This window comes from Euprymna scolopes, chromosome 8, assembly GCF_053919585.1.
Source record: "Euprymna scolopes isolate OS-2025 chromosome 8, ASM5391958v1, whole genome shotgun sequence".
Lineage (NCBI taxonomy): Eukaryota > Metazoa > Mollusca > Cephalopoda > Sepiida > Sepiolidae > Euprymna > Euprymna scolopes.
Window position 1 is genome coordinate 126900973 of NC_136489.1, and position 72089 is coordinate 126973061.

A 72089-nucleotide genomic window follows, 5' to 3' on the forward strand; every position below is an offset into this window, starting at 1 on the left:
TTTAACCTAAAAAAACTTTATACAAAAATATCTGAAGAGAGCTGAACAAGGCTTGAAACGCATTATAAATATATTTTAAAATATTAAAAAATGATAAAAGTTTGAAAAACCTATACTTGTTGATGGCTACACTCTTTTAAATATATTTTTTTCTTTCGTTGGAACTGCACAATCATCACTTTATATATATACTAGCGGTGAGTGCCCGGCGTTGCCCGGGTTTTTAGATGCGTGTGTGGTTGGAGGGGGGGGGGTAAAATGAAAACAAATGAAGTAATAACCCTGCTTAAATATTATAAAAACAAACACTGTTAAAACTACCAAGAAAAAATCCTGAAAAAAGAAAAACAATTAAAAAAAATGAACATGATGCAATACGAACCGTCTGGCGGTGCCCGGGTGTTTGAAAAATCCCAAAACTGTTTGATGGGGGGGGGGCTCGAACTCGAATCATTGAGGCGAAAGTGCCAAAGAAAAAAAAAAGCGAAAAAAACGGGAGGAATTGACTAAAAAGTGACTTAGGTCAAATATCAATTCCGCAGTGAACGAATTCTAAATGAATTGCTTGTTTTCTCGAATTCTAAATGAATTTATTTGTTTTAATTTTAATTTAAATGTAATGCAAGTGAATTCACGATATCGTTGCGTTGTAAGAATAAACAGTAAAATATTAGTTCTTTGTGTAAAAATTAATGTTTACTTGCAAGCAATAATAAATAAAGGTATAGTTATATTTCAATGTTAGAGTCATTAAAACCGGAAGTAAAAACTGGTTAGTCCCGCAGGTTGCGTCTTACACTAACTAAAAAAAAAGCAAAAAGGAAACAATAATAATAATAATCGCGTTTTCTTTTTATATTTTTTTATTTTTATTTAGGATAAAAACAGAAAGCATAAATCAGGGAAAGAAGATAAAAAACGGTATAAATAACCTTGTACGATTTCAAACCGGCGTTTCCTTGTGAACGCATCCGATGTGGTGCAAATGGGGAGCGGGAAAATAGAGAGAAAAAATGTTGCAACTTCCATTGAATCTAACCGATTTTGGCAGCGAACTCTCACCGGGAAAAATATAGGAATGTACGGTTATCGAGGAAGTGTAAGGTGAATAGGCCTATAGCACACCTCAGATCATGTGCTGCAGTTTGTGCACATTACATTTGCATGTAATGTCTTGATTTTTAATCCTATTAAAGTCAAACTCACACGGGGAAAACTGGGTTCGTTATATATATATATATATATATATATATATATATATATATATACAGAGAGAGAGAGAGAGGGAGACAGAGACAGAGAGAGAAAGAGACAGAGAGAAAGACAGAGAGAGACAGAGACATAGAAACAGAGAAAGAATCGATTACAGCTGTCATTGTATATAGTACTTTTGATCAAGGGAACTATTTATGAACACCCAAGATAATAGTTTTTTTTTCTATAGACAAGTTTGTATCGTTTTTCTTTGTTTTTGTTTTTAATGCTGATCAGTATAAATAAAAAAATAAATTGTCTACCTACCAAGAAGTTCGAATCTACAACCCCGGATTTGTAATGATAGGTTTTTAACTCTTTGGCTAAAAGATCAGCTGCGAGATTGAGATTAGTTAAATACAAACAGGTACCAGCAATCTGTCTATATAATTATAAAACTCTGTGGACCTTGCTTGCTTTCTTGCTTGCTTGCATCTTATCTTCGACGATCTAGCGATTCCGTCTTTTAAAAATCAGGATGACAGGTGAATTTATATACATACATATGTGTGTGTATGTGTGTGTGTGTGTCTGCGTACCTAAAATAAAACATTCTTCATCAGTGATACTCTTAGTCCTCATTTCTGGAACCTCCTTCACTCGTTCCAATGCACTGAGTAACCGTCAGCTTTAACGTCACCTGTTTACTGTCTGTAGAACTGGAACCTCCTTCACTCGTTCCAATGCACTGAATAACTGTCTGTACGGCGAAAAACTTCCCCACTCCTCCAAGCGACCTGCTTTATATTACATTCGCCCATGTGAATCTCGCGAGATCAGATGAGACGGTTTCTGTTAAATATCGCAGACGCCATTTTGGTTTCTCTTTTTTCTGTCCAACGCGCATGACAGGCAGATACGTGAGCACTTTGCAGGTAGGCCGTTTGTATGCCCGTTTCTATTTTCTTCACACCGCTTCCATTACATATATTTTTTTTTATTTCTATTCATATAATGCATATCATATTGAGATAAATTACTAATTATATATTATATATAAGTAATGTAAATATGTAAACAATGAATAATGTACAAAAACATATATGAATATTATTATTTCTGATGGAACTATTTAGCCGATAATCTCACGAATAAGGATACATCTGTCTTCAAGTTATTTCAAACCATCATATGAAGAGGTGGCAAATCAGCAAAACGTTTTGCAACGACTAATATGTTAAACTATCTTAGAAAAGTTCATCCAGAAGAAGCAAGAGATGCAGATAAAGGTAACACAATGGATACACAGGAACATTCCAGAAACAAGTAGCAGCAATTACGAGCCCCTAGCGAAACTCTTACAGAACCAATATTGGCAAAGAAGAAAGTTAGGGATATTAATATAACCATAAGTCACAAAAGATCCATTATCTGATAGGAGATATGATTGCTGTTGATATCCAACCATATTTTTTAACATCCAGCAATAAATTTAATAGGCTTATTGAAAAGCGTTGTACAAATTAAGATATTTTATTAAAAAAGTATTTCACTAAAAAAATAATTTCAGGTATACTTATAAAAGTAAAAATAAAAAGTTAAATCGTCTCCTGATGAAATTAGTATTTCTTTGACAACAAATTTTTGGTCAGCCACAATAAATAACGCTCCCTTTCGGGGTTTTACAAGTCATTGGCTTCCAAATGATTTAATCTCAGTGTAAAGTTGTACTTAAATTTATTCCATTCCAAGGCACAGGAATATGTGAAGAATTGCATAATGTTCTAGATAGGTATAAAATCTCCAATAAGTTTTTCTGGCGTAATTCAGGGGCAAACATCGTTGCTAGTGCCAGGGAATATCGTTTAGAATCACCATTAGGACTCATATACATTGCAACTTTCAATTAATGACTTAATATTTTTCCAGCAAGCTGCGAAGAGAATCATTAAAATTGACAGAATTAATCTCTCACTTTAATCGCTCTCCGTTAGCAACTAGCAAATTAACTTAAATACAGGAATAGTTTAATTGGAAAACACACAAAATCGTTCAAGATGTGACGATACGGTGCAATTGAACACATTATATGCTGAAAAGGAATTTAGAAAAGCGGAAAGATTTTGTAATGTATGCTGTTGATAATAAGATAACAACTTACCAATGGAGACATGTTCAAAAATTGTCCAGTTACTGAGTCCATTTGAAAAAAAAAATCACCAAAGAAGCAACCAACAGAACCTCAACCATATCAATGATAATACCTACAAATTTAGCTCAGAAGTTATTTCTGTCAAAAGCTGTCCAATCTAATTCTGATATTTTTTAACTTTAGTTGAATTATTCCCGCCACTGTTAAGCAATTAGTGAATCAATGGTAACAAGATTTTCATTTTATCTCAATGATAAAAAAAACACTTGTGCGTGTCTACTTTTTCTAGATCAAATATTTAAATTTAAAATTAAAATATGACATAGGAAACAGTATTAAGAATCGAATTTTAGACCTGCTTTCCAACTGACTACAATCTGATTATCTTCAAGTCCAACGGAAACAAGTTCCTCATGAAGTGTCCCCCTAAGTAATCCAACTTATAAAAATTCCACTACCTATGTTTACTACGCTATAATCATATTAACTTATGTATACCCATTAACCCTTATTCTCGAGTGGCCTCCAGGCCTTGATTGTTGATCTCTGTGTGAAAATAAAAGAAACAGAATTAGGATAAACTGCTTCAACGGGACAAGATCAAAGTGTAGCATCTGTTCTTCAGTGCTTACTGCGGTCTGCCTTTTGTCCGAGTTGGTGAGCTCTTTAACCGTTGGTTAAGAGTTTTTCTTGCTTGTCTTTTTCAAGGACCAGCCCCTTCTTTGGGGATTTGGGCCCGCAAAGACCTTTTTTGTTTCTTGTTGTTTTTTGTTATTGCCCATCCTGGGCAACTACTAATTGTTGCTTTTTCCTTCTTTTTTGCAGATAGTTCGGGGTCCAGCTAGCACTTAAGCAGCCGGCAGGGCCAAGGGAAACCGACGTGCCTTTTTAGGCGAAGGTCCCCTTGGTTTCCGAATCGGCGGGTGCCTAGCCGGGCCTTGGGCCATCAAAGTAGATGGAGCAGGCCTCTGCTCCTGCCACCTTGGGGGACGCCCCAGGTGTAGTGATCGAGAAGGGTCCAGGGGGTGCCATCCTGCAAGGCACCCCCAGTTCGAGAAGGGTTTCCGGGGTCGCCACCCCAGAGTTGTCCGGATCGCGAGCGGGGGTCGCCACCCCCAGTAGGGTCGAGTCGGGTGTTGCCACCCCGAAAGGCAGCACCAGTGGGGTCGTTTTCGCAGCGGTCGGTGCCCCAGCAGTTGGAGAGAGAATAGCTAAGAAGAAGAGGCCAGTTAAAAAGTGGTGGGTACTAGAAGAGGAACCTAGAGTCCCTCTGACTAGATCGCAGTCCGCGAGGGGAAGTCCCACTAAGGAGGCAGAGGAGGGTATGCGGAGGTGTAAATCAGAAGAGGTGATTGTAGTGGATGGGTGCTCCCCGAGGGTGGGAGGGGTCGGAGATTCGATGCCAACCAGCCTGTTCGAGTGGCCATCCCTTACGCAAAGCGACTGCTCCCCAATTCCACCGGAACAGGGAAAAGAAGCAGTGCCAGAAGTAGCAGCAGTGACCAGCACATCCACAGCAGCAGTGAACGAGAGCGGTGTATGGGGTCAAAAGAAGGTGCCAAAAAAAACCCCTGAATACTACCAAAAACTGCTGGACGGGAAGTTCAAGGAATACGTCGCGGGAAATAAGCTTGAAATTGTCCCAGGAACTCTGGAAGATATAAAATTAAGAACGGTCTCTCTTGTAACACTGGACGCTAATGGTTAAGGACTAACTGGCGTACCCCTAGAGAGGATGTGCGACGTATTAGGGGATTTAAAGATTCCTGTGCAGTACTTGGTCAGGAAGTACCACGCCACGTGGGATCTCCTCCTGCCAACGAAGGAGGAAGCAGAAAAGCTGGCAGGAGGGGACCTCACATGGAAGAATTTGAGGCTCCGCCCCGAGTACTTGTCGAAGAGGAGAGCCGGTGTAACAGTGCTCGGGGTTCCAAGCTTTATTACAGGAGATCAGCTGGGTGCCACCTTGGCCCAGTTTGGAGAAGTCGAGGAAGTCAACCCTACGAACGGGCCTAGAAACATCCAAACTGGGTCATATAAGATTTATATGAAGGTGGACCGGCAGAACTTTCAGAAGATCCCAGCACAGTTGACCTGCGAGAGCTGGCAGATGGCGGTAATTGTTGAAGGGAGGAGGCCATACTGCTGGCAATGTGCAAAACCCGGCCATGTAGCCCGATTCTGCCCCCAAAGAAAGGGACCAGACCTACCAAAAGCCGGAGTGAAGACGGGTGCAAAGGAGACTCCAGCGGCAGAGGGCAGAAAGGAAGATGACGAGGAAGGAGGAGCATGGAGCAAGGTCGTCGCCAAGAGGGGCAAGAAGAAGGAAGGAGATTCCCCTCCAGCACCAACAAGAACATCGGCGGCGACCGTAAAGAGGAAGCTGAGGGTGAGCTCCTCGGAGTCCGAGGGGGAGGAAGGCGAGCCTACAGGCAAGCATGTCGAGAAAAAGGAGAGAAAAGACACCCCAAAAGCATCTCCGAAGAAGTCCCCCCCTCGAAAATCCATGGAAAAAGAGGAAGAAGAAATGGAAGAAAACGAAGACATGAACACTGGGCCTCCAACACAACCATCCCCAGAGGACGCTCAGCCCACCCCTCCCCTATTCAACACCCCGGAGCAGGACGTGATGGCTCCAGTCACAAAAGATGTCACGGTAGAAGGTCAAGACGTGGAGAAGACGGCCCCCAGGAAGGAAAAGACCAGAAAGTGTCCATTCTGGCCGGGGGTCCGTTTGTGTGAAGTAGATGAAGCGGTTGGGGACTTGAGCGGGATGCAGAAAAAATACCTGCGCGTCCTGGAGAGCCTCAAGACAGTGGAGGGGAAAGATGTTACAGACCCCAGGAACTTTGCCGACGCTCCGCAGATCATTACGTTTGTCAGACCGAACAGGGGTGGGCGAGCGAAGGCCCTCTGGAGAATGTTGGAGGAGGGGAAAACTGCGTTCCCAGGATTGAAGCTGGTAGACGGGGAGCACCCATCCTTAGAGCAGGTCGCGAAGGGATGTGAAGGGAGGGTCCCTATTTATGTTCACCCCTCCTTTTATAGGGCGCTTAAGTTGACGTTCCCTCTGGACGTGGGAGGTCTGGCCAAAGACGGGCGGCTTACGCCTGTCCTGCTCACGGGCAGTCTTGGGAAGACCTTCGACGTCCTTTCCCCCGAGGATTTCAGACCCTTGATAGAGGAATATTACTAGTTAGGGAAACATGGCAACAAGCTTAAACCTAGCTAGTTTGAATGCGAGGGGCATGAGGTCTCGAAGCAAGGCTTCTCGCGTGCTGAGGGACCTCGTGGCCCTTGAGGTAGACATAGCTGCAATACAGGAGACCCACTTTGTTGGGGCTGGGGACTGCGATGTGCTGGTGAACGATTTTGATGTTTACTCAGCATATGGCAGTATCCAGAGCCGGGGGGGTTCTGTGCTAGTAAGTCGCACCCTATCTGCGACGGTTACACTTGTTCATGCGGACGCTCATGGGAGGCTGGTCGTGGTCGATGTTGCCGTTAGCAGCGGCGCGTTCCGGATCATGGCAGTTTATGCGCCCAACATCCAAACCGAGAGGGTTTCCTTTTTTCGGCGGGTGGAGGGGTTTCTCTCTTCAGGTCCGGAGCGGGTAGTATTAATGGGGGACTGGAATGCCATCCTGGACCCCAAGTTAGATAAGGTCGGGGGGACTAGCGGGTCGGGTAGGTGTGATAGCAGCCTGTCTGACCTGATGGCCTCGTGCGATCTGGTCGACAGGTTCCGTCTGGATCACCCCGGGAGGGAGATGTGGACGTGGCATACTAGTGCGGCCGCCTGTCCAAGTACATACTTGGACAGAATGTTAATTAGAAGGGGCGACGTAGATTTTCTATCTTGTCCCACGTTCCACTGGTTAGGTCATTCGGACCACAAACTCGTGTTGGCCCATTTGAAGTTAGGTAATAGGCCTAGGTTGGCTGGCTACTGGAAGATGAACGCCTCCTTATTGGAGTCGGTCGACTTCCGGGAGCAGCTGACGACACTAATTCAGAGGAAGTTAGTGGGGGCGGTTACCGGGAGTAGATGGTGGGTTAATCTTAAGGTCACCATTAGGCATTTTTGTGTCCAATATAGCCAACGCCTCGCGTTAACTAGGGCTCGGACCAAAAAGCACCTAGAGGATAGATTGACCCGGGCGGTGGCAGGGGGGGATTCCCTAGATCTAGCACTAGTTAAGGGGGACCTCAGTCGCTTGGCTAGCGAGCGATATGAAGGTCAAGTAATTAGGGCTAGGTTAAATAGAGTCTCCAACGAAGCCGTGAACATTGACGCTGTTGAGTGTGGGGCCGCTTTAAAACGCGGCTCGGATGGGTACATTCGGGAGGTGAAAAACCTGGAAGGACGTTCTCTCGTGTCGACGTGGGAGATCTGCAATGGGTTTCGGCAACATTTGGAGGAGCGCTTCACCAAACTACCCAGACTCCGCGGCTAGGAGTTTGGCAGCTATTTAGCTGGCTCGCCCCGCCTTACTGCGGCCCGAGCGGCTAGTTGCGAGGGGGTGGTTACGGAGCGTGAGGTCATTACTGCGTTGAAGCAGGTTGGCCACAACAAATATCCGGGGCTCGATGGTTTGCCCTACGAACTGTACTTGAGGCTGTCGCCCATGTTTGTGCCCCTTTTGACGGGCGTGTTTAACCACTGGTTTGCCCAGGACTCGATCCCGAGGAAGGTAACCAAAGGAGTGGTCACGCTTCTGAAGAAGGGAAACCAACATGGAGGAGGAAACTTAGACGATTATAGGCCCATAACTCTGCTTAACGCAGACTTTAAGATTTTGGCCCGTATTCTTGCGAACCGACTGCAGGTCGTTATCGACGAGTTGGTCGAACCGGATCAGAACTACGCTGTGAAGGGTCGAACAATTCAAAACAATCTGCACTTGGTTCGCACGATAATAGAGGGGTTAGAAGACGACACAGAAGCCGCGCTGATCAATTTAGATCAGTCCAAGGCGTTCGATAGGGTGGACCATGGGTTCCTGAGGGCTGTTGTGGAAGCCGCCGGCTTTGGTCCGGACTTCCGCAAGTGGATCTCCGCCCTGTATCGTGACCCCGCGGTGGTGGTGCAAGTCAATGGTAGGTTTTCGGAGTCCTTTGGGGTCTCCCGGTCGGTGCGGCAGAGCTGTCCGCTGTCGCCTCTGCTCTATGTTCTGGCGTTGGAGCCCTTCCTTCGCAAATTAAGGGACGAGGCGGCGAGACCAGTCCTACGCGGCATTGCTCTACCTGACGGCCGAGTTGCCAGGGTGTCCGCGTACGCTGATGACGTCACCGTTTTTGCAGCCAGTCGTAACGACATCGAAGCGGTGATAGAGGCGATCGCTGAGTACGAAGTTGTCACAGGGGCCGTGATCAATCGCAGCAAGTCCGTCGGCCTGCGGTTGAGCGCCTGGACCGGGGTAAACTCGCTTCCAGGTGTGTTCGGCTTGACTGATGGCCCGGTTAAAATCCTCGGTGTGTGGTTCGGGCCGGATCTCCAGTTGGACAAGAATTGGTCGGAGGTACAGACTAAGGTCGAATCGTCTGTCGGGACTTGGATTCGGAGGAGATTGTCCTTGAAGGGCCGTGCGGAGGCATGCGCCACTTACGTGTTTCCGTTGATCTTTACCGTTTATCTGTTCTTCCCCTGCCTGCGGACCGCTGTAAGGCTTTAGAGCGTCTCCTTTTCAAACTGCTTTGGAAGGGAGGAAAGCCGTATGTCCATAGACAGGTCTGTACGCAGAAGCTTAGCGAGGGAGGCTTGGGGATGCCTGATCTGCGCAGCCACCAACACGCAGAAAGATTGGCGTTCCTGAGTCGGACACTGATAGAAGAGGCACCCTGGGTACCAGCCGTGGAGCACGCTTTCCCACGGCTGTTAACCGACCCTGCCGCCGAAGGTCGTCGAAGACCAGTGGGGGAAAGGCGCTTCCTGACCGAATGCCGAGCCGCCCTTAGGGCATTGCCGGGGTCCAGTGAACTTGCACGGCCTAGGTGGAGGCTATATGAGGAGCTAGTGGAGAGTACCGTGAACGATCCACTGGTGGAGCGGCTACATCTGTCGAGGGGGGAAGTTCTCTCGCTTTGGAGTTGGGCGCCTGCCAGTAGCTACATTAATAATGCAGAATTTTCGATAACGTGGAGGCTAGTCCGGGATGCGTTGCCTCTCTTCGACCGACTTGCCAGGGATTTTAGGGATGCTGATTATTATTACCCCCCGTGCCCACGCTGCAACGATGAGGACAAAGATGAAACGTGTGAACACGCGTTCTTTCTTTGCAGCGGGGTGCGGAGTCTCTGGAGGTAGTTCGAAGGGGTAACGGCTCGCATCGACCCCGAGCGGTCGGTGCCACTTGATTTGGCGTACGTGGTTGACAATGTGGACCCGCCGTTTATCAGGGAGAAACGGGCGGTGTTCTGGCAATACTGGCTGTAGCTAGGTTAGTGACGTGGGTTTCACGTCTGGGCATTGTCTATGAGGGACGATCTGTTTCCGATCAGGATCTGGTTGTTTATTTTAAGCATCAACTTAAAATAAAAATCAGATGTGATTGGAAAAGATTGCCCCGCATCGACTTTGATAGGTGATGGGTGCACAACACTAGTTTGTGCATCCGACGAGGAGCTAGGTATGAGCTTGTGTTTCCACCCTAGTAGTATTCGTCTGGAGGTGCTGAAGTTTCGATTGCTGTGCACTCGGAACCCAGCCCCTCATATGTTAATACGGGGTTTACCCCGTAATCATGGGTAGGAGTAGGTTTGCTAGTTAGGCGGAGTAACCACCTAGAGTGGAAAGCTTATACTTTATTTAGGGCCTAGACTAGGGTGTATGTAAGTTTGATCCTGTCCCCTATAGATCTTTGTTTTTTGATAAGATTGGCACTAGGAGAGCTTCCAACATGCCCAAAAGTCCACCAGTTTTATTTTGTCCTCGGCCTGTTTTTACCCCTTACGTACATTATCTTGGAAGACGGCATCCATCCCTGTTATTCCCGACCCTAATTTATTTTTTCTTACAAGTCCCTAGTTCCTCCACTCCCCCCTAGGGAACGATCTGCTTGCTTTCACCCTTTCCCCCCGGGGGAAGTGGACCGGAAGACAGTAGGCGTTTCATACGACAGACCAGCAGTTAGGTAGGGAGGGTCCCCTTACTAACCCGCCCCCATAGGCATTTTATTAAGTTGTTTTCTTTTTCTTTTCTTTTGGGTGTATTCTAGTTTGCCCCCCTCCCCATCATCTCACCCCCATTTATATATAAATAAAAAAAATTAAAAAAATATATACTCTCTTAAGTTTGTACATATAATTTTTGTTTTGTTTTTGTATATATTCTTCTTTTACAGTACGAGTGTCGCCCGCCATCCCGATACGCTGGGGAGCTGTCTTTTTAAGTAGGTCCTGGTAAGCATGTAGGCGGATGTGTTATGATAGGAACTAGTATAGGTTTTTCTAAATAAAATACTTGCTTTCATACGCAAGTCTAGTTAGCAAATTTAGCAAAGTCCCGTTTTCTTCCCCACTTCCCCCTTACTGGCCTTGGTGCCTAAGTTGTATCGGACCCCAAATGAGGGCCTGGCAGTAGATAATGCCAGGTCCGGGGCCGGTACAACTAAATATCATCTGTTCTTCAGATGCTGCACTTCTATTTCTTGTTCTCTTTCGGTGGAGGAGAAATCCTTCACGACTGAGACAATTTTTATTTTTGTACCTTTTCTCCACGTTAAAAAACGACCCTGGTGTCTAACTCTGTCCCGTGGGGAGGCATAGTAAATAGGCACTGCTTCAAGCTCTTCTTAAGATGAAGAAGATTAAAGTGAAAGTAAAACTGTATATCTTCCAAGCCTGTTTGATGAATTAGCTTCAAATAAGCCTACTGTTACGAATCCAAATTTAAAGCAGGTGGAGTCTGGATCAAACTTAGAAACTGCAGCTGCAAGTACAATAGAAATACAAGGCACACAATCCAAACTCAAACAGAATAAATCCTTTATTTATAAATGCACAAAATAACTTCCTCATCATTTTTAAGCGCACCAGCTTCATCCACGGAGAGCGAGAGATTCTTTGATACAGCTGGTAATGTCTATGAATCTACGAGGAATGTAGAAACTCTGATAGATCTACATTACAACTTAAGAGTACTCCATTTTAAATACTGATAGGAGATGAGACTATGACAGCAGAGGCGGCAGATAGCAAGACTAGAAAAAGTAGAGCAGCAGCAGGTGCAGAACAGAGGTAACCAGTAATACATGCTTCACTGGAAACAGAACTTCATCTTATTGAATTAAGAATTGTAATTTGAATTTTGTAGTTTGTAATTGCATATTTTCTGATCTAGTTGTTTAATTATATTCATGTAAGAAATAGAAATTATACTTTGTGTTTTGTAATTTCGTTTATAAAGCAAAAAAGACAAAAAGTCATAATAGCAGTCATGTACTTAACAAATGTCAAGTTAAATTGGCAGTAACTGTGTTAATGTACCAAAGCCATCTAATGACTTGACATTAATAAACCGGTTTAAATTTAATAAGGGATAAGAAAAGTAATTAATCGACTGAGTAATCGGTTAATTGACCGATTACCGATTAATCGGTAAAGTGTCCGACAAGGCTGACTACCAATTACTTGCCGATTCATCATTGCGCCCTTCCTGATGAGATATAGTGTTTTAATAATAATAATAATAATAATAATAATAATAATAATAATAATAATAATGATAAACAGAACTGGGACCTTGGGGAGGCTGATTGCCACTCAAATTCCAGTAAAGACCAATGGCCGCTGTCAACGAGAAATCAATGACAAGCAGCTGTTGCGATAATGCAAATTTATTTGCAAATGTTATCAAAAGAGGTGGAGAGTACTGAAACTTTGGGGAGGCTTGTTGTCACTCAGCTTCCAGGGAAAACCAGAGGCTGTTTTCAATAAGATCTTTGATGACCTGTGTGAAAGCTCCTTCTGAGCCAATAATCTATATTTCTATAAAAGTTAAATTGTCTCTCCGTGTGTGTGTGTGTGTGTGTGTGTGTGTGTGTGTGTGTGTACATTTCCCTGCTAAACTACTCCGTCAATTTTCAGTCTAAAGACTCGAGATTTGACATAAGGGGTACTGAGATTTGGTATATCTTTATAATCGGTTTTCGATCAGAAATTTGGCAGTCAATCGGTCAAAGTTCAACGATTTGCCTGTTGAAAACTCTACCAAACTACTCCGCCAATTTTGGATCTAAACACTTGAAACTTTAGATGTGCGTTACTTGGACGTGGATTAAACTTGTTGATTTGATTTGAGCCAAAAACTATAAATGATTAGGCGTCAAAATTGGGGTCAAAGTTTTACAAAATTGACCTCTGTGATCTCTATCAAATTATTCATCCACTTTTTGCCCTAAACGTTTGAAATTTTACATAAAATATATTCAGACATAGGGCAAGCATTTTAATCATTTTTTGCCGAAAATTTGGATACCAAGGGATCAAAGTTAAAAAGATTTTACCTTTGCGGTCTCTAGCAAACTCCTTAGCAAATTTGGGGTCTAAACATTTAGAATTTTACATAAAGGTTATTTAGACATGCAGGAAGCTTTTTAATCAGTTCTTGGGCGAAATATTGTCTGCTAAGAGGCCAAAGAAAAAGGAGTTGACCATTGCGGACTTTACCAAATTTCTCCGCCAATTTTGGGTCCAAACACTTGAAATTTTAGATGTAGGTTACCTGGATATAAGTCAAACCTTTTAATATATATATATATACATATGCACATAAAGTTATGAAAAGTACATAGGACCCGAGCAAAGCCGGGCTGAACTGCTAGTAGTAGTAGTAGTAGTAGTAGTAGTAGTAGTAATAATAATAATAATAATAATAATAATGTTCCAACCCCGACGTAGTCTTTCTAAACAAAAGTAAGAGAACTAGTTTAGAGATTGTCATAGATTGTTTTTTCGATGCAAAAGAGCGGGAGAAATAACAGGAAACATAAATAAGTGTCAAAGCCTAAAATGAAAAAGTGCAAGTTATTCCTGTTATAATTAGAACGCCTTAAACCATAAATAAAAGCAAGCAAATATGACTTAAACAGATTGAGGGGATAATTTCTTCTACAAGTATACAAAAGGTATGCTTGTTAGGCACGGCGAATGTGTTACGGTGCAACTTGGATAGTTAATGTTTACGGAATTAACCTGGTTTAGAAAAAAACAAAATATAAATACAAACACCCGAATGTTGATACTGCTATGAAATACTACTACTACTACTGCTACTACTACTACTACTACTACTAATAATAATAATAATAATAATAATAATAATAACAACAATAATAATAATAATAATAATAACAGCAAAAGTAATAACAATAATAATAGCAACAACAGCAAAAAAAATAACAGCAATACTACTACTACTACTACTACTAATAATAATAATAATGGTAATGTGACACTGTCGCATGAGCAGGACCCTAGTGCTTTATCGGTGTAGCTAGCCCCGAGAGATTCAACCTCTAGGCCAGCCGAGGTGGCTAATTGCTAATAGAAGTGTTACTATAATTTATACGGACCCTAATTACGTTAGCTATACGTCCACTAGTAGCTATAAGAATGGATGAAAATATGTGTTGGTTGAATGAACGCAAGAAAAAATAAACAAACGAAAGGGGAAACAATAACTGTTTTGATTAAAATTCGTTTTTGAGCGATGAGAAAATATCAAATTTGCTATAATCTATAATTCTTGATTGTTGACGAGAAGTATCAAGCCAGAGGTTGACCCTGTCTGACTCCGGCTAAGAACCGGGTCGAGAGAATAGCATTTGTCCTTGGAAGTACGTCTGATGTCTAACCAGTCTGGCATGGACGGTTGACCAATCATCTTCCAGCAAGAGTCGGTGTGGCGAAGGTTTGATTAGTGGACGAAAGGAGATAGCGTCCACTGATCCGACAATCACCCTTCGTATAAAGAGCCATGTGTTTACAGTTGTTGTTTGAGTCGAGTTTGAAGTTGAGAGTTCAGTTAGACCTAAGTTGAATTGCAGAGTAGAGGGCCGGGATGGTTAGGCTCTCTGGAGTAAAGCAGATCCTTTTCCCAAGGTTAGACTGTTAAAATAATATTTTATAAGTTAAAATTCGCACGATTATCTCATTAATAACGCGTGCGAAGCGACCAACACGTTTACTCTCTCTCTCTCTCTCTCTCTCTCTCTTTCTCTCTCTCTCTCTCTCTCTCTCTCTCTCTCTCTCTCTCTCTCAAACACTGGCGATTGCTATAATTCATGGACAGGACAAACAGAAAAAGAGAGAGAGAGAGAGAGATGGGGGGGAGAAATCATAGCTCGCAGGACCTTCTTTGTTGAAGTACAGTACGTTGGTATATTTATCCTGTTTTTGTTTCCTGTTATTTATTTTATTTATTTTTATTCTTTTGTTATTCATTTCTATTCTACCACCGACATGATCTGTGTAGCTTGTTGACATTGTTCTCAAATATATATTTCGGAAAATCCAAAACGAATACTCATGTCATTGACTGCTGTCGTCTCTAAACGCTGTTGTCGGGAGCGAGTGACCACAACTTTCGTTTTGTTTTGTTCTTTCTTTCTCCTGTTAAGAATAACGACACATCAATCTGTTGAACGAAGACTTTCTATTCATGACGATAACGTTGCTCAGGCACAAAGGGATTTTCTAGGTACGTACAACGAGCCTATTGCATTTCACAAACTGAAGTCTCAAGAACCGAACGAGGATAACTTTCCTTTTGATTGCTCGTTGGAGTGGCATACAAGGATTTAAGAATGATCAGAGCCCTAGCTCATGTTTTAATAATAATAATAATAATAATAATAATAATAATAATAATAATAATAATAATAATAATTTCATAGTGAACGTGACACGTGGGTACCGTCTTGTCTCGTCTTTTCTATATCAATAATATATATATATACATATATATATATATATTCTGTCTGTATTAATGCTCTATCTCTATATTAATAAAATGGAAACGAGTATTCCCCTCCAGCTTGTAGCTTTTCAAACGCAGACGTTACATATAAATTCAGTATGGTCAGACTACTAGCCACCACATATTGTCGGTTTTCACATATTATTTCTTTTCATTTTTATCAAGCAATCTTATGTTAATTACTACAGAGTTCTCTTTCGGTGGAGGAGAAATCCTTCACGACTGAGACAATTTTTATTTTTGTACCTTTTCTCCACGTTAAAAAACGACCCTGGTGTCTAACTCTGTCCCGTGGGGAGGCATAGTAAATAGGTACTACAGAGTCACATTTCACATTGTCATATTTAACAGTGATAGCACAATTTTCCCTCGCTAATTGTTTTATTGTTTCCTCTCTTCTATGTTACCAGCAATTTATCTATATTACGCACAGCATTTAACAAGAACACCGTTTTTTTTTTTTAGTTTTTATTCCTATAAATTTCACATTAATTCTTTCGCCAACAAGGCTACAGGAAAGGATTCCTACTTGTAAGAATTTCGGCTAGTTTTCAGGCCAGTTTTACAATTTCTAAGACTCAAGGAATAACAAAATAAGCGATTTCCGAACAGTTAGAAAACGCTTGCACGCAATGTCGTCTTCCACCAACAGATAATTGAGTTAGTGTGAATCTAACAGAACAACATTTTTCCGAAGAATCTAAGTTTTTTTAACGTTTTGTTCATATTTCTTCTCTATATTAATAAAGTGGTACCGTTTTTATTTCCGAACGCGGCATATCCCTATCTCAGTGTCGAATACGTTGCCGACACCAAAACTTACTTTTTCTTACAAATCCGATTGCACCTTTGCCGACTATTCGCTTATTTCTTATGCTAGTTCAAAACAATCCTACACATTTTTAATTCAGGTTACACAATAGAAAGCCAGATTATTCACATAAAATAATGCCGCACTTTCACATTTCGCTTAGCCATTCACAAATTCATACATATGGAAGCAAAAACCCGTAGAATCCTACGGTTTTTCCTTTACAGGTTTTATTCATCGGGCACACCGTTCAAACACGATTTTCACGAATGCTCGACCTTTATACCAACAGAGAGCTTACATATCCAAACTACTATATCATATATTAGTAATCTTATAGTTTGTATTATTACTACTTGTAATATTATTTTCATTTTTACTGCTTTTATTCTTACGAGGAATATTGTAAGAATTGAAATTGATTTGACTTACGGGGGGTGGGTCGGAGGGAAGAAAAGACTCTGGACTGCTGTTTTGCCATTACGGAGAAACTGGGTATCTATTTCCTACTAAGTTAAATAGACATTCTAACCTCATTGGAAATCACGTTGGAATTCTCGCCACTGAGAGTTAGTATGTATAAAAGGAGTTGTCTCACTACGGGTTAGCGATTAGTTAAGAACCTAGTTACCTAGCTTGCTAGTCGGTTGGCGGCTCTTAGACTGATTACCTCGTAACTGTTGTTCGACAAGCGTTACCTGTTAATTGTTACCTTTACAAGGAAAGAAAAGACTGCTTGTAAGCAACGTCACCATTTCGTTGCAAGCCCTTACTGCCTTTTCTTACATCCCCCCTCTTCTTGTTGGTGAAATAATCCCGGCAATATGTCTATTATTTATTACTGTTATCAGCCTTCTTATTCAAGCTGTAACATAATAGGCGGAAAACGAACTTTTTGATTTATTTTATTTTGTACAAACACATAACTTATGCTGTGAAACTACTACTACTAATATTGCTAATACTATTATTGTTATTGTTACATGATAAGTGCTGTCCCCTTTTCATGTAAGTATAAAATAGAGAATTAGTTAAATGTAAAAATGAAATAAAATAGACGAAATTCGAACCTCGTAATTTAGATTTAGAAATAGATTGCGAGAGAGAATTAGAAAATGGAATGTAAAAACAAACCATTGTTTAGCTTAGAGATAAAATATTTTTAAGAAAGGAATGTGCATTTGTCAATTCTGTTATGAAATTGAATTGAGGAATGCAACTATAGGATAATTTAATAAACATGTTTTTAACATATTTGAAATATAGGTTACTGGAAATATAGGTTTAAATTCCTTTTGTAAACAAAGGAAAATGTATTGGACACGCATTTCCAGAACACGTGAAAGAAGACACATGTTTTAACATGTGTATGACGTCATGGAAAATGTGAAGTTCTCGATATAGTTAGAAACTTGAGAGTTAAGCAGAGAGAGTCTGAGGACGACAGACGACAGTCTGGAGTCCAGAGATAGACAGTCGAACGTCTGGAAGCGAAACGGCCACCTTTGAAACATAGAATGTAAAACTTGTAATTACTGACTAAGAAAACCACCGACCGGTCGAAGAAGAAATAAACGTATCATCATGTGTTTAATAAACGTCGTCTTTGTGTTGTAATTCTACCAAAAGGTAAAGTGAAATTGTCATTATATGTCTTATATATCCTGTGTTTTAAAATGTCTTCACATACACAATGTCTCTACATCTCATATCTACAATGTGAACACTAAGACTGTCTCAACACTGTCTCCTCACTCTAAGAGCTTCTACTACACTTCTAAGTTTGAACATTTTATATATATGAATCTATTCATAACACGAAAACAGAACGCAACATCTCTCTTAATAAGACTCTCTAAGACTCACTTTTAATAAGACTTCCTAACAACGAACAATAACAATAATAATAATAATAATAATAATAATAATAATAATAATAATAACAATAACAATAATAATAATAATAATAATAATAATGAAACCCCTATATAACAATTACCCTTTCAGTATTTTCCATTATGTATTTTTCTAGGTCTTTTTGTGTTATTCACACAGTCCTCTATACAAACTAGCCTCCTCCCGCTGTCTTTCCTTTTCACGTAGAGTCGGTCAACATCGTCCTTCAGGTGTAGTTCGTTGTGCATGGCCAGGAGTTTCCTAGTCTTCTGATCGAGCTGTCTCCATTCTTCTTTAGTCCATCCGATGAACGGTCTAGAGTATCTTACTAGTGATACTGGCCATGTATTTATACCTTTTATTATATTTCTGCTATATAATTTAGTTTCCAGAAGTTTTCTTGTTTTCCTGGGGTATTCATTTCCAATTCTCTCTTTTATTTCTGTTGCTTTGACGGTGTCTGCTTCCAGAACTCCCAGGTTTTTATAGGCGTCTTGTTCCCCTAGTGATCTCATCTCCGTTTGCTTGGGTAGTTCCATGCCTCTTGTAATCTCCAGTTTTCCCATTCTTATAACTAGTAGTACGCACTTTTCCATGCCAAACTTCATTTGGATATCCTTGCTGAAGATCTAGTTAATTTTCGGTCCTTGCGAAAAGTTTCAGATCGTCCATATACATCAGGTAGTTCATTTATTCAGTTTGGCACTTTCTCAGTATATTGTTCAGGGCATCATGCCACTTGAAGACAAACGATTTGACTGACAGTGCCCGCCCCTATCAAGAAGTGACAGTACCCACAGTCCATTTCATTTCAATGAAGCCCGCACTAGACATGATTTATAATTGCAGACGAAGATAGTGCCCGCCAGTAAACTCAATTAATGGAGGCCGATATTGCTCATAGCAGCCAGTGATTGACACTGTATGCAGAGAACCGGCAGAGACAGTTGTAAAGACTGCCAAGGTCTACCAGTAAACGCCAGTATATGCCTAATTACCGCACTACCGCAAGTGATCATAACTCCTCGTCAGAGGCATCCAGTGACAGCCAATGGATGGCAGTACCATTTAGTTAAAGACAAACAAATTCAGTTAGGACAGTCCAATGGAAGCGGACGCTGATCATGGCCGCCAGTGAGTTTCAGTTGCAAATGCAGCCAGTGTTTACCAGAAAACGCCAGCAAACACAAGTAATCGCCTCAAATCATCACTATTTGCGAGTAACAAGCAGTGATGACAATAACATGAAGTGGCTTCTGCTAACTGCTGCTGTCAGCCAATGCCCGACAGTGGAAGCCAGATGATTTCATTTGGACAACACTTGTCAGCGTCCTCTTATTTTATTGACCGACAGTGGCCTCTAGTAAGTACCGTAGTTTAATTTTTTCAGCGGGGGATCCTTTACCGATTGTGTTCTGGCTTTCTTCTGGATTTGTGCCATACTTCACTCGGGCAACGCCGGTACACCAGTCCTGTTATTCTTATAATAATAGCGTTATATAATTACATTCCAGCAACAAGACAAAGTAAAACGAAGGATTATACATGATGGGAATAAATACGAAAATAAATAAAAATTGAATAAATATTTATGAAATAGTGTGTGTAGGAAGTAATTCAAAACAATAGGAGTTATAGATAAGTAATTGGAGATGACGCTAATAAGATTAATAGCTCGAGAGACGATATTGAGAAAATGTATGTGAGAGAGAGAGGAGAAAGAAGAAACAAAGCAGAAATTAGGGAAATAAAGAGAAATATAATAGTACGTGTGATAAAGAAAGCAGAGATGTGAACAAATAGTAATAGAATATGAGAATTGGAGAGAATAAAAAAAGGGAAATGGAGAAATGTAATCAAAGAGGGAAATTCAATACTGAAAGGATGAGAAAGTAAATTGTGAAAGAGAATCAAATTGTATTAAATCTGTACAACGTGCACGCAGAACAAGGTTTATCACTGAATTTAATGAAATTTAAACTTTAGTTAAAATCTAAAACATAAGGTTGATTTTTCAGTTCTTTTAAAAAAATTTTTTCGTTTTATTTTCTTTGCAATTTCTTTTGTTCGTTCTGCTGTTCATTATTGTAGTATTATGGTATATGAGATGCGTCTTTTAAAAGAATGTTACATCACCTACAGGAAGTCTCGTCTAAATAAGCGAATCTAGTTTTCTTGAGCATTTTAGTTTAAAACAAACCAAATGTGTTTTTGAAAGAAAAGCCTGATGTAAAATAATCAAGGAGTAACTTACTATGTAATGATAATGGGTACAAGTTCTAATACTATTGTATACATTATGAAAAAAATAAATCTTGGAAAGAATTCCGGAACAAAATAAAGTTTATTTTGATAAGTATAAAGAAAACAATCTATACACATAGCAACTACTATTATAACTGCAATATAAATAAAAATAAAAGAACAACCACCACAGACACGATTACGGTTGTGCAAATAAAAAGAAAAAAGTAGATGAATGCTATACAACGCCACTCTTGTATGATTTTTATTGCAACTATAAGACGTGTCAACTCACTACACTACAACTGCTATTTATTAGGTTGGTGCAAAAATAATGTCGTTTATGTATATATATATATATATATATATATATATATATATATATATAGTGTTCCACATACAGTACTGTTTCGCTGTTTCACAGCTCATCAGTGCGGCTAGACAGGCAACTACCTCAAGCCAGGATTGAAACCCGACCGTCTGTACGACAGTATATATATATATATATATATATATATATATATATATATATATATATATATATATATATATAGTTGAACGTCAAAAAACGACATTATTTTTGCACCAACCTAATTCTAGAATCTTTATGACAAAAGGCCCTTTGGCTAACGAAATTGTTTTTTCACGCTAATAAAATATTCAAATTCAATGTGAAATAATTTTCATTCTTTAATGCAATTTTTTTAAAAATTACTTTGCTTAAAGTTTGGAATGTTTCAAGTCTGTCAATGAAAGTGTCGAAATATCGATTTTATGCTGAATAAAAAAAATGTATTTTATATCTTATTTATTAATTAACTAGCAGGACAAGTGTACAGGCATTGCCCAGACGAAGTATGACACAAAGTCAAAGCAGATACGGTAAAGAGCATCTGCACCGAAAATAAAGCAAACTACAGTTGTTAGTGTGGGCCATTGTTGGACTTAGAAAATAGGAGGCACTGGCGGCCGTGGCCAAAATGAAATAATCTAGCAGTGTCAGTTAGCACAAGCCACTAGCTATGATTGTCAGTACTAGTGGTTACTGGCGAATAGTGCTGGTTTTGGGTAGATTACTTTAAAAAGCGTTGTATTTGTCTGATCCTCGCTTAGTACTGGAGAAATCCTTCTAGACTGCGACAGTTTTGGATTTTCCTCATACTAAAATGAAATTGTGCGTAACCGTGCCCCCGTGGGGACTTTTAAAACTACCCCATCCCGTATTTTGAAGCAGTGTATAATACTTATAACTTGTTATATGGAAAATTGTCAATTGAACGCTGATAAAAAAAGAGACAACGAAAAAAGAAAAAAAATCCTGTAACAGGCGAATGAAATGTAAACAGCGAATATCAAATCGAGGAACATCATCATCAGGATAAGCTCCTTGCCCGGCCTAATGTGACACTTGTTTTCAGAGATTCCTGTCTTTCATCAGCTGCCTCAGATCTTCAAGTTCACAGTTAGCGTCGTGTGCTATTTACTGGATGTACGTGAATCTAGGTCGTCCTTTGCTTGCGCATCCGTGTCGTGGAGTCCATAGCAATACAACACTCACCAATTCATGCTTGCTCCCTAGACAGTGACAGGCAAATCTCTTCGTGATGGTACTAAATATGGCAGGTAGGTTGTCATAAAGTTGCTGCTTCGTGGGATGATTTTGCCAAAATATATTTAATACTGTTATGTGCCGTCTAGTTTTCTTTCCAATCTTTTGGTGAGTGTCCAGGCTATAGCACCGTAAACAAGGACAGACTCCACCACTGCCCTGAAGAACTGCTTTTTCAGTTTGTCAGTTAGCCTTGAAGTCCATACTGAATGCAGCCCATTCAATGCGGTCCATGGTTTTGAGATTCGAATTTCGATATCTCTATATGTAGAAACTATGTTGCTGCCCAGATACGTAAACTCAGCGACTTCTTTCGGTGTTATTCCAACAAGAGCCCTGATGTTTCCTTCCGCATTGAAAGTCATAAACTTTGTCTTATCCGCATTAATGTGGAGACCAATATCATTTGCGTACTTTTCTAGCTTATTTAGCAGTGTTTGCGCATCAGAAGTGTTGTTTGTGAACAAAGCAATATCGTCTGCGTAATCTGCATCAGTTATGTGTGCTGATTGATGACGTCTGTTTCTGGATTCATTTAGGGTGAAGCCTAGCATGGTGTGTATATCAACAGAAGTGCGACGTACAAAGTCAAGGCCGACAATGAAAAGAAAAGGGGTAAAAGTATCTCCTTGTAGAACCCGATGCGGATGTCGAAAAAGTCAGTGTCCCCATCTAGCGACCTGACCATTGCTCGGGTGTCATCATATAGCATCATGATTGCATTAATGACCTCGTTTGGAATTCCATATGCTTTTAATATGCTGGCCATTTTTCCTCTATGTACGGAATCGAATCCTTAGAAGAAATCTACAAAGATCATGACTGCCTCAATGTTTTTGGCTTTAACTCCTTCGATTAGTCTCCTGACAATAAGTATTTTACTAGTAGTGGGGCAATTCTTTTTAAATCCATTCTGGTTCTTCCTGACACTTCTTCGATCTTTGGTTGGATACGGTTGGGAAGCATGGCATTGCAGATTGTTGCTGCAATTGGAGTGAGTGTTATTCCTCTGTAGTTGTTTGACATGCTTATGTCACCCTTCTTGGGGAAGGGAAGTAAGGAGAGAAATTAATAGATACTCTCCATTTCGGTTTGTTCCATCGTGGCAAAATAACTTATGCTTGTTGCCTTCCCATCCTATGTGTTTATTTATGTCACCCCCCCCGGTAACATAAATTATGTTTAGGTATTGAGCGCTCTATTGCTAAGAGTTCATCGTAGAAATTCAGGATCTCTTGCTTGTCACTGACATTGGTAGGGCTGTAGCAACAAATAACAGTAGTAGCAGGATTACCACTGAAGGTAGCAAGAGTTATCCTTTGTGTTACCTTCTCAGCACTGTTCAATGATTTCAATGCTCGAGGGCTAAGCAGAAATCCTACTCCCCCAATGGTACTATTTGTCGAATTTGTCCATGCTGACGCTGACACAAGTGTTCAGCTGTTACCAATTTCATCGTACTTTATGTCCATGTCGTCGTGGAAGAGACGGTGCTCTTGAATACACTCAATATCGATATCGTGTACTTTGGAGAAAGCGACAAGTTCTGATATTAGAGATGTGGTTTGAAGTGTCCGTACATTAAAGGCGGATGTTTGATAGTATGCCTACTTTTTGTTAGCCTAGGTTTTGGTGCTGTAGTAAACTTATCAATAGTTGTGGCCAGTGCCAGAACACCAAATCGCGACCCTTGGTTACCCGTGTAGCGGTCGATGCGGTATGGAATTCTGGTTTGATTTAGAATCATATTGAATCTTTCGATAACTCATATAATATCACCTCTGTGAGCTACGTCTACAAGCGAATCGCATTTGTCTCTCAATTAGACTGGTTGATCTTGACCGTTGATCTCTGAATGATTCTTCCGCTCAGCATCTTTTGTGCCCTGCCGTTGATTGGTTCTTATTTCTTCCGCCAAGGCGCATAACTATCATGCTGCTCCCCATGACGTTACCAGGGCCCATTAGCTAGTTCAGGTTCTACATCAGTCTTTCCGCAATGAGTGATCCTACCTTATAACCGTAGACTATATTCTCGTTCTGCCACGATTTAGGTCTGAAACGAGTGTCTTTTTCCTCCGACGATATAGCTTGTTGAGGCAATCCTATACTGTTGTTACCTCCGCACGAACTATGACGTAAGGTTGGCATTTGCGGAGATTCAAATACTTCTTATCAATTGAATCGATATGCTCTTGGCAGGATTTTTAAATTAATGAAAGAATCCTTTACTCACATAAGATGATTTTGAATTGAGGAACGCAAAGACAAAAAGGTGTTATCGTCGCCTTAAAGGAACGTTTATTCGGAAACCTTTTCATAACACGATGAGAGGAACAGGTGACTATCAAAAAGCATAACTATAAGAGGGGGTTAAGGAAAGCAAACGTTATCACAAGAGGGAAAGTCGTAAGGAAATATGTAGTTAGTACATAACTTGTATACTAAAATGAACAGAGAGCGGTTTAGCTGGTGGATTCGTAATGGGGCTGTTTCGCTGCAGACTAGCTTACACTTGAACAGCGTGCCATGGGTGATAGACGGACGCGCGTATGAAGGATGGACAATTGACCTTAAAAGGTTACTTTTAATCGTAAGGGTTTATGAGCAAGATAAGTGCTGATTCGTCCTGTTGGCTAAAAAGGGTTCTGTGGGTACCTTATTTTGCCGTCAACATAATCTATAATGTTTAAGACAAAATTCCTAGTATTACGAATCGGTTATACAATATTATAGGGGCAACATTTTCATGCGCATTTAACTATGAAATCGTTTAAGCAGTTTTTAAGAGGAATTTAGAATTACACATTTACAAATGACATTTATATTCTTGTATACTAAATATCTGCAATGTTTAAAAACAAATTAGGGATTACTAAAGTTTTAAAATTTTCCCCCCAAATACGCGCCCAATTCTTAGCACCGGCTAAGTGACTTATAAATATATTTTTTTTATTTGTAAGTTTTTAAATCATGTATCTTATTTATCAGTATTTTGTTACCTGGATTCCTGTAAATCAAATACAGAACACAGAAATATTAATCGTTAATTTTATAAATAATAGCAGGCAAAAATGCTTGGCGGTCAAATAAGAAACTTGGCGTTAACAGAACAGTATACTTTCATACTAAAACTGAGAAAACAGAGGAAGCGGTTGCGTCACCGTTGTGGTAGAAATATAAGCGTCCACTATGCATTTAAATTATTTGTAATCCTCAGATACACAAATCAAGGGTGTGAATAACGATTAATTTTTCGTAGACAATGTGAATGTTGCCGAGAGATTTCGAACAACGGAACAGATTTTCCGGGGATGGAACCTCACTTAGCCATTAGAGATGAAGGTGACATGGAAGTTAGTGCTCAAGAAAACTAGAATCGCTTATTTAGAACGTCTTACCCGAAGCTTCCTGTAGGTGACGTAACATTCTTTTAAAATTCGACTTAAATCCTAACCTTAATTTACAGTGTATTTTTTCTTACGTTATTTTACTTTGCGGGGTCATTTCTTTATTTTTTAGTAATCTAACGCATTTCATATACCACAATACTACAATAATCAACAGCAGAACGAACAAAAGAAATTGCAAAGAAAATAAAACGAAAGAGATGGTTGTAAAACGAAAAATTTTTTTTAAAAGAACTGAAAATCAACCTTATGTTTTAGATTTTAACTAAAGTTTAAATTGCATTAAATTCAGTGATAAACCTTGTTCTGCGTGCACGTTGTACAGATTTAATACAATTTGATTCTCTTTCACAATTTACTTTCTCATCCTTTCAGTATTGAATGCCCCTCTTTGATTACATTTCTCCATTTCCCTTTTTTTATTCTCTCCAATTCTCATATTCTATTACTATTTGTTCACATCTCTGCTTTCTTTATCACACGTACTATTATATTTCTCTTTATTTCCCTAATCCATTCTTTGTTTCTTCTTTCTCCTCTCTCACATACATTTTCTCAATATCGTCTCTCGAGCTATTAACCTTATTAGCGTCATCTCCAATTACTTATCTATAACTCCTATTGTTTTGAATTACTTCCTACACACACTATTTCATAAATATTTATTCAATTTTTATTTATTTTCGTATTTATTCCCATCATGTATTACTATGTCTAGTTTCAATTTAATTAGTAGAAAGTATAAATAGTTGGATATGAGGACTTTTATCGTTTTACAACCATCACCCGTCTAGTTGAATCCACTATGAAAATTTTCCCCCACTCTTTATCTGTGCCTAAATCAAAACGTGGATTCCATGAACAAAGCTTCTTTCTTAGAACTGCACGCCTGTGGAACTCTGTTCCATCTGCCTGCTTCCCACCTGACTACAACTTGGATGTCTTCAAGTCCAACGTTAACAAATTCCTAATGAACCGCCCCCTTAAACACTTCATCAAATATCCACACTAACGTACTGTACTTGCAATAACCCTCATCCCTGAGTGGCTTCCGGGCCTTGATAAGTGGTGACCACTGTGTAAACAAAAAAAAAGAAGGTAAATAAGGTAAACCGTATTATAAGAGAAAGGGGGGAAATACAATAATTGTTGCAGAGTATGTTGATATCCGATTATGTCCGGGGCACAGATAATACCTCTAGCTCTTTGGGTCACGTGTCAACCGTAATTATCTCGAATAATCTTGTTAAAAGGGACTGAGCCGTCAAGAAACAAAATGAGACGCAATATTAAACAAAAATTAGATTAACTAGTGCTGTCTCGAATAATCTTGCGATAATGGTCTGAGCGGTATAGAGACAAATAAGCTGTAGGACTAAGCCGGAGATTATGCTACCTAGTATGGTCAAAGAATTTCGGTAAGTTTTAATCAACAGAAACCTAATCGAGCAGTTGGCCTGAATATCGCCTATCAAACCAACACAAGGAACGAAATAGTAATGCGAAGGCTGATAGTATGGATAAGAAAGAATCGAAGATTGTAAAGGAAAAAGAGAAAAGAATGCACGAAAAAAAATTACGTGACCGATTAAACAGTGATAATCGAATCTTGGAATACGATTAACGGTAAAACATATCTGCCATGAAAACTGTCGAGATAAGCAATAAACTAACGTTATTACTAAAAGAAAAAATAAACTAACGTTATTACTAAAAGAAAAAAATAAACTAACGTTATTACTAAAAGAAAAAAATAAACTAACGTTATTACTAAAAGAAAAAATAAACTAACGTTATTACTAAAAGAAAAAAATAAACTAACGTTATTACTAAAAGAAAAAATACCCCATGACCAGCAATCATCAAAGACTGTTCAATTAAACTCGGATTTTATCTTGCTTCGATTTAACTGGCATCGCAACACATCGTTAACATTCTACATTTAACCTGTTAACAGAACAATGTTTTTTCCTTTCGACGTATTAAATCGTTGTCTGTAAATATATTGGAAAATACGGCGGAATTATAAAAGAGCAAAAAGAAAAATAATAAATAAAGTTATTTCTAACTGGGAAAAAACAGAAAAAGGAAAATGAAAAGGTCAAACAAACTATACACTAACTTGAAGTTTTTTTTCTCTTCTTTTCTTACCTAGGCGCAGGTATTAATACATTCTTGTAAATGATGATTTGGCATGATGAGATAATGTAACATAGCGTATAAAGCAACACGTATGCACACGACCGCGCGGCAGTGGAAGAAGAGAAGGAAAAGGCGAGGGAATAGAAGGGAGCACGTGGGCGGTGAGGGCGACTTGGAAGCACATGTGAGTAGAAGAGGGACTTTTAAAACAGGACTTGGAACAAAAAATGGTCAGACCACCGTGTGCCGTGGGGCAACTGCAGACATAACAACGAAAAATAAAAGAAGAGATTTAAAAATAAAAAAAACCTATGTGGTGGCGATTGGATATGAGCAAACATGTCGATGCCGGATGAAAAACAGTACGTATTTGACATGGCAGAGTTTTGTTAGTCACATTCGGAACGAAGAGAATTGTAAAACAAAGATGCAGGAGTGGTATTGAAAGTACCATGAATAAATGCGATTTATTTGAACAAAAATGCTGAATTGAATTTCTTTTTTTTATTTTTACTCATTTGCGAGTGTAACCCCTCCTCGGTGATGAAACTGGTTAGGACACATGTTTATCTGGAATTCTCGGCTCGTTTCGTCTAATCTTCTCTGAGGGTCGTTACATTGAATCCTGTATGCTGAAAGCGAATATTGAAGCCGCAGGCAGGAAGCAAAACAGCTCGTGTATTCTAGTCTACAGATTTAATTTTCGCAAACTTATGTACAAATGTTTTCACAATTATCATTTAGTTCTTAGTAAGTTTTTTAAAGTCTCAAATCTCTTCACAGACAGCGACAGATGGGTGGGGAGGAGGTAAAGGAGTCCCCTCTCCAGGGAACGGCGGTTTCTATACGATCTGTTCTCCCCAAAATCAACAAGCAATCTGCTTAATTTTAGAGCGTATCGACCCGATATGGGTGGAGTGAAAGTCTCCCCAGCCAATCAAATCACGCTAAACCCAACGGTCTGAGACACAATTAAAGATTAAAATCCTATAACTTTGAGGTCATAAGCCATCACTCAGCCAATACAATATGTCCTTCTTACATCCTCACATTCCTTGTTGTTGAGTTTTTCCCAAATAACAAAATATCTTAGGTTTTTCCAACCAAAAAACAAATATATCCAATTTGACAATGAATAAAAATATATCTATATTTATCCACCCTAAATTCCCGAGGCACCTGCCGTTACCCGGGATCAGGCGAAAGCTATCGTAACATAGTTATTCGGCCCTTCACGGGCCTCTAGGGGGATCTAAAGCTCCCCAATGAGGGATTACGTCACACGAGTTTCTCTGCATACAACGTGTTGGGTCCAAGTGAAAATCTGACGACCATGTTACAGTATTGCGGCTGCCTCTTTCCAATTGTCTTAATTTCTCCCTCTTTTCATCGTTTTTATTTGTTCTTCATTTTCTTACTTTGTTTTATTTATTATAGCGATTTTCTTGTTTTTTTTACCATTATATCCAGTTCCCCTTTTTATCTTCTTCCTCTTTTTCTTTTATCTTCTTTCGTTTTTTTCCTCTGATACTTCCTGTCGCTTCATATAATTTTCTTTTATTTATTTAATTCTTTCTTCATTTTTTCCCTTTTTCACGTTTTTTTTTTTTTTTTTTTTTGCTCTTTCCTTTCCCTGGTATGTTCTCTTACTATGTTTTAATTTTTTTAGAAAGCATTTTTAATATTCGATCCTCAATGTACAATTCCATACAAATCGACAGAGCTTGTATTTATTAGTATTTTAATGGTTCCCAGTATCCAATTCTATAAACAAAGGAATTACCAATTGATCGTATTTACTGACTGTAACACAGTGCATTACATATGTTGTATTTATCCTTTTTAATTGCCTCTAAATAATGGCAATGTTTGACACAAGATCAGTTTTAATTAGTGAAATATTTTTTTCATGTGGCTCTGGAGCTCTGGATTGAGGGAAAACAAACAAAAACAAAATGTCTTAGTCTGAAAGGATTCCCACTTCAATGACTAGGGACGGAACAGATTCCAAATTTTGTATCTTAAAGTGTAATCATTTACGAGTTCCCGGTGGATTACTTTTTCAATCCAGTTATATTTATTTTTATATTCCTTTTGAGTTAAATTCCTACATTCATTATGTTTTAGTTTAATCACTAGGGCCATGACAACATTCTGAACATAGGGGGAGAGGGGGTGTAACAATTGCTGTTTATTGTAATAAGGCACGCCCTACCGTTTCCGGTTGTTCCCGTTATCTGCCGGTCACACCCGAGTAACTTCATGGAAATCGCGGGTCGATAAATATAGACGCATATATATATATATATATATATATATATATATATATATATATATATATATATATATATATATATAATCACTAGGGTTATGACAACAAAACATTCTTTTCATCGTTTTGACTCTCGAGTATGTATCCGACGCAGTTAGTCAGAGTTAATCAACCGAGAACCACATCGTTCTATATAAAAACATATAAGATATTAACAGATACACACTCGAGACACAAAACAATGAAAAGACTATGTTGTTGTCCTAGCCCTATTCACCACCCACTGAATATATTGCAATTTTCTTTATTTGTGTTGTATCAGACAATCGGAGAAGAATCGTAAAGAAAAATGTGGAATCAGTTGCTAGCAAAAAGGATCATAACAGTCACTCTATTTGTATCCACACAACACAATGTGTCAATAAAATTTAGGTAAAATGATGCGGCACCTGAAGAAAGATATTCGCTAAGGAGTGGCAACTATAAAGGCAGAACTAACCGAGAATCTTCGCTGCTCTACATACATAATAATCAGGGTTAGCGACCTACTGCCAAGATACATCAACTACCTTCTGAAAGCCAAACATCTCTGTAAAAAGGTCACCCTTATAGTAGAACTGAGGTGCTCTGGTTCTTCTCCGAGGAGTGGAACTTCTACCAGGATTAATTTCACAATGCACAAAACAAGAGGTGGCAGCCTACAGTCATCACAAAATTTGTACATCATGAAAAAACAAGTCCCTTCAAAGTGTCATGATCTTTAGTCGTATTTTCAGTAAAGGCCACACCATGTTACCACACATGTGCTCAAATGAACACAGAATCAATTCAGGTATTGTTGCTGCCTAGCACTATAAGGGTCACACACGTACATACACACGCGCGCGCACACGTACATGCACACACACATATATAAATTAGATACCTTTATATATCTATAGTATGTTTTTAATTACAGGATTAAATTCTAAACTAATTAACCAATATTATATACTTTGTAACACATCTGCTATGCATAAGAATGTAATATAACCGTTTGAGGGACCGATGTTGCTCTCCATTGGGGAGATTTAGATTCCCCTAACCCCTGAGGGAGGCCGGTAAATATGCTGAGATTGTCTGTTGAACGTTAACTGAATCCCGGATAGCGGTGGGTGACATGTAAAAAGGGATGAGCGTTATACTTTAGATAAACAGACATACATTTTATTGTTTGAAAAACCCAATGACAAGAATGTCAGAATAATGTAGAAACGAGATTTGTACTTGCTAGTCTGGAGAACACCTGTTCAGAATATGGTTTTCTGAATGACAGGATTTGACCCCTTGATGTCGTGTGAAAGGATTTCATTTTTTTGGTCTCAGAATTTCAGAACTGCGAACAGTTTTCTGAATTGCACACACGCAAAAAATGGCTGGGAATTCCTCTCTTGACGTATTGAATTTAAGTTGGTTCATCAAATCGCCAGACCCCACCCTGTGAGTTTAGGATAAAGACACATACTCGGATCGGAAGAGACAGATTGAAGCCAATTCTTGAGAAGGAAAACGCCTCAAGAATGGCCGAAAGCCCCCCTCTACCCTGACCGTCATCCAGTGGACGAAGAATCAGATTTTTGTGAGACTTAAAATGTTTTGGTGAACTGACGATGTACATATGTAAAGATCTGTAACTTTTGTGAAATTAACTTTTCGTAGTTAGAAACCCTGAATGTCTCTCTTTTCCTTTCCGGTGCGCATGCAAAGCTTTGCTTTTGCTTTTCAGTAGAAATCAACACAGAGACGCAGAGAATCTTTTCAATCCCTCCCGGAGAAAGACGATCACGAGTCACAGTTTCCGATGAGGTAAGAGGTCAGTTGCTGACCTGAGCACGGTAGACTGGCACAAGATGTCCAAGTATGAACTATATATAATTTAATTTCGTTTCATGCAAATAGGGTAAAAGAGATGGTAATTTTTTTCTCAAAATTCAAGTAACTCCGATTTCTCTCAATTGTAAACAATAGGTATTAGACATTAATTAACAAATGTCCACCAAATTTCAGTTTCTTTTTACAATTTCAAGGAGTTTTATAAGGCCGAACATGGGCTCTAACTCCTGTTTGAAAGTTCAAATGGAGCTGACTTGCATTGGATTTGATGCATAATCATTACACACTAATGAAGCAAGATTCCGCAATTTTCAATTTCTTATGTCATAAGACTGGATCTTTAAAAAAATTTCTCGAATCAAAATTATGTAATGGATTTTGATCATAAAAATAATTAAAATTTTATACATAAGGTTGAGTATCATAATATCTTGATTTTTGTACGAGAACATATATACTTTTTTGTCTCTCTTTATATATATATATATATATAATTATAAGTCTGAGCTCGAATCTGTGGTCCCCCTCGCCAATCTTTCACGAGGAGCACCCGTCTAGCTGAAACTACTATCAAAAATTTCCCCCACTCTTTATCTGTGCCAAAACCAAAACGTAGATTCCATGAACAAAGCTTCTTTCTTAGAAAGGCACGCCTGTGGAACTCTGTTCCGTCTGCCTGTTTCCCACCCGACTACAATTTAGATATCTTCAAGTCCAACATAAACAAATTCCTGATGAACCGCCCCTTAAGTAAGACACTATCAAATCTCAATACTAACGTACTGTACACGCAATAACCCTTATTCCCGAGTGGCTTCCGGGCCTTGATAATTGGTAATCACCTTGTAAAAAAAGTATAATTATTTTTTAATACCTACAGACACTAGTGTTTCATCAGTTTGGGAATCATCAGTGCAGGTACTGACGATTACAACCGGTCAGTGGGCTTCGAATCCACCCACGAAGCCATCACTGACTCCATTAGCAAGGAACACACCCCACGGCCAACGTTAGCAGTGAGAAATATAGTTGAAATTATATAAAGTACAAATGTCTAGACGCCCGGAGTGATCTTATGACTATAACATCATGATCTACACACATGAGATTAAGTAACCGACTTTTCAACTGAGAGTGCTCAACAATGAGAACAGAGTTCCTAAAGGGGCTGGCATTATTATTACTATAATTCTCTTTTTAATGCTCACAGATACTAGTGCTTCATCACAATATATATATATATATATATATATATATATATATATATTAATTGTTAGTTATTATTTCAAAACCTAGAGATGTATTTAATTGACATAATATTTTATTTATATGAAGTGCGTCTTATACGTGTTTAGTAGAGTAGTGGAAGCCTACCAAACCAACCATCATAGACAAATGCATGTTACTAAAAAAAAAAAAAAAACGGTTAGAAATTTGTCTTTTCGTGTGATGAAAAAAAACATTTGGCAAAGAAAAATGTTAAGAAGAGGAAATGGAAATATATATAGTTCACAAAGACATAACAATAAAGAAACACTTTCTTATCGCATTGTTTATAAGCACTAACGTCGAATGAAATAATTGAATTCAATGTACGCGTAGGAAAGCTGTCTTATACCGCCATATTTGATTTTGAAAATGTTATAGCCATATTACGAGGATTTAGAATTAAATTTCAGTTCAAAAACAAAAAGTCAAGCAAAACCATATGTGATATTTTTTGGAAAATAATTATAATAAAAACAGCCTAAACTTTAATAAGATTCATTAAATTGAAAGTCATTAAAACATAATTTACGAAAGTAAAACTACTTATAAAATCAGTTATCTGCCAATAAAACACGTTTTCAACTCATAAATAAACATTCCCGCTTACTATTACAGAGATGCTATCAATAATCTTAATATTATTAATATTTTTAAATATTTATTTTGTTAGTTATTAGCACAAGAAAAAAAGAATTTATAGAATCTAATTTTCAAGATTTATGAACGTTAAATTACGCATCCAATTAGAGCAAGAAATCAAGTTCTATGACGCAGTTTTTCAGAAGACATATGGGAGTTATCCTCCTTGCATTAATTATAATGTTGTTTCTTAACAAATTACTTACGATACACGAATAACTAAGTTTAAAATTACGAAAAAAATATTTCTACACTTCTTTTTCTCTTAACTTTTCGTTCTCTCAGCTATAAACAAGTCCGTCGACCTATTTTACAAATCGACAAACTCCATCATAAAAAGTCTCCAGAAAGAATACACGATTAAACCCAGAACTCATACTTCTAGCGGAGACCTCCCACTACCACGTCTCTAATATCGAGAGTCTATGTTCCAACCTTTGAGAGGTTGAAATCCAATTACAGGAGACTAAACCAGACCTATTTTTTCGAAGTGAAACTGGCATTGAACTTCGTAATTAAAGAATATTTTAATTTAACATCTAAATCTGACCCTCAAGATCGCCAAAGGCATGAAATATGTGCCTGCATTAGTAATGACTTTCCATGTAGTAGGGACATCTCCAGAGATGACCTTAAACTGCCCTGTATGTGTTTCCGGGTTGCTCTTGCTTGCACCACGACATTTATCTTTGCCCTCTATCGTCCCAGTAACAGCAGAGTTACTATCTTTAAGAGCATATTTGAGAAAATTAACCACCTCCCGTCTTCTCATCGTTCAGCTAACATCCACGTCTGTACAGACTTTGATATTCCCAATGTAGAACGGTTGGCTCACTCAAGCAAATGTGATGAGAGGAGGTTCTGTTACGATTTCTCCATTGCTTATGACCTAACTCATATTGTTCACGAACTCACCCGTGTACCCAACACTGATGGTCGGTATGCAAGTCTCCTAGACCTTTTGCTCACAACTTGCCCTGAGCTATGTTCATTTTCCGTTCTGTCTCCACTGGGGTCTTCAGACCACTCGGTTATATCAGTCTACTGACATACCTTTCTATCGTACAATATACCGATACTCTATGGCTGACTGGGATAGGTTTCGTACATTTATATAAGATCTACTTCTGCGTTTCATGTTTAAAAAGAAGGTGTCCTCTATAGTATCAGACTTGACGGAATAGTTAATTGTAGGTGTAGGCCGCTTCATACCCTCCAAAGATTCCAGCAAAAACGTAACAACTAGCCGTGGTTCCTTCCAGAATGTGCTGATGCCATTGCGCACAGAAATCACTATTTCCATTGCTTCCAATATAATAGATGTGCTGAGACTTTAGCCTCCTCCAGGTGTGTCAGCAACCACTGTAAAAGAGTAATAAAAAACACGAGAGAGTTGTATGCTCAATCCGTCAAGTAACTGAGCAGCGGCTTGCTTCATACCAGTTTGGGCAAATAACCAACAGGGTCCTGAATAGAAGTCTATGTTCTATTTCAACAATCATCAATAGACCTGGGGTAATCTCGTCAGTATCGCACAAAGCCAAACTCTTTGTCAAAAACTTTGAAGCTTATGCAATCAGGGCCGCCAATCTCCGGTATTTCCTCCTGTGTCTGAAAACACACTAGGTGACATACAAATAATAGTGCTTGATATTGCCAAGCTAATCCAAAACCTCGATTACAGTAGAACAACTCGCCCTGATAGCATTACATTTATAGTGCTGAAAAAGCTCCAACCAGAACAAACTCCCATACTTACAAAGATGTTTAAACACTGTCTTAAGGGCAATAGCTTTCCTCATCAGTATGTCCCGTATTTAAAAATTCAGGTTATATGTCATCTCCCTCTCAATAGAGACCAATCAGTGCCCTGTGCGTCAAGAGTAAGTTTTTGGAATCTGTGTTAAATAGAGTAGTCGTCAACCACCTTTTTTTTACAAGGGTGTCACCACTTATCAAGGCCTAGAGGCCACTCGAGGATAAGGGTTAATAGGTATACATTAGTCATTGTGATTTTAGCATAGTAAACAGTGGGAATTTTGAAACTTGGATTACTTAGGGGGACGATTCAATTAGAACTTGTTCACATTGGACTTTTTCTTTTTTTTTTCATAGGTATCAACTCATTATCAAGGCCAAGAAGCCACTCAAGGATAAGGGTTAAAGAGTGTACAGTAGAAATTGGACAATATAATAATCATTAGTAATGAAAATTTGGTAAATTTGATAACTTATATGGAACGGCTCATCAAGAACTTATTTACGTTAGACTTGAAGACAACCATATTGTAGTCAGCCGGAAAGCAGGAAAACGGAAGACAATTCCATAGGCGTGCAGTTCTAATAAAAAAGCTTTGTTCATGGAATCTACGTTTAGGTTTAGGCACAGATAAAGAGTGGGGAGGAATTATTGATAATGTTTACAGCTAGACGAGTGTTTCTTGTGAAAGTTTTGAGAGGGGGGACCATAGATTGAAGCTCAGTCGAACACTTTCCATGAAAATAACGATACATCAGAGACAAACTCGCAACATCTCTTCTGTGAGATAGAGGTTGCAAGGAAGAGGAAAGGACATCTCCTACGAGGCTACGAAGTCTATTTTGAACTCTATCAAGGCAGGCCAAGTCCTTTCTAGCAGCTCCTGCCCAGATGTGGCAACAGTATTCCATCCTTGGACGTACCTGGCTCTTATATAGATAGAGAATTGCATCAGCAGTGAGATATCTACTGGATCGATAGAAAGATCCCACCATTTTTCCAGCGGCCTTGGCAACAGATTTGATGTACGTGTTCCATTTAAGATCAGGAGTAATGGTCAAGCCAAGAAGCTTGTCAAAACTTGAGGCCTCCTGAAGACGAGCCATTCATTTCAATTGATGCCAGATGTGGATCAGAATGTTGATGATGTAAAGAGAGAAGCTTGGTTTTAGATGCATTAAAAGTAACCAGCCACTCCTTTCCCCATTGTACTACATGCTCAAGATCAGAGGAGAGAGAATTGGAGAGAACTTGGTCGTTTACTGTCTTAGATGTGCTACCATAAATGGTAGTGTCGTCAGCATAAATGTCTACAAATGATGTAAGGATGTGATTTGGAAGATCATTAATGTAGATCAGGAAAAGAGTTGGGCCCAGGATGGACCTCTGAGGGACACCGGCATTAATACTGTGGGCTTCTGATTTTTGCCCCTCAACTACTACTCTTATGAACCTATCAGAAAGAAATGATTTAATAATTGAGAAGACATTTCCAGCTATACCATAGCTAGAGATCTTATGAAGTAAACCTTTATGCCATACCCTATCAAAGGCCTTAGATATGTCAAGAGCAATTGCCCTAGAAAGGTTGCCTCCGTCGAGAGATTTGCTAATCCTATGAGATATAACTGTAAGCACATCTGCTGTAGATCTAGCAGAACGGAAACCATATTGAGTGTCACTAAGAAGGTTATTTTTGTTGAGATGGTTGATTACTTCTGTATTTAACACAGATTCCAGCAACTTACTCATGACGCACAGGAGACTTATTGGCCTGTACTGAGAGGGGGATGAGCGATCACCTAAATTCTTAAATACAGATGAAACCATAAGATCTTTCTTAAAAGAAAATCGAAGAAAAAAAAGTGAAAAAAAAACGCGTAGGAATATATCTGATATAAAAAGCATTACTTTACCTTGTTTCTTTTTCAAAGTATTATGGAAACGATAATAAAATTCAGACAGTCAAGTGAATAGTTGAAAAATGATTTTAAAATCGTCCGTAGGAAATAAATTTTAACCTTTTGATAAACGTGCAATGAATCGACATTTATAGCCGAGACTTTAATAGAGGGCTAACGATTTAAAATATTTCGTCGAAAAATAAAATCATCCTTAGCCTAATTATTTATTTTTTTTATCAATATTTGTAACTTTTACATTTATAGAAAATAAATAATTAAAACAAATCATTTTATCACCATATCTCTCGATTTGGTTAAAAACTATATCCGTTCATAACCGGAAGTGAAATATCAGTGAAAATTACTTAAAATGTGCCAGTTTAGCAAATAACTTGAATTAAAATAATTTAAATAAATTAACTTTTAATAATACTCTTAAATAGAACAATTACATCAATTACATTACTATAATCAGTAATTTTAATTGAGCGAATTATTTAAAAAGATTTTCTTTAATATAATATGCAAATTAGATTAGTTCTATTATGTACATTGCCTTCAATATAGTGTATATATAGTGATCGTGATGCTATTTATTTATATAGAAAATCATATAGTAAATAAAATTTATATAGATAACCGTTTTCAGCAGGAAGTTTTGTATATATTAATCAAATTGTGAACAAACAGACAGGATTACGGAGTTATATATAATATATATATATATATATATATATATATATATATATATATATATATATATAGGACGCCGTACCTTTCTTCTGCTGGCCACTTCTGAGGTATTCGCCAACCGTCTTGGAGGGAGCCGGAACCTGCTGTAACGAAGATGATGTGTGTTATTTACTCCCAGGCATCCTGTCAGCAAAAATGAAGTGACTAACGATCTTTAGCTTCTAGGTTCTCTATTGGAGGTCGTCATCTCCCTCATGGGGAGAACATCTTAACCCGTCTTTCTTGTTCGGCGTCCAGAATCTAACTCAACTAAGCTTAACTCAGCTTAACTAAGCTTAACTTAATCAAACCGGAGCACCTGACACGTCACGTGTGGTCCCCGTTTCATACTTTCGGTGTAACTGACCGGTTAACAAAATCTGACATCTGTTAAAACATGCCACGATTCAAATTCTCTCTTGTTTATTCCGTTAAAAAAAATTATATATATACATATTCCGTTAAATATATATATATATATAGAGAGAGAGAGAGATAGATAGATAAATAACTGCTTCTATCCAGTTATTATCTCACAGTAGTGGTTGATGGGCAGAAATCAGAAGTTCACTATATTAATGCAGGGGTCGATTCTGGTCCCAACTCTCTTCCTGATTTGCATCAATTATCTCACAAATCACATCCTAAGATCATTCGTAGAAATTTATGCTGACGACACTACCATCTATGGATACACTTTAAACGCTGTAAACGATCAAGTTCTTTCTAATTCTCTCTCCTCTGATCTTAACCACGTGGTACAATAGGGAAAGAGGTGGCTGGTTAATTTTAATGCATCTAAAACCAAGCTTCTATCTTTACATCAGCAACGCTCTGATCCTCGTCTGATATCAATCGAAATAAATGGTTCTTGTCTTGGGGAGTCCTCAAGTTTTGACAAGCTTCTGGGCTTGATCTTTACTCCTGATCGTAAATGGAACACGCTCATCAAATCCATTACCAAGAAATGTTGCGAGCCTGTCTCTGCTTTATCGTTATTCTCATGATAAGTGTTTGCTGAGCTCCAATCTATGGTTCCTCCTGGACTGAATTTCAGGAAAAAATATTCGTCTATCTGAAACCACTATCAATAATTTCCTCCGCTCTTTATCTGTGCGTTAACCTAAACGTAAATTCCATGAAAAAAGTTTCTTTCTTAGAACTTTACGCCTGGGGAATTCTGTTCCGTTTTCCTGTTTTCCAACTAACTACAATATGGTCGTCTTCAAGTCCAAGTTGACTATATTGTAGTTACTAAATTTACACTACAAACAATCACTACGATATTTTCCCATTGACTACTGTATACTCATTAACTATTACCCTCGAGTGGCTTCCTGGCCTTGATAAGTGGTGAATCCTTTGTATAAAAGAAAACATGTCTTTTACTAAACACCTTAAAAACTTTTAAAACCGCAGTGACCAATAATATGTAAATAACTACGTAGGTATGTATATAAAACCAAATTTTTAATTTTGATTTAAATCAATTACTAAAAAGATGGACTAACCATTTAAATCGCTATAACCCATTCAATTTACTAATTTCAATTTGTAAACGAGATTGACAGAAGAGCAGAAGAGTAAGAATGCATATTTAAATGCAGTAAACAACAGTAAAATTAACAGAAATAGAAATTTAAAAAAAAAACATAGAAAATTAACAACACTATAGAAAGTTAATTTTTAATCTACTTATATTTGGAGTAATTTCAGATTCATTTATTTATTTATTGTGGACTATTATCGCAACCTGTCGGGATAGGAACTCCGAATCTCCTGACTGCATCCTTAGCAATTACTGCCTTCCATAGTTGTTGTCGTCTCACTACTATGGAAGGCAGTAATTGCTAAGGATACAGTTATGCGATTAGGAGATTCGGAGTTCCTATTCCGTCGCGGTTACCACCTGACGAAGGCCAAAACGTCGTGAAACAACTACTAAAAGATGAGGATAAGAGTCCTCAATAAATAAATGAATAAATACTATTCATATCAATAAACATTCCAATTAATTAAGTAATTTCAGATTGTTCATAAAATAAGCAGTTTCTGAATCCGAAGCGTTATATAACTTCAGCTTCGGGTTAATTAATGACCATGGTTAAAGAACTGTTGCAAGACATTTGTAGGTCAAATGTATTACGATATAGAAAGGGCATTATGGAGATCGGGCTGGGCTTAGTATTAAATATTATGAATATTTATATATATATATATATATATATATATATATATATATATAATATATATATGTGCGTGTGAGAGTGTGTGTGTGTGTGTGTTTATTTTTGCTTAGATGGTCTGATGAGATCGATAGGATAATTTTATTGTCCTGCCTATTGAAAGAACTTGTAAAAATCTCCGAGGTTGAAATAATAAAAACATATTTAGCTCTACTAACGTATTGAGCATTTGTCTCCTGTTTTTACCAAATATACCCCCATATATATATATATATATATATATATATATATATATATATATATATATATGTATATATATATATATGTGTGTGTGTGTGTGTGTGTATGTGTGTGTGTGTGTGTGTGTGTTTGTGTGTGTGTGTGTGTGCGGGTGTATGTGTAGTAAGTTATAAATATAACTATATGTTCATCTCAGTAGGGATTTATCGAGTTATACAGGTTATACTTTCTGTCTAAGAGTATGAAACACGAAAATATTCTGTGTAGCTTAATTGTGATAACTTACTACACTGTTCAACTCACATATTGACCATTATTTAATAAATACTGAAAATCGATACATAAGGTATTATATATATATATATATATATATATATATATATATATATATATTTATGTGGATACATGAAATAATAATTTTTTATATAGGTACACACGCAAACACATACATATATATATATGAATAATAAGTATACACACATATATATATATATATATATATATATTATTTATCTATATATATATATATATATATATATATACATGAATTGAAATGTGTTTATGATTGAAAGCAACCACAGGGATTGTAAAATGAAAAGGCCAGTTTTACAGGTTTCTGCTTTCATCACCTGATGCTATTGATTGTGGAAAAAACCTTTTTGCATCTGAAAATAAACTTGGGATATGTATTTGTGATCGCGCAATGAAGATGAAAAGAAAAAAAATCAATAAAAGATCAAGAAGAAGAAAAAACTAGGGACACAGCTCATGACTTCTATTTTCATCCTTTTTATTTAGTGTGGTCTGCCTATTTTTGATAGCATCACTTGTTAACGAAAAGTATCGGCTTTATAAACATTTTTTTTTTATTTTGACATGCAAATTGTTTACGTTGGTTTTATTACGTATTACTCAGCAGTTAAACGTTTTTCATCCTAAGCGTAGAAATGATTTGGCAAATTGGTACTTATGCAAAATACGCACCGTGCTGAAATAGTAATTAGTATCTAGAAATACTTTCTTAATAATGGGAAGGTGTCTTTTTGTTTTAGCTAGTTTGTACTTTCACCTAGCAATTTAATAAACAAAAGATGCTGTAAAATTTAAATTAAAAATTCTATGTAAAAAATATCACGGTTCGTATTCTGTATAACTTCCAACAAATGTTTAAGATATTTATTTACGTCATATCAGCAAGATGTTGCATGAAGCTAAAAGGAAGCAGAAAACAAACAAACAAACAAAAAACAGCTACATATAACGGGGCACTATTGCTTGTTAAAATGTATTAGGTTGGTGCAAAAATAATGTCGTTTTATACATATAGTTGAACGTCAAAAACAACATCATTTTTGCATCTCTAGAGTTGGAAGCCATGTTCAGTTTCAAAACAGTTTCCAATGGTTAGTTGCTCTATATAAGTTCTGAAGATGTCTGGTTTTCAGTAGAGAGTTATTTTGTACAGGTACCTGACTTTACTATTTTGTAGCCACAGAGCAAAAGATTCTTCCCGTGTTCACACGAAGAAAACAGATGCAAGATTTCTTAAGAAAAGGTTTAATTTTTATGGAGCAATTTTGGTTTCCGATTGCTTGAACGTGAATTAATTTGATTCGTCTGTTCCTAGCAGCAGCGTTTATAAATAAAATCTCCCAGCTGTGAGAGACCATACCCCCATTATAAACCAAAAATATTGCAACAAACCTAATATTAACTAAGTCGTCAGAATTCTCCGTGACAAGCGCTCCAAGCGATCAACAGTAAATCTCATCCTCTAAAGAGAACGGCAAAAACGGAAAAATAAATTTTCATGAAATAACAATGGTATCTACTTATTTTTATGTCAATTTCAACTAAAAGCAAGTTATCTTTTTAATTCGCATGTTGCAATTAGTTTAGTATTACTACATTATTACAAAAATCAAATTTTCCTGATAGACCAAAGTGAAAACACTAAGGAAAGTAAAAGTTTCGCTAAAGTATAAAAATAATTAAAGCCACCATTTTCAGGACTAAGGGACAAATGGCAAAATATTCCTTATTAATGTAATCTATATAATTATAAAACTCAAATGACCTTGTAACGGGTGTTGTAACCCAACATCCGGTTTACGACTTCTGGTTGCGCATGCGTGCATAAACAAATAATCAACGCGGCAATAAAACGTATTGTTTTACTGTGTACGTCACAAGTGTCACGCTCATACATGAATTCCATAGCTAATATAACATACTGACCCAACGGGTCACGGATGGTCTAGTGTCAAATAAAAATGGCTATGTTAAAGATGTTGACTATTGGGTATATAGATGATGTTTACTCTCAAGCATTTTTATTCGTTTCGCATCGTTTCCCTAACAAAGACCAATTATTTCAAAATTTAGAGAGAAGGGGATAGTTTATTTTATATTAATCTAAATTATTAAAAAAAAAATACGGGCAAATACATTTTCTAAGATCAAACTGCTTCAAAGCAGGCCAAATTCTGAAAAAACTGATTTTAAAAAGGCCAATCTCGTAACTGTGAAGTACATCATTACTTGGAAATGTATTTTCATTAATAATTATTAACTCTACCAATATGCCACATCCGTTTGCTGTGCCAGTGACGTCACAGCCAGAACACACAATCTTCTAATCTTAATTGGGGAAAATTTCACTCCACCTAATTTTTAATTCTATGTGGAAATTTACCAAACTTGGACACTCTCAAAATATTGCCACAACCCAGTGTCGGATTACTTTGGCGCATTTGTTTACAGATGTGCAAAGAATACATATGCGTCTATTATGTGTGTGGAAATGTTACTTAATGTTTAAACAACTGTAAGCACATCTATTTTATAAAGAAATGATGGTTTTATCATTGCTGAAATAGCACCAGGAAATACAAAGTTCCATGAATACATTAATACTGTTAATAAGCGAGACCTGTGAAAATTCCACAGCGGACTCTTTCATATGAAATATATGGATGGTGGCATTCTGTGAATGTTCAGCTTAAATGGAGACGCCCTGATATTATTGCAGCTCTTTTGTTAAAACTGCAAAAGTATTTATCTAAGCTAGCATGAATACCCGGCGTAGCCCGGTCGTAAAATACGTTGAAATATGGCATTTTAATTCTTGCAGATTTCGTATATATTATAGAATCAATTTTCTATCGATTATCATATATTATAAAGTTGTGATTTCATATATATATATATATATATATATATATATATATATATATATATATATATGAAATCACAACTATGTATATATATATATATATATATATATATATATATATATATATATATATATATATATAACTTGAGTTTCTTCAGCTATAATCAAAACCAAAACCAAAATTTATAAAGAATTCTTATTTGTAAAAAAATAGATCACTTGAGGGCCATCAGCTATAATTGAAACCGAAACCAAAATTATGAGGAATTCTTGGTAAAATTATTTTTTACAAGAAGGGAAGGTCATAACAATTAAACGAAAGTCACTCAGAAATAAAAAGATGTACGCGTGACACACAAATAACACACGCACCGTATTAATATATAGATTTATTTTTTACTTTATCGTTTTTCGTAATTTTTGGATAAGTTCCGAATTTCGACATGACAGTTAAGTAAATACCATTGGTTGTAGTCACAATTCAATAATTTGATTTTCGAATTTCGCTATTATAACGAAGAAGTATCATAGTTTTTTTTAATTTATGATTATATTGAAATTTATAGCTTTATTATAACCTAATTGTTACAGTACCATGCTTCAGTAGTTAATTTGTTAATCGTAACACAAATTATAAAACTGTGTTCGTTTCAGATTTTGTAGGAGGAGCCAAATTTTTATTGAAATAGAATATGAATTTTCTATTGTTTTTATATTAAATTAAAAGGGATTTTATAATATAAAATGATTGCCCGCTTATCTGAGCCAAAAGCCGCACGAAGTTAAGAGTTAATACTATTTTTTGCTAAACATTTATGACCTATTTGCGTTTTACTTAGATTATTTTTATTTAAAACAAAAATGTTTCTTGTAAGAGAAATATCTTCCATTTAATTATTTTAAGTTAAAAGCGTGTGAACACTATCGTGCATGCGCGCACACACACTAACACACATATATAAGTTGAAAAGAGTGGAGATAATCACACATATATGCTGGAAGTATAATTAAGTTGAAACGACTCAGAGTAATCTATCTATCTATCTATATCTATAATTCTATTTTTATTTTAATATACTTTTATGAAAAAAATTTTCTTACGGAAAAAATAATACTTGATTAATTTTCGTAATTTGAAAAAAACAAAATTTCCGCCACGAATATCACGCTTATTCGTTAATTTTGGTATACTTATTATTCCATAGTAAGACATAACATATAAACTGAGCCAACAAGTAGTCTTTAGGCTGATGCAACGTTTACAAATGACTAAGTAAGACTTATTCTTTAGAGGAAATCAAATAATTTAAATATAGCATACAGTTTATATTGTTTTTCTCAATTTTGTCCCTTACTTTTGAAGTTCCTATTTTGCAAATAAATAAATAATTGTTATAATTCTTTTTCTATCTTTTGCAAATGATTCAAATTTTAGTATGTTATTATGGATGATAACGACTACGAGTTGTGAAAATTTCAGCTTTTTACAACTGTTATTTCTAACAAATATTAGGTTTTTAAATTTCGTGCCTTAGTTTTGGACGCTACTGTATATAAAACAAATATATCATACGATCAGAATAGGACGTGTTGTTTTACCATAATTAAGAAATAGACACATTGTATCACGCCCTAAAATGTGTAACGTTCTGAATTACCACAGAAGTATGGTTCGCTGAAAGCCTTAATAATAAAAACATATCAAATGTTTATTTTGATAATATATGTAATAAATTATATATATATATATATATATATATATATATATATATATATATATATATATATGTGTGTGTGTGTGTGTGTTTGTGTGTGTGTGCATATAGATATGTACACTCATATATAATAGTCAAGGATGACTTCGTGGCTGAGTTCCAATATTCCTATATTTTCATTGAAAAAAAATAAACACTGATTTACAACATAAGTAATTGGTATTATTTGACTCAGTCAAACTCATATTGAGTGATAACACAAATCCAAATAATACGAATTGTCAATCTTCATCTCAAAAATTCAGAAATGTAAAAGAAACAACATTTGATAAGTTTCATCTCCAGGGAATACAACTTTCAAAATGGTAATGGAAACTTCAACCAACCAACAATGTATATAAAAAATAGAATAAAAAATGGTTTGAAGTTATATCCGGTTAAATTTATGATAGCCCCCTAGGTTCAATCTCCAATCAAATAGATTCATTCGCCGTCAATTTTCACTTCAGCTCGTGAATTCTTGGTCTGTTTTGCATATTGAAACTCGCTTATGTCACAGCAAAATACCATGCGCATTCTAAAGCACGGAAGCCGAAACTTTTCCTGCTGATGCTTACGTCTTTGGTCAGTTTAGATTACGTTAACCTGTTGCTATCCATTCAACTAACTATAGATTTGACCTTAGAATGAACTGCTTGAACCACATTTTATATAGTGTCACATTATTTGCTAAACAGAAATAGGCACAAACATCATATTAAATAGTTATTTTTATAGACTGTGAACAAACGCAGCACCCACTTTTAATAGAGCTTTCTAATTGACACATGGTCATAAAAAATGGTTAATATCTCGATATCTTGAATTTATTTTTTTTTTTTATCCCAGGCAACTTCAATTGTACTGTGATTGAATAGTATTTTCCCACCAAAAAGTAATGCTTTAACAAAACACGAAATTCAGATGTTTCATTGAATTTAAACTTTGCAAAAGTAGCTTCACTTAGATAACGAATTTGTAAACTAATAATCCAGCTGGCTTCAAATATTTACACGTGCCATATTAAGTTTAGCATTTTCTGTAACAATAAATTATTTTAAATAAATATTATCTATTATTTTTATACTTACATACACCAGCATTTCATGCATCGTTGTACGAAGTGATAATTATTCCTAGTCAGGAGATTCGAACCCAGTCAAAAAGTTACCCATGACTTCATAGGCTAGAATTTTACCTATAGACCACTGGTAATTAGCACACGAATTTACAAAACTTAAGTGTCTATAAATGCCAAAATCAGCTGGCATTCATAGTAAACAGTCAGAGAGTATTCAACGGCAGGAAGTCGGAATGGTGCATTTGCGCTACAGTTGACCGTTTTTCTTTAATTCCCTAAAGAGGGCTCGACTTTTATTTCTTACACGGGCCTTATAACTATAATAAAATATGAACAATTTACGAGTATTTTTATATTGTAATGCTTCATGTTTACGCAATCATCAGTGTAGAAAGTGATAATTACTACTCGTCAGAAGAGTCAAACTCATCCACAAAGGCACCCTTTACTATATGCGTACACACACACACACTCATATACACACACACACACTCACACATATACACACACATACACACACAGACACTCACACAGACACTCACTCATACATACATATATATATATATATATATATATATATATATATATATATATATATATATATATATAATTTATGGCATATTATCAAACTAAACATTTGATATATTTTTATTACCAAGTGTTTCAGCCAGCGATACGTCCTTCCTCGTTAGAACAATCTCTTGATGTAAAATTCAAAATAGTGAAGTAAGTATAAAATCACGCGTTATGTGTTCTTATTTAGTGAATTTTTAAAAAGTCCGATATTGTTTTCTTTCCCTCATATTGAGTAAAACGCCTGCAGTTATGTCCCTTTATTTGGATTGCTTCGTATATTGAACAAAGCAATAAACTGGCCAAAGCTTCATAAGAAACGTGCACATCCTCTTCCATCTAATTTTCCGATTTTAAGTAGATTCCCAGATTCCATGTCTCAATAAGTTTGGCAAAATTCCTACTCCTGTCTCCCATGCTAATCAGCGGGGAAAGCGGAAGAAGCGAAAGCTACCATCAAATTAATACCAAAAACGATTTTGTGCCTGACTGTTTGCATTGGTTATGTCAATATGATACCCGATAACCTGGAATCTAACATCAGTCTCACCATCAATTTCTTGTTGCCACTGCTAAAAAAAAAAAAAAATTGGCACAATGTCCATGAAGTCAACTATTGGTCAACCTCAGTGAATCTATTAATGCTACAGTACTGTGTCATAAAAAGAACGCCATTTGTTATTTCCGGGACAAAATTTCGATGTAAGATATTGATCCCTTGTCTGTGTGCTAGCCAAACTGAAGATTCCTAATGATGACGAAACAGTTGTTTGTTGGTGACCTATACTTTATTACTAGTAGCTCGAACAGTTCGCCGGGGTTTTCCACGTAAGATTGGCATTGACGTGGAAATGTAAACAACAGATAGGTGTGAGAAGTTGCTAGGGTTAGGGTTAGGGTTAAGGAAATAAACAAAAATAGACAAACGAGTGCAGATCTTGTAGAAAAGTGAAATACCGTACGTCTATCTATTTTTCAAAGTCGCATATAACATCACAAATTAAATCAGTATATGGGAACATACTGGTTTTTTTTTTAGGGGAGGGAGACCGCGGTGGTTGGTATATTTGATATTTCGGTATAGAATCCCTTTTTCCAAAAGTAATAAGGTGTAAAAAAAAAAGATGGGTGTTTCAAAACAGAGAAGCAGACATGGTAATGAAACAGGAAGGTGAGTTGAAACTACCGCGTAGAAACAAAGTGAAGTTATTATGACGGGTTTTAAGTTCTAATCAAATCTGGCGTGTAAAAAAATATATTTTACATTGTTAATTAATTAATTTTATTTTTACCGTTTTAATTTTATTTTCTGTTTATTTATTTACTTGTTTAATTTAGATTTATTTATTTTATTTATTTCTTATTTTATTTTTTTTATTTTTATACACCTTGTTATGCTCTTCCAGTGTAACAAATTTATCTTCTCGGCGTTTTATAGCCATTTCAAAATTAAAAAAATATTTGCTTGCAATAAAGCGTTACACAGATATATATATATATATATATATATATATATATATATATATATATATATATATATATATATATATATAATCCTCTTTGTTAGAGAGCTCGCAACATTTTATGATCTTTTTTATGTTTTTTTTTTTTAGAGCTCCCTTTATCCTCTTTTTTTTCAATTTCTTTTTTTCCTTTTTTCTTTGTATCGTCGATGTGTTCCGGTCGCCTGGGGAAGTCTAATTGACTGAAACAGATGGCTATTAGCAGCGACCATATGTAACTGTTTACTCTCAAATGATATATATATATAACTATACATATATATAACTATATATATAACTATAACTATATATATAACTATATACATATAACTATATATATATAACTATATATATATAACTATATATATAACTATAATATATATATAACTATAATATATATATATAACTATAATATATATATATAACTATAATATATATATATATAACTATAATGTATATATATAACTATATATATATATATAACTATATATATAACTATATAACTATATATATATAATTATATATATAACTATATAACTATATGACTATATAACTATATATATATAACTATATATATATATAACTATATAACTATATATATAACTATATAACTATATATATATATAACTATATAACTATATATATAACTATATATATATAACTATATAACTATATATATAACTATATAACTATATATATATAACTATATAACTATATATATAACTATATAAATATATAACTATATATAACTCTATATATATAACTATATATATATATATAACTATATATAACTATATATATATAACTATATATATATATAACTATATATATATAACTATATATAACTATATATATATATATATATATATATATATATATAGTTATATATTACTATGATAATTGTTCATACTTTTCAGGAATCATTAGCGCAAGGTGTCACGATTACCGCCATTCGAACCCGACCACGAAACTATTTCTGACTCTATTCGCAAGGAAGAAACCCACATGGTCAACTTTAAGCGCGAGCAATATCGTTCAACATTAAACATTTATTTTTAAATGTCGAGATGTTCGTCCATAGTGATCTAATGATTATAATATACAGATCTGAACATGCGAGCTTAAGTGACCACTTTCTATTTCAACTTTGAAGTGCTCAATGATCAGCACCGAGTGCTTAAAGGACTGACATAATTATTAATATAATAATTTTTAAATACATACAGGCACTAGTATTTTATGCTTTCGGGGATCATCAGTGCAAGGTCTCACGATTACCACCGGTCGAGAGATTCCAACCGGTCACGAGCATTCTCTGACTCCATTAGCAAGGAAGAAACCCACCGAACGGCCAACGCCAGAAATATCGTTGAAATACAAACATTTGTTTTAAAAATGTCGAGCGTCCCTCCATAGTTATCTAATTATGATGACATGATGATCTGAGCACGCGACCCTAAGTAACCGACTTTCATTTCAATTGTAAAGGACCGAGTTCTCGACTATTAGATGAAATACACTTTGTGTGTGTGCGAGAAAGAGAGAGAGAGAAGGGGGAGAGAGGGGGAAGAGAGAGTGAGGGAGGGGGTTCCTTTCTCATAGGTTCCGAAACGGCTGAGCCCATCATTTGCCAATTTCACATAAAGCTAATTTATGTCTGCCAGTATCTTTAGATATATTTTGTACAAAAATTCACCCAATAAGTATCGAAAATCGCAAATATCCGATCTGAAAAATAACTTTTCTCTCACAGATAAAAACAATAATTTTTACATGGGAATATTTTACGTTACACCGGTTAAGGTAGATAATAAACTCTCAGCAAATCATTTATTTTTTTTTTAAATCATACTCATTATAATAATGAGATGTAGCTTAGTGGAATAGCATTCAACTATATATAAAATGATCCCCTGTTCAAGTTCGGTTGTGCCTCACCATTTTATATTAATTTCTTCTTATTAATGAGTTCAATTTACGATAAAAGAAGAGGTGCCGTTTCAAATCGACCCAAATCATTTTTTTGTTTGCATATTTTAAAGCTTAACATTAATCAGAAGTGACTTGTTTAGGACATTCATCGTCAAGCCCAGATTTCAATTGACGTGAATTGTAAACAAACAAAGACAGTATTTGATTAATAATATTATTATTATTTATTTATTTAATTATTAGTCCACCGGACAAATTGTTCCCCGTAATATATAATAGGCAATAGGCAATTGATTCCATAACAATAATACATACGCAATACTCATGAATTAAAATATCATATTGAAGCGTATTGCTCGACCGAGCAACGCCGGGCTGCCATATATATATATATATATATATATATATATATATATATATATAGTTACCGTGGCAATTATATATATATATTATATATTTGTAGTCATTGACATACATCCCTGTTTCGTTGTATCACAACTCATCAGTGCCGCTAGACTAGCATCTCTCCCGAGCCAAGGATTGAACCTAGTACCGTCGTGTTGACAATCGTCGGTTCTCCCACTCGACCATGGAATTGACGCCTGTAAATAACTCGTCGGAATGTCTATTTAAATAGACACCCGCCACCACTTTTATAGTGCTCAAATCGCCTGTTCGTAAACAAACAAACGACGAGCTTCGCATTTTTCGCCAATTAATATATATATATATATATATATATATATATATATATATATATATATATATATAGGGTTACCATGGCAATTATCTATACATTTAGTGAGATAGTGTATTATATGTTTAATGTAGACATTATCTCCACTTATTCTTGCTGCTATGCATAATGAACTAACATATACTACAATGCTTCCTAGAATCTAAAACCTAGTTTATATAATATATAGTTTATATAATAGATTTCGGGGCAGCCATGACCATTAAAGTTAGATTTTCATAAATAAATGTTTGTAACGATTGGTCGTAATTATGAATTAACTCGGACGAATTTTTGCGTTTCCGTCTCGTTGAATATTTCAACTTGATTGAATGCGGATTAATGATTCAACGTGAAAACGAGACTCGTGGGAGATGAGAATCTCGTTTTTGACGACCGTGTCTCGTGCACGTCAGACTTAACAAATGTTTATTCTTCAATGCATCGGCACAACTACAGAAAAAGACATGCAATAAGTGAGATGAATTAGCATCTCCAGAACGATTTTAAAGTCAACCGGTCTGGAAGAAAGCCAACGTATTTCCATATTGATCTTTAATTAATTAGAAAATATCTAGCTACTAGCTACATGTCTTCGCGGGACGAGAGGCGAGAAAAAAATCATCGTCATTACTTGCATTATACCTCAATTCATTTGATTAAGGAAACCAGACTTGTATAGCCAGGAGTGACCCTATTGCAAAGTTGATATAATAATTTCTACAATTTTAGCGACACACGTGTTCGGATCTATTTTTTCGAGCGGGTGGTCGCCATTTTATGAATTGTGTTATCTATAATATAAATCTCACCTGTCTGTTTAAATCTATGAATGTATGTATGTATGTATGTATGTATATATGTATTATGTCAGGTCATGTCATATGCTACTGGTACCATGCAACCCAGTACTACCTGCCTCATGGTCGAGTCACCGGCGACTAAACTGGTTCCCCCACCAGACTTGTTTGGTGAGGAGGGCGGCTAGTCTCCCTGGAGGATTAAAAACAAGACCTTCCAAAGGGCGAACTCTTTTTCTGGGTCAACGGCCAACTAGCACCGTGTATATTTGTGTGTGTGTATATATGTCTATTGGGGTGGAGAGGGCTCCCGTAAGCCGTGGTGAAGGCAACCTTTCTAAGAGAAGCAAATCTCTGATTTAAAAAAACATAAAGCGGGAGACCAGTACCCGCATTAAGCTGGTCTGCAGTTTCATTTGTTGCTGGCTATCTTGCTCTTGCTTGTTGCTGGATCTCAACATTTTGAACCGAGAGAGAGACTTAGCTGTCGTACAAAGCTAAGACTCTGTAACATCATCTTTGTATAGATACTCCCTCAGGCATTTGGGCTCATGGATTTTAAATGTCTGATGGAGTGGCACTCGTCTGACAAGACGTTGCAATCATCATGTATGTATATATGCCTAAAACTTTCGGCAGAGGCCACAGATTTTCACGAGATCGGTATCATTTTGAAGCTTGAATCTTTGGATGACAAATATTGAAAAATTGGCAAAAAACATTCATTTCTTCACCCTCACCTGGGCACTTTTCTACAGGGAGGGGGTCGCTTTTTTTCGCCGATATTTTCGAAAGTCATTCCCTCTTTTCGATTGACTGGCCTTAATTTACGATAGAAGAATAGATACCATTTAAAATTGACGAAAATCATTTCATCGTTTTCATATTTTGAAATTAAATATTAATCAGAAATGACTTTTTCAGGGCATTCATCATCTAGCCCAAACATTAGCTGACTTGAGATTGTAAACAAACACAGACGGAATTTAATGAATGACATCATTATTATTTTTTAATTTTTTAATTTATTTATTTGCGTATTAGTCCACCAGGAAAATTATTTCTAGTAGTATATAATATTCAATACAGGATTGATTCTATAATAATACATACGCAATCCACATTAATTAAAATGCTATGTTGGAGCGTATTATACGACCGGGCAACGCCGGGCTGCCAACTAGTTAATACTAAATATGTATTAATATTGTTGATGTTATTGAACACTGGGGAAAGAAACAGTTTTTACTATTATTTTCATTGAAGTATATTCCTGTAGCATTGTAGCAGTAAATTGGTCATTTAAACTATTTCTGATTGTTTGCATTTCTTTTGACAATTACTTCATTTTGTGTGTGTTTTGCTGTAGACAAACCAATTGTTATTACTGATCTCGATTTTGCTGATGACTTAACATTACTAAGTGAGGAAATTGGTCAAACCCAAGAAGTCCTAAGCCAACTGGAAGAGGAAGCCCGATTGGTGGGTTTGTACTTCAATGCCAAGAAAACAGAGATACAAGCATTCAATCACGTTGACCCAATTGCAGTGAAAGCACTTGATGTGACTGTCTGTCTGCTCGAAAACCTCAAATGTCTTGGAGCATGGTCAGAGAACACTGAAAAAGATTTTGACGTAAGAAAAACACTGGCATGGTGTGCATGTCACACGTTGAGGAAGATATGGTCATCCACTCTCTCAGAAAAGTTGAAAGTAAGACTTTGTTGCCGCAGAAACTGTCCTTCTCTATGATGCTGAGGCATGGACTCTAACAAATGCGCTGTGGAAGAGACTTGATGGCTGTTACACACGGATGCTCAGGATGGCCCTCAATACATCATGGAGGAGCCACGCAACAAACCAACAGCTTTTTGGTGATCTACTACCAGTAGCACTGAAAGTACAGCAGAGAAAGGTGAGAGTAGCTGTATGAGATACAGCGAAGAGGAAGCCAACAAGCTAGTTCTCTGGATGCCAACAGGTAAACACCCAAACCGTGGTAGAATAATAATAATCTATATTGACAACCTGCTACAGGACACAGGATTGGAAATGTGAGATCGGGAGAACTAGAGAAGTCGTATAGATTCGATGGTGAAGCGTCATGAAAGACGACGGAGATGAGATGCTGTAGACATCATTACAGAATCGAGAAAACACATCCCGGGCCACGCTCTAGCAAAATGTAAATGTTAAAGTGTAACCGTTGTGTGTCGGGTCATAATAGTGTCGTTCACATATTTGAGGGGGGTTTCCGTTACGTCACAGCAATAGCCAACGTAGTGAAAAGAACGGCATACATTAGTACTAAATAAGTAATACCTTAATTTTCGGTATACAATGGATATAGAAGAAAACACTTGTTGACAACTTTGGAGATAGTAAAAAATGTGTAAGCAATAAAAATAAATGTTACTTTATACTATTGTTAACATGAAGGTACTTGGCACACACATCCTCAGGGTTTGTAAATGGGCATAAAAAAACATATTCAATGGTATTGGACGGTGCACCGGAAAGATAGTAAGATCTATTAATAAAATATGCACGTAAGTGGAAGGGGTTTTCTTTACTACGGGAGAGGAGAACGCATTCTTTTACATTCAAAAGAGGGATGTCTCAGATAATTCTATCAAATCACCCTAGACTGCTTCACCAGGCCAGTTAATTAATATTACATCAGTATTGAAGATTAGGATGAAGATTTAAATAAGTGTGACATTTTAGTGAAACGTATGCACTCAAACACACGACGAGGCAACACAAATAGGTAAAAAAAAAATCTCTGTTGTGTTTTTAATCATAAACGGACCATCATGTGTGTATGCACGTTGTGTTACGTATTGTTGTTCTTGTTCTTGTTCTTACTGTCTACTTTAATGGCCGTGATTCATCTTGTCTATGTGTTGATGCGTGCATGTCAACATAATTACAAAAACATATATATTTGACGACGTACCTGTTTTGCTATTGTTTCTCCGGAAGTTCCTTCAGCATCTTGGGAAGCTGGATTCTGTTTAAACAAAGACGATTCAAGACAGACCAATACGCTGTTTATATATATATATATATATATATATATATATATATATATATATATATATATATATATATATATTTATATATATATATATATATATATATATATATATTTATATATATATATATATATATATATTCTTTATTCATCTTAGGTAGTTGTCATAGCAGAGGAGTGATTGACGAAGCTTGTTGGTGGTTCTTCTACATCTCCATTCTGAGACTTCTCCATCCCTTCTTTGAGGAGACCCCTTTTAGAGCATCTTCTTCCATCGACGTTTTCAAACCAACTCAACACTATACTTGTCAAACCGGAATCTGACATGCAACACGTCAACTTCCGGTTTTTCCGGTGCAAACTTGACCAGGTCACAGTTTGACATGTTTTAATAACCTGTAAAAACATTGCTTTAGATCTCTTATCCACACAACTCTAGATAAATACATTATTTTGACATATAGATGGATAGATAGATTAATTGATAGATAGATTATTAACAATGTTAACCCTGCCATTATTTAACAATATCAACCGAATTACAGAAGTCAATTTAATCGCAAATACATTTTCTGATCTTGTTAATATGCAGTTTTTTACGTGCTCATAACTTTCGTTTTTTTACTGCATAATAAAAAATATTTTTGTCTAAACTAGATCTTTCTCGGTCTGTCAAAAATATTACACGTAAAAAGAGTTTAAACATAATCTGTGGATGTGGTTAGTTTTTATGCATATGTATGTATTATGACTGTCTGTCTGTCTGTATGTATGTATGTATGTATGTATGTATAGCGAATGTTATTAGACGTTCTGATAAGTTATGCATCATAGTGTCTCAAAATAAAAGCTTAGAAAATTGGACATTATGAGATAAGAAAATTCCACAATAGCATCAAGTTTGATGGTATTGCCCATAGGCAAATTTTTGAATCATTACATTTCTTTTTCTTCGTTTATATCTTAAGCATAGACGTGTCTTTCACAAGCATATTTATTTTATTCACATAAGTTTTCGCTATTTATTAAGCTTAGCCAATTATAAACAGGATTTTGTTTGTTCTTAATTGTTTTTCATTATTTATTACGCTAAGCAAATATTAGAACGATATCGTATTCCCTAATAATTATGTTTGTTATTCGCTAATCTAGTAAATACTTACATGAGATTACGTCTCTTATTAATTTATATTGTTAGTTATATTTCCATAAACCTGGCAGTAGGTTAGGGGAGCCTGGGGCAAAACGAAATACTTAAGGGAAAAAGGGACTGTCGAGTCAAAAGTAGCATTGACATATAAATCATATTCTGTGTACTGAACATTCAAAGTATTGGAAAACAATGCCACAACAAAAAAAAAAGATGAGAAATTATTTTCAAAAGAAATACAGATGATTTATTCAGCTTACTGTATTGTCCCGTTTTGCCCCATGCTTGGGGCAAAATGAGACGGATCTGATCTAAATAAGTCAGTCTTCACAGAGCTCACAAATGAAGATTGGGGTCTTGCTGCATTCGTCTAGACCTGCACAGCCGTAGTGTGCCCATTTCCTACAGTCCCCTTGACAGGCTACCCAGCTTTCTGCATTGTCAGAGTACAGTTCGTCACAGATGAAAATAGATAAATTTTGAATACTTACCCCTTTTTGATGTACGGGGCTGAATAAAACAATGGTAGACGTTGGCGGCAAGGCGTTAACCACGTGATCTCTTGATCAGACTCCTCACAAAAGAGCTCTCTCTCTCTCTCTCTCTCTCTCTCCCTGTTTCAGTTATCTGTGGTGTCTCATTTTACCCCGCTATCTCATTTTGCCCCAGGTTCCCGTTATTTATTAAACTTGCCTTATCGTGGCAGGTGGAGTGTCCCTTTTTACTTAATTCCGTTAGTTATTAAGATTAGCCAAGTCTGGCCTGAGATCGTGTTCTCATTTAATTTTGTAACTTATTATGTTTGGCAACTTCTGTCATGTGATCGTAATTCACCATAATTATTTTTTCTATTTATAACTCCAAGACAAGTTTGACAAGAGATTATATTTATTTTTCTTAATTAAGTTATTTATTTATTAAGTTTGGCTTATTCTGGCTTGCGATTGTATCAGTTCTTAGTTATTTCCCGTTATTTATTTAACTTAGAAAATTCTGCCACAACATTGCTTTTCATCATATTTATTTGCGTTATTCATTTATATTAGACAATTCTGATATCAGATTGTGCTCTTTTAAACTTAATTTCGAATCCGTTTTTTTTTTTTTACATTTGGCGGGTCAATGTCCGAACGTTCTGTTCAATTGTAAATAGAAATTTGCGATAGTCACAAACATTTTCGACTTTCATGGGTCGTCCTCAAGTGAGTGGCGAAATTAAAAATTGCATTTCGTGAATTTATTGAATAGTCGATTAAAATCGTTTAAAATGACTAAAAGCACTTGGGCGTGCCTCCCCTCTCATATTAAGCCTGATTGATGGCCGATTTGTTCATGCGAATGTGTAGGGCTTCAATGATTGGGAGGCGCAGGAAACAATGTGAAGCGTTTCAAATAGCGGTGCTTTTTATTAATATGTTTCTAAATTCGTTTGGGGGGGAATCATGTGCTACAAGGTGTTGATAGATGGAGCTGTTAAGCCGGCGAGATGTACAGGTTCAAGTCATGCTGATGTATGAGTTGTTTGAACATTGGCCCGCTAAATGAAAAAAAAAAAAACGGATTGCAAGAAAAACAATCAGGAATTATCGCTGCTGTTCAACGAAACATGCCTTAAAGGAAAAATACTGCCCAAATATACTAATTTTAAATTGAATGTAGATGTGGATCCTGGCTATGACCTTAAACTATATCCAAAAACAAATATATTCTCTTAAAGACATTTTAAAATCACTTGGTTCGGCTTTCAATAACCTGAAAAGGATTGATATGCCGTAAATAAACAACTAACCAATAAGGTAGCTTTCTATTTCTGGAACAGGTTCGTTTTCCCGTTTTATTATTTGTCATTATCTATTAAGCTTTTCTATTGAGCTCTAGACAATGCTGCGATGTAGGGTTATTGTCTGTTTATTGAAATCGTTATTTAGTAAACGTATATAATTCTTTTTTTTTTCGTTCTGAATTCGATTTGCTGTTTATTAATCGTAGCCATTTCGTTCTAAATTATTTTTCGTATTTATTAATAAGTTTGACCAATTTTGACGCACGATCATGTTCTCTTTTTTTTTAAGTTTTAAACATAATCTGTTCTGGTATATTCATAAAGTATTAAACATAACATGACGGTATATGTGTAAAGTGTCTGTGTTCAGAATTGACGAAGCACACCTCAACCCCAGTGTTGCATTAATTCAACTGTTTGGCAGCAAAGTGATCTTTTTTAAAGTTTCTTCTCCATTTTTTAACCTTGTTTCATCATCAAAAGCAATCGAATAATTATTTGCAAAAATATCACATATTGATTGGATAAAAATCTTAATACAGAAACTGTTATTTCAACCAGTAAGAAACATGAAATATACAGTTTTACACACTAGAACAGACGTTGGATATCGGTGTCATGCGATGAGATCGAACTAATTATTACTTGAACTAAGCGTCAAATATTTTACATAGTTTGCTCTAAATTCTTTCCACTGCGCGAACACCTTCATCTCACCACCGGCAACAAATCCAAACTGTCAAATTAATATCGAACCTTTATCCACTACATGTGTCACTCCCCATTATGACTCTTTCTTTTCGAGGGAAGTGTGAAGCTGCTTCTTACCGGTGACTGTATATTCGGATATTTTTTCTAAATTCATTATCCATTGTCAAATGACATTCAATTTAATTTGAAAATATGAGAACATTAAAAATGCTATGCAACATGTTTTATTAAATGAGTAGCAGGAGACCCAACGTTGCCCGGGATTGAATGATGATCACACTCCTATATTTTTAATGTCATTGAAATCCGTAAACTCGCCCAGGAGGAAGCTTCACGTGCCTCCATGCAGTGACTTAGTCCAAAATATGTTATTCTACATTGCACTCTAGAGAACCCACTGTTTATTTTATAAAATTATTTTATATAAACCTCTTTCCAGTAAACGAAGAAAACATTAAGAAATTTACGTGCAGGGTTGAACCTACAGACCATATCATGCAAAAAAAAACCCCAAAATTTCCAAGTTTTATAAAATTCTTTACATGTATTGAAAAAACCCCCAGATATTTACGTGCGGAGTTTGAACCTACAGACAACGTCATGCAAAAACAAAACAAAACAAACAAATAAACAAAAAAAACGCTATCAATTACCCACAGTAGAATTTTCACGGCCCATTGTTCTATCATTGTTGCTAAACGACGACATGGAAAAAATGGCTTTCTTATGTATTTGCAATGCATGGTTTGGGGCGAATTTTTCAAAGATGTGACATAACTTCATTTTTTTTTGCAAAGGAGTCACCACATAAAATTCCAAATAGTATAAATAATATATATATATATATATATATATATATATATATATATATATATATATATATTATTTATAGTATACGAAATTTTATTGGGTTTGTATAATTGAAAATTCGGTAATCGTTCATATACCAATAAATTTTAAGTCAGTATGAGATGACTTAAATTGTAAGCTTCAAAATTACCATCTTTTGTAATTGAACATTCATATATTGTTTTAGCAAAATCAAGACATCGAAGAATTGATTGGTAGCTACAAATAATGTATTTCATTGTTCGTTACAATTGTTTCAAGACCATTCGGACAAATTCAAACTGTATATCATTCGAAAATTTTCGCAAGAACGGCCTCTAATCAGACGTTGTGAAAAGACACTTTTACAATGAACAATATGGAATCCGTTTCCCTTTTAAGGAAAATTATGAGAAAAAATTTAACCTACATCTCTTCCTTCCAAGGATTTGTTTTCTGTTTGTCAAAGATTTTTATATTTACCTATTTCCGTATCTTTTTTTTTTACATAGGCATCACCACATTATCAAGGTCAAGAGGCCACTCAAGGATAAGGGTTAAAGAGTGTACAGTAGAAATTGGACAATATAGTAATCATTAGTAATGAAAATTTGGTAAATTTGATAACTTATATGGAACGGCTCATCAAGAACTTATTTACGTTAGACTTGAAGACAACCATATTGTAGTCAGCCGGAAAGCAGGAAAACGGAAGACAATTCCACAGGCGTGCAGTTCTAAGAAAGAAGCTTTGTTCATGGAATCTACGTTTAGGTTTAGGCACAGATAAAGAGTGGGGGGAATTATTGATAGTGTTTACAGCTAGACGAGTGTTTCTTGTGAAAGTTTTGAGAGGGGGGACCATAGATTGAAGCTCAGTCGAACACTTTCCATGAAAATAACGATACATCAGAGACAAACTCGCAACTAAAGCTACGAAGTCTATTTTGAACTCTATCAAGGCAGGCCAAGTCCTTTCTAGCAGCCCTTGCCCAGATGTGGCAACAGTATTCCATCCTTGGACGTACCTGGCTCTTATATAGATAGAGAATAGCATCAGCAGTGAGATATCTACCGGATCGATAGAAAGATCCCACCATTTTTCCAGCGGCCTTGGCAACAGATTTGATGTACGTGTTCCATTTAAGATCAGGAGTAATGGTCAAGCCAAGAAGCTTGTCAAAACTAGAGGTCTCCTGAAGACGAGAGCCATTCATTTCAATTGATGCCAGATGTGGATCAGAATGTTGATGATGTAAAGAGAGAAGCTTGGTTTTAGATGCATTAAAAGTAACCAGCTACTCCTTACCCCATTGTAGTACATGCTCAAGATCAGAGGAGAGAGAATTGGAGAGAACTTGGTCGTTTACTGTCTTAGATGTGCTACCATAAATGGTAGTGTCGTCAGCATAAATGTCCACAAATGATGTAAGGATGTGATTTGGAAGATCATTAATGTAGATCAGGAAAAGAGTTGGGCCCAGGATTGACCCCTGAGGGACACCGGCATTAACACCGTGAACTTCTGATTTTTGCCCCTCAACTACTACACTTATGAACCTATCAGAAAGAAATGATTTATTAATTGAGAAGACATTTCCAGCAATACCATAGCTAGAGATCTTATGAAGTAAACCTTTATGCTATACCCTATCAAAGGCCTTAGATATGTCAAGAGCAATTTCCCTAGAAAGGTTGCCTCCATCGAGAGATTTGCTAATCCTATGAGATATAACTGTAAGCACATCTGCTGTAGATCTAGCAGAACGGAAACCATATTGAGTGTCACTAAGAAGGTTATTTTTGTTGAGATGGTTGATTACTTCTGTATTTAACACAGATTCCAGCAACTTACTCATGACGCACAGGAGACTTATTGGCCTGTACTGAGAGGGGGGTGAGCGATCACCTGAATTCTTAAATACAGGGCATACTGATGAAATTTTCCAGGGAGATGGGAAACTATTCTCCTTAAGACAACGTTTAAACAGTTTTGTAAGTATGGGCGCTAGTTCAGGTTGAAGTTTTTTGAGTACTATAATTGGAATACCATCAGGGCCAGTTGCTTTACTGGAATCAAGGTTTTTGATTAGCTTGGCAACATCACGTACAGATATACGTATATCACATAGCGTGTTTTCTGATACAGGAGGAAATATTGGGAGTTGGCGGCCTTGATCGCAAAGGGTAGAATTAGCTGCAAAGTTCTTGACAAAGAGTTTGGCTTTGTCTGATGCTGACGAGATTACCTCAGGTCCATTGATAATAGTTGGGATGGAGCACACGCTTCTGTTCAGGATTCTGTTTGCTATTTGCCAAAACTGGTGGGAACCAAGCCGCTGTTCAGCTACTTTGGACTTAACAGATTGAGCATACAACTCTCTTGCATTCTTTATTACTTTCTTACAATGGTTGCTGGCAGTCCTGAAAGCGGCTTTAGTTTTCATACATCTATTACGTTGGAAACAGTGGAAAAAGTGATTTCTGTGCGCAATGGCAGCAGCACATGCTGGAGAGAACCATGGCTGGCTGTTAGGTTTTTGCTGGAACTTTTTCGAGGGTATGAAATGGTCAATACCTACAATTAACCATTCCGTCAGGTCTAATACTATAGAGGACACATCCTTTTTAAACATGGAATGCAGAGGTAGATCAGATATAAATGTACGGAAGCTATCCCAATCAGCCTTAGTGTATCGATATACTGTACGATGGAGAGGTACGTCTGGGGACTTATTACATTTCATTTTTATCTTAATTGATACAACAGAGTGGTCGGAAGATCCAAGAGGCGACAGAACAGAAACTGAACATAGTTCAGGGCAAGTTGTGAGAAAAAGGTCTAGTAGGCTCGCATACTGGCCGTCATTGTCGGGCACACGGGTGGGTTCCTGAACAATCTGAGTGAGGTCATAGGCAATGGAGAAATCATGAGAGAACCTCCCCTCATCATCGGTCTTGTTAGAGTGGGTCAACTATTCGACGTTGTGAACATTGAAGTCACCACATACGTGAATGTTAGCTGAAGGATAAGCAGATAGGACTTGGTCAATTTTCTCAGATATGCTTTGAAAGATAGTAACTCCGCTGTTATGGGGGCGATAGAGAGTAAATATAAATGCCGTAGTGTGTGCTAATGCAACCCGGAAGCACATATAGGGTAAGTTAGGATCTTCCCTGGAGATGTCCCTACCACATGGAAAGTTATCCCTAATATAGGCACATATTCCATGCTCATGGCGATTTTAGGGGTCAGATTTAGAAGTTAAGTTGGAGTATCCTTTAATTGCGAACTCTTCTAGGGAAATAGCCTGTCCAATGCCAGTTTCACTTAAAAATAAAAGGTCTGGTTTAGTCTCCTGTAATTGGGTTTCAACCTCTGGAAGGTTAGAACGTAAACTCCTGATGTTGGAGAAGGAGACATGGTAGTAGGGGTCTACGTTGGAAGTTGGAGAACCGGGTTTAATCGTGTATTTTTTCTTGAAACTTGTCATGATGAAATTTTGGAATTTGTGGACTAGGTCGACAGATTTACTTAGAGCAGGACAGAGAGGGGAAACTAAGAGAGAAAAAGAAACGAAGAATTTTTGTTTTTTTATTTGTAGCTAATGATAAGGTAAAGTCGTAACAATTACCCACTAGTATGGCATTGAGAGGCCCCATCAGAAGCTACTGCATGGTCCAGAATCCATTCACCAAATGGCAATACAGCAGCCCCAGTACTTTGCACCTGCTGATAGGACATCCTCCTTGGTGGTTTATCCAAGGTTCGGGTCCCTGACTATCAGGCGGATAACGTCAGCCCAGACAAAACGTTTACCTCCAGCACCCTTACTAGTGACATGGCTACAAGGATAGACATAGAAACAGAAAATTTCCGCGATCTCTGCCAACTGTTCACGCAAAATACTGCCAACCTAGAAAACAGCTTTTTCTTCTCCCTTTGTCAGAAAAATCACTCATTTAAAAATGAGGATTGAGGGACAAATAAGAAGAAGCGAGAGTAACAGGAGCTGCCGATAACGCATCCACAATGCGTTTTCTACTCTCCATTAAAAAAAAAAATTATTAAGTATTCTACTTAATAAAAGTCCAACAGACGTGTTTAAGGGAAAGTATGGTGATAGATTCCCCTCTCACGAACTAAGAATAAGTACAATTTCGTAATCTATTTTTGCAATCGACTTGTTAGATAAATAAACATTTATGGACGAGAAAAAAAGCTAGCATTTAACAAAACAGAAATACATAAATTAAATACTGAAATAAAATGGAGTTATTAATATTTGAATCTAAAAATAAAATGTATGATTAAAATTGAAATCACTTATCTCAACAAAAACACGTCCGTCTCCAAAATGTAAACTGAAATCTCTATTAAAAAAATTCAATCGAATGATTATTTAATGTTGCCACCAATTACCTATGTTCACTTAATATATTTTACTAATATTATTCACTAATTTATTATCACAAATTTCTTTATTCTATTTTATTTACTTTTTCTATTCCAGACTAATCAACTATGTTCCAGCCATATTGCTTTGGTTCTTGTTAATTTCGTATCTAGAATTTACTTTGTCTATTTACAATTGTAACGAACGATGAAATACATTATTTGTTGCTATCAATCCATTCTTTGATGTCTTGGTTTTGTTAAAAGAATATATATATATATACATGTGTGTGTGTGTTGGTGTGTGTGTGTGTGTGCGTGTGTGTCATAATATGAAGGCTTTTAAAAGATTCTAGTATTTTCCTTATAATTCTTCAACTCCTTTTTATTGATTAATATATGTTCTCTAAGTGTAATTCTATCTTCTTCTTAACCAAAGTCTACATATATATATATATATATATATATATATATATATATATTATTATTATTATTATATTATATTATATTATATATATATAATAGTGAAATCAAAGGAGACGCAATGTTTACCTGATATAAACAATGGTAAACTTCGATCTAATAAAAGTACCAAGTATTTATATATAGATATTTTAATCCCAACCAAATAAAAAAGCTCAATACACAAATAATAGAGAGTAGAGCTTATTATGAGAGAAAAGAAATTAAAATTGGAAGTTGAAATTCACAATCAAATTTATTGTTCGACTGAATACTCTAAAGAAACAATTTACAAAGTCCTTGTTCCGCGGAGTTTCAAAGAATGTTATTCTTGCTATTCTCATCAGTGGACAGAAATAAATCAGCAAATTATATTTGTAGCAATGCTAGAATTTGCTGGTTACGGCATTAAATGAAACTGCAATTTATTGTAAATTGTTTTTCGTAGTATTCAGTCGACCAATAAATTAGATTGTAAATTTCAACTTACTGTTTTAATTTTTTTCTCCTCTGGGCTTGACCTTTATTCCTGATCTAAAATGGAATACGTACATTAATTCCGTTGCCAAGGTCGCCGGAAAAATGATGGGATCCTTTTATCGATCCAGTAGATATCTACCTGATGGTGCAATTATCTGCCTATATAAGAGCCAAGTGCATCCAAGTATTAAGTATTGCTGTCACATCTAGGCAGGAACTGCTAGGAAGATCTTATCCTGCCTTAACAAAGTTCAAAATAAACTTCGTAGCCTAGTGTGGGATGACCTTTTCTCTTCCTTACGACCTCTTTCTCACAGAAGAGACGTTGCGAGCCTGTCTCTGTTTTATCGTTATTTTCATGGCAAGTGCTCGTCTGAACTCCAATCTATGGCCCCCCTCGCCAAACATTCACAAGAAACACTCGTTTGGCTAAAAACATTATTAATAATTTCCCCAACTCTTTATCTGTGCCTAAACCTAAACGTAGATTCCATGAATAAATCTTCTTTCTTAGAACTGCACACCTGTGGAACTCTCTTCCGTTTACCTACTTTCAAGCTGACTACAATATGGCCGTCTTCAAGTCCAATGTAAACAAGTTCTTGATGAGCCGTTCCCCTTAATTAATCCAATTTACTAAATTTACACTTCTAACGATTACTATATTGCCCTTTTTGACCAATGTAGACTCTTTAAGCCTTATCCTCGAATGGCCCATGTGCCTTGATAAATGGTGATGTCTCTGTAAAAAAGTATAAAATATATACATAGAATTTAAGCTACCAGTGGCATTCATGTTTCATCCCGCAAAAAAGAAAATAATAATCAGACTCTCAGTACGGATTTTTTTGTTAATACTTGTTTTTATGTATTTAAGTAATGTTTAGTCTAGCTAACTAACCAATTGAGTCGATTGTTATTTCTCGATCATGGTTTGATGTTTTCATTGGCCAATTATCAAATTTATCTCAAACAAAAACCCGATCGAACCTGACTTGACATCATTTTCTTCTGCTTTGTTTAAGTGTGGCGCGCCTGTTTTCTTAGAGAAATTAACTGATCACCTTATTTTAGCACGTGTGTATAAAATAATTCGTATTTCCTTAACTTGGATTTTTTTTTACACGGTGGTCTCCACTTATGAAGGTCCGGAAGCCACTTAGGGATAAGGGTCATTGCAAGTACAGTACGTTAGTGTGGAGATTTAATGAAGTGTTTACTTGAGAGGGCCGTTCATTAGGAATTTGTTAACGTTAGACTTAAAGACATCCAAGTTGAAGTCAGGTGGGAAGCAGGCAGACGGAACAGAGTTCCGCAGGCGTGCAGTTCTAAGAAAGAAGCTTTGTTCATGGAATCCACGTTTTGATTTAGGCACAGATAAAGAGTGGGGGAAATTTTTCACATCGGATTAAGCTAGACGGGTGTTTTTCGTGAAAGATTAGCGAGGTGGGCCAGAGATTGGAGTTCAGACGAGCACCTGCCATGGATTTGATATTTGTGTACGTTTGTATTGTCAGTAAAGTCATTACTTTGTTTTGAAACGTATGTTGGGAAACTGAAAGTGAGGTACCGTTTATTTTGTGTAATATTTTGCGTTTGGTATGCGTTTAGATAAAATATTTTGAAATGAAAGCTCTAACCAAAGAATGGGAATAACTGACTGTAATAAATTTACATAAAAAAGAAACCATTATCCATTAGTATGATTTTTATATCATGCGAAATGTATTATCATGGAATAATAATCGACTCTTCTGTTGTACTCAATCCAAACAACCATTTAAACAGTTGCTAAAATGAAGAGAAATGTACATCTTGTTATATTAAACTAATTTGGAGAAATAAGTGTTAATAGCTATTTACGTATATATAACTATCTAGAAGCCCGAGTTGCCTGGTCATACAATACACTTAAACATGATATTTTAATTTATGCAGATTGCGTATGAATTATTATAGAATCAATAAATCCTCAATAATTATTATAGATTACGAGGAATAATTTGCCATGAATTAAAAAACTAAAATAAAAAATAATAATAATGATAATGCGGTTCATCAAATTCTGTCTGTATTTGCTTACAATATCACGTTAGCTGATATTTCGGCTTGACGATGAATGCCGTAAAAAGTCACTTCTGATTAATGGTTAGTTTTTCCGATTTTCGATACTACCTAAGAACATTGCCAGACATAAGAATTAGCTTTGTGTGAAATTTTCAAAAGATAGGCTCAGCCGGGTCGGAACCTATAAGGAAGAAACTCACACACATACACGTACAAAGTGACTTTTAGATAATAGTAGAGATTGTTTATTTGAAATTAAACAAAGATTAATGTTCACATTTCTTTTTATAATTTACGTAAGTGGCTGGTCATAAGGTGAAAATGCCTTCATTTTAACAGAGTTCCTAGCCGGGATAAGAATTGTCGAAAACGGAAAACTGGATTGAAACTTTTAGTGCAGAAAACATGCTGATAGGATAAAATGAAAGAAATCGCTAGTCAGAATGAAATATCAATTTGTCGAATGCAATGCTATTTTGGTCGGAATTCGAGAGGTAGATTCAATTTCCTTTTACTTATAAAATTCTTCGGTTTAAATTCTAGTTGAATGTGCAGTCTAGAAAATTTCGTTAGATTCCGTTTGACGTTATACGGTAACGCAAATTTGTGTAGCAGCCCCCAATAGTCTATTTTTAATTTGCTTCTCTTTTTTAGTATACTGTTTGCTAATCATTTAGCAAACTGGAATCCTCTCTTATCTTATTGTTAACAGCTGCTTGAATAAGATTTTGGGTCAGAACAAAGATTTCAAGGAGAAACATTTCCTTTATTCACTTGCTATTTCCTTTTTTCTTTCTTTTAAAATAGAGACATTCTTTCACATGTAAAGTTTCTATGATGTGTTTAGTTCTCTCTTTTATTAATTACTAGCGAGGGGTACCCGGCGTTGCCCGAGTGTTTGGAGTTGTGGGGGGGATTAAAAAAAAAGTAAGTATGAGGATCGAACCCGAACCGTTGAGGCAAAGTTGTAAATTAAAGTGTGAAAAAAAAAAAGTGCGACGTTAACAATTGCCCCACCGCGAGATGCTAATGGAAATGCGTTTGAATTTATTTAATTACTTGGATTTAGCAGGTGCCCGTTTTAATGAGTTAATGAGGTCAAGTTTGACTGCGGGATGGTATTCATTTACTGCTGAACGCTTCCCCCCCCTCAAGATGTTATAGGAAAAAGACTAACCCACATGCGGCGAGCGACAAATATAGAATATTTATCTTACCGAAATCGAGCAAATTAAATAGACAGGCGATCTGCGTTGTTAACTGTGAGATATTACGATTTATATGTGATATAAAAAGTTTTAAGAGTTGTGAAGCGAGCGACCGCTTCTCTGAAAAAAGCCTTTTGTTGACTTACAGAAAACGCGAACACACATACATACATACATACATACATACATTTTCGCTTTTATATATATAGATAAAGTTTATCATTTGGCGCTATGCTGTCATTCTTGTTTACTCATATATTTTTTATTTGCTTGGTTTAGTCTCGACTAGAAAAGCTGTATCTATTTCGAGGGTTCACAAGTTCGATGCATGACATAAGAACAGAAAAGGCGTTCCCTTTCACACTCCACCATACGATTAGCTTGGCTCTAAAATTTTAGTCATTCATATCATATACACTTATAAACGTCACTGGATATGGATGCAATTATTTGCCTACTCATCAGAAAAAAAGTACGACGTATAATTTATTATAATAATAGTATTTCTTGAATGTGTATAGTTAATTTTGATGAAGAATACATTTGTTTAATGAGCCTAAGTTTGAATAGTGAAAGTATTTTTAACATTTTAATGTTGATGAAAAATATATATGCTGATTGACAGTATATATACATGTGTGTGTGTGTGTGTGTGTGTGTGTGTGTGTGTGTGTGTGTGTGTGTGTGTGTGTGTGTGTGTTTATTAGAATTGCAAAAATTTGCAAATGATGAAAAAGAAATGAACCATATTCGGATGTTATAAGATAAAAAAAAAAAGCCGAATAAAAAGTCGATTAAAAAAAATCATGAATTGTAATGGAACCCGAAGCGCTTTTCGCCAGACAAACTTTTTATGTATATTGCAGGTGGAAAATATCCAAAAAAAAACCCAAAAAACGAACACTGAATTTCAAAGAGGTTGTTGATAGTGCTTAATCAAAAGAATATAATATAATTTTATTCAATTTAGATAAACCCGATTACCATATGTCGCTACAATAAATCTATTTTTTCAGTCTTAAATAACATCGTCAGGCGACAATATTTCTCTGTTCGTATTCGAGGCCAGTTCTTTTAATGACAATGGTAACGGAGTATAAAAACAGAAAGAAGAAAAAAAAATGAAAAAAGAAAAAAAAAAGAAAAAGAAGAAGGGAAGAAAATCGTCTGGAGAGGAATGATTTTTTATACAAAGAAGTAGCAAGTTAGTTTACTCACTAACAACTTCATTAATAACTGATTAAACTAATTTGCCTTTTTCTTTTCTATAGAAAAAAAAACACAAAACAAAAATATAATAATGCAGTTATCCATAATTTATAGCTCCATTATAGCTGACTTGGTATTTAGAATTCTTAAATTTTTAAAGTAAGTTTTTATCTAGAGCAAGGGTTGGCAAACTCCGGCCCGCGGGACAGATACGACCCTCGAGGGAATTTTCTTATGGTCCGCCACCTTACTTAGGTCACGATATAAATATAAAGTAGGTTTGTAAATTCCCTATCTTTTGTATATTCCTGTAGTAAAATAAGTGATATCGTTTAAATGCGATCATATTACAAAAACTATTAAATCTACAACGATCTACAATTTTAAAAATTCAACAAACTATAACTTAGTAGATCTACAAAGTATTAATAATCTATATGATTAATAGGATTCTGTTCTGTCTGCCTGTTTCCCACCGGACTACAACTTGGATGTCTTCAAGTCCAATGTTAACAAATTCCTAATGAACCGCCCCCTTTAGTAAACACTTCATCAAATCTCCACACTAACGTAATGTACTTGCAATAACCCTTATCCCTGAGTGGCTTCCGGGCCTTGATAAGTGGTGATCACTGTGTAAAAAAAAAAAAACAGAGCCACAATGACATGTCTATATATGTATCTATCCTAAGATTATATATATATATATATATATATATATATATATATATATATATATATATATGTATATATATATATATATATATTATATATATATACTAGTAGTATAGCCCGGCTTTGCTCGGGCCCTGCGTACTATTCATAACTTTATGTGCATATGTATATATTAAAAAGTGTGAATATATACGATAATGCCTTTCTATATGACTAGCATGGGTGCCCGACGTTGACCTGATGCCTGGAGGTGTGTATTGAGCAAAAAAAAAAAAAGTGGTAGTAGGAAGTCAGGCTCGAACTCATACCGCGAAGGAGGAAAAGAACAGGAAAAAACGTGACGTCTTTGCTGTTACGACCACCGCCAAACCGGAAGTGACGCAGGTTTAAATTAAGGCTCGACAATCGAAAAGAGGGAATAAGTTTCGAAAATATCGGCTAAAAAAGCGAACCCTCCAATTTGAAAAATGCCCAGTTGAGGATGAAGAAAGTAATGTTTTAGCCAATTTTTCGATATTTGTCGTCTGAAGAGCCGAGCTTCAAAACGATACTGATCTTGTGAAAATCCCTCGCCTCTGTCGAAAGTCTTAGGCAGACATGCAAACATACATACATACATACATTTATATATTAGTAGCTGAAATTTTCGACCCAAACCGATTAAAAAGCTTGCCCTATCTCTGAATACCCTTTACGTAAAAATCCAAATGTTTAGACCAGAAGTTGTCTGAGTAATTTGGTAGAGACCGCAGAGGTAATCCCCCCCCTTTGATCTCTATTATGACCCCTTAACATTTATTGTTTTAGGCTCAAATCAAGTTCTTAAGTTAGATCTATGTCCAAGGAACTTATACCTAAAATTTCCATTGTTTATGCCCAAAATTGGTGGAGGAGTTTGGTAGAGTTCTCAAAGGTCAAATCGTTGAACTTTGATCCCTTAACAGCCAAATTTCTGGCCGAAAATAGATTACATAGATTTTCCTAAATCTTACTAACCTGTATATCAAATTTCGAGTCTGTAGACTAGAAAATTGACAGATTTATTGCGTAGGAAAATGTACACAGACAGACACACACACAGATAGACACTTCCACTTTTATTGATATACTAGCATGGGTGCCCAGCGTGCCCGGGTGTTTGGAGGTGGGTATTGAGCAAAAAAAAAAAGTGGTAGTAAGAAGTCAGGCTCGCACCCGTACCGCGAAGGAGGAAAAGAACGGGGGGGGACATAATACACACACACACACACACACACACGTGTGTGTGTGTGTGTGTGTGTATGTGTGTGTGTGTGTGTGTGTGTGTGTGTGTGTGTGTGTGTGTAAAGTGAGATAGATGTGACATTGTATATTTCTGTATTTTATAGAACTAAAAGTCACAGTGTCCTCAATTACTTTGGGAAAGCATGTCATATTCATTACACTATAAAGTAATATTTCGATTAGCTATTGATACTCGTCATATCAGAAAATATTGAAAAATATTGTCCGATGTTCTAAAGAATATCACGTGTGATTATTTCATCAGCCAGTAGTCTAGGATACGATTATGCTTAGATTAGACTACCGATAGCTGAATCGAGCACAAGTGGTATTATTTAGCACAACAGGCAAGATTTCACATACCCTTTGAAGCCACAAGTATGAATGACTGAACGCAATTTTGACGCATGGTTTATATATATATATATATATATATATATATATATAAATATATATATATATATATTGCAGAATGGATCAAAGAGGGGGAGAGAGAGAGAGAGAGAGAGAGAGAGAGAGATAGTAAAAAGCTCCGGAAACTTGAGATGGTTTAACCCTTATATTTTCTTTTTTCCATACTGATCTCACAGCTTGACTTCATTTGAGCTCGGTTCATATTCTCAGATTTGTTTCTTTCTTTTCTTTAAATCTTGATTTAATCTGGGAATGCGTGGGTCTTTAACAACCCGTGTAATGTACTTGTGCTTTCATTTTTTTTTTCTATATTTAGCCTGTTGTCCTTGTTGCAGTACTGCTTTAGAGATGGGAACATTTCTTGGTCCTGATTGGCTTCTTTAGTGGCGTGCGATAGAGATAACATGAATTGGATATGATAAAGAATATATGATATTTATAAAATAACTATAGTTCAAAAATAGTAAATGAATCAACCTTTAAGACATATGATAGAACAAGAAATAACGGAAAACGAATAAATAGAAGGGGCATGACTATATG